Below are 72089 nucleotides of genomic sequence, written 5' to 3'. Positions count from 1 at the left end.
GTAATATATCAAAACAATCTGGAAAACAGGAAAACTTGGCTCTGTAGCAATGCCTACTTACAGCAGGTCAAAGTTAAGACAGCATTTGTCTACACAACCGGTAGAAGTTGGTCAGGATCTTCCGAAACAGCACTGGTTTTCAGCAGGGAATGTAGTCAAATCAGCTCTCAGACAGGAGATATTGTAAGGCGAGTGTCATGCAAAACAAGGGCAGACCATGGTACAGATCGTAATAAAATTTATAGTTGAAAAAACACAAAACATAAGAATCGTAATCACAATAAGTACATTAGACATGTACACGTAATGTTTTACTTGAGGCAGGGGAGTGCCGGACCCGTGTGGTAAAACTGTCAGCTACTCTTCTCCGTTACTCGCATCAGACCGGGTGGAAGATGGCGTCTGATGTCACATCCGGTATGGGAGTGACGGCGTCCGGTCGAGGAGCTCTGGAGACGGGCAGTGAGGGAACACGGCAACTCGGGAGCCTTCAGTTCAAAGGCAGCTGCAACTGTGACTGGCTCTACGCGTTTCGCTGTCAATGACAGCTTCCTCAGGAGCACGAATAATACCCCTAATGGGTTCTTAACAATATATATAGGGTGTATACTTAATTAGTTCAATCAATCAATTTTAATCAACACACTGGTTCTCCGTATTTGTCTTAACTTTGACCTGCTGTAAGTAGGCATTGCTACAGAGCCAAGTTTTCCTGTTTTCCAGATTGTTTTGAAATATTACACTATTATATGTCCTTAATTTTTTCGGTGTATCCCTGATATCGTTGCTCCCTTCCTACCCTGGACAAATTACTTCACAACAAACATTTTTATTATTAAATATATATACTCATACACATGTAACTCTGGGGACTTAAACATCAATGATGTATTTTGGGATTGAATACAAGATGTTTTTCTCTTCTCTTGTGAGTGCTAGTTTATAACTATTGAAATAGCTTTTGAAGATTTTTGTAAACTGGCACAATAATCTCTTTAGGAAAGATCGAATCTATGTCATTCCTTTATTTGCTTGCTTCACATATGTAAAAAAAAAAAAAAAAATACAGGGGGCATTATAAATGATCTACATCCAGAATCTCAATTCTCATTCTTTTGTATAATTACCGTAGTCAGTTATTGGGCAATGTAGAACTATGAAAATGTATATGTAAGTCAGAATAGCCAGTGAAATTATGTATTGCTAATTAATCCAGAGGGGTAATTAATAGGCTTTAAGTGTAGGAAATTCTCATTTATTTTCCCCTTCTCACTGCTTTATACCAACTTGTTTCTCTTGTCACTGTCCTTAATACATTGTATTCTGTCCTATACGTCACCAAATGCTGGTGAACATTTACTCTGTTCAGTTGCAGAGACTCAGCAGTATGCACTTATTTTTTTCCTTAAATCTGACGAAGTCACTCAGGGCTCATGCTCTCACTATCTCTTTCACATTTCAGTTGTTAGTGGAGACTACGAAACACAAAAAACAATGTGCGATATAAAACCTTGAACTAAGTGCAAAAATGGGCTATTCTCACTGCATAGATGTCAATGATGGTGAAAGGTGTGTGTATAGCTGTGTAATAGTTAAACGGTATATAACCAAAAATACGAAAACAAGTATAACACCCAAATCTCTAATGGTCTAGAAGTATGACATGAACCATATGATGATAAATATAATGAAAAATGCACCTTGAGCACTATCTGATATAAAACAGTGGACAAGTGGGACCCAGTGTGGGATATAATATTTTAGAAATGGTACACTTGAGTGAATATGTCCTGAAACATCCAATTCCACAGTATATTCCTATATGCTGTAATGTAGAATCCAAACGGTGTAATAGAATATGCTCTTAGATGCTGCCCCATATAAGGATTACCAATCCTATGTAATAATGTCAAGAACAGAAAAAGAGGGGCGCTTTGGGAGCATATAGTAAAAGTTTTATAGATGAGTAATCAAGAGATCACAGTACAATACACAATAAAAAAATAAATATAAAAATGGAAACTTTGTCTGTTATATTCTAATGTGGTGTAGTCCAGTAATGAGGATGATGTTAGTTGAGCACTCTGGTAGCTTATCTAACATCCTCCTATTGGTACAACAGACGACAGAGAAGCCCAATGCTACATCCAACATGACAGAAATACACTGTAAAATACTTATATATTCTCTTGAAAAGGTGTCATTTAGTTTAACCCTTTGGCCAAAGCATTGTAAGCTTGCGAGCCACGACAAGGCAGACACCCGTTCGCAAGTCCTAACTTGCGTAAACTTTTTGTACCCAGCATATTGCAAGTTTGGTCCCACGAATTTTTTCAAAGGCAGCTGCACTGCCATTCAAGAAACTTTTGCTTTACTCCCCGTGGTCTGCGATGGAGGTATCCAGTAATAAGGACTCCCAAGCACTTCCATCTCGAGGCTTGGATCTGCACATAGATCTCGTGATGTCTCCAGAAGACGTCGCTTCTGAAGCGACTGCTGGAGCGAACCAGGACTGTGCTGTGACCGCTATGGTAATTACTGTCTCCTCCAGGCGCAAATTGGAGCGTTCTATTCACCAGGTTGTGGACTGAGGAAAAAGCCAGGGCCCCCCTGTTTACCGCATCTGTGATGCGGATGGCCAGGTAAAGGTCTGGCACAGAAACCACTTGCTGTTCCTTCCACCAGGGAGAGGAAGTGGCCTAAAACCAGAGACTGTAGTACCCGACCATGAACACAAAGAGTCTGCAGAGACTCCAGTTTTAGTAACTGATACTACCGAGGCAGAGTCTCACAGGAATCAGAGTGAGGCGCCCTCCCAAGATTAAGGGCACCCCACTATGGGTCTCAGCAGACAGCTACAGCTAAGCTGCCTCGGTTATCATATGGGTACTAAACTGTGCAATATTGTTTAAAGTTAAGTGTGCTAAGTTGTATACATATTATGCACTGCATTTTTATTGTGTAAACTTATGCTGTGTGATGCCGTTCCCAAGCGAAGCCGTTGGGGTTTTACCAGGGGGAGTGTGTAGCCCTAGTCCCCTTTGGTGCTCCGGTCCTCCGGTTTGCCTCCCCCTTACCTTTGCTGCCATGAGGGATGTTGTGGGTGGCGGCAGGCTCACCGGCTGCCCCCTCTGCAGGGCGCCACCATGTTGGAGTGTGTGCGCACGCGCGGAGGTAGTGTGTGCGCACGCGCGGAGGTAGTGTGTGCGCACGCGCGGAGGTTGCGCATGCGCAGGACAAGCTCCAGCGGCCATTACTCAGTCGCCCATGCGCAGAAGGTTCCCCGCGATGGCCACTACAGTCGCGCATGCGCAGTATGCTAGGCGCACAGGGGGGCTGATAGGGATAGGCTCCACGTGGACTACAAGCCACAGGGTGCATAGGGGCAAGGCACCAGTTGACCCACACCAGCCAATAGGGCTTGAGGATTCCCCTGCAGGTATAGATATATTTGGCGTGCTCAGGCCAGATAGTCAGTCAGAGCTGGGACCCAGATAGGGGAGGGTGTATGTGTGCAGGGGTCAGTGACCCCCTGCACTAGGCCAGATTCCCCCTAGGCCCTGGCTTACTTGGGATGCTTGTGGCTGCTATAGGGACAGGCCCGTAGGTAAGGACCCTGCCCCATTAGCTGTTTGATAAGTTCAAGGATACAGCTGCAATGCTGCGCAGCCCTGATAATTGTGGTCTGGGACCAGACCACCCTACAAGATACAGAGACTATCTTCACGGTAGGACAGTCCGGCAGGATACCACCCCACGTGGAGGCGGACTCGTCATGGATGACATTGCTTGATCTGTCTTCTAATCAGCGCGCCCGGGTGCTGGAGCACCCGGCAGGTACCTATACACCAAGTGCACCAACAAGTACACCTCACCTAATGGGCAGCGCTGTCTCACACATTGGGGTTGGGTGTGGGACTCTCTGTGGACACGGTGTGGGGGAACATGGTGGTGGGTTACAGCCGTGCCAGGCTTGGTGGGTAGTTGTACCTATTAGTGACCATTAGTGGGTTAAGAGTTATTCCTGTGCCAGTACATGTTATTGTTATTGTACACAGTGTGTGCTTATATTATTGGGTCCTGTGAGGGGCTCCTTCCACTACACTGGGATCCCTCACAGGTGGATGCGCTGCACCGAGAGTATTGTATTATGTCACCCCAGGCTCCCTGTGTTGGAGGCTTAGGCCCCTGTGAGCCAACAGGTAAAGGCAGCACCAGTAGCATCTTACCAGTATACCCCCAATCTCACTTGGGGGGTGGGGCGGGGGGTACTTGGGTTACATTTGTAGAGCATATAGGGATATATTTACTATTACTATATATTATTTTGGTTATGCTGCAGGGCTCCTCTTTGATTTGTTAATGTTAATTTGTTAATGTTTCCTGTAGTTTTAGTTGCTTTTTCTCAACTGCTGTTAGTGGTATGTAAAAGGCTGAAAGTTCTTCTATTGATTGAAGCATAGAACTACTATGTAATCACTTAATTACAGCAGCTAGTGTGTTGGATTGAATTGATCAGTTAATCAAATACATACTCACAAATGCATTAGGCAACAGGATTTGGGATTCCCAGAACCTAAACCCTCCCAGCTTGGTATTCCCTGAATCCGAGTCCCGGGGCTTCTCGTGGTTCAAATTAATCTGTGTCACGAGCTCAGACCTCCGTGCCCGAGTTTAACAAAAACTGAAATAGATAATATACCATCATTTCACTCTGACCTTTCACTCAGCCTTAGTCTCTTCTCTACTATAGTAGTTCTATTTGTGGGATACCCCTTTATAGTTTAGTAAGCAGAGAGATAATAACAACTGGCTTGGTTGTCTCTTCTCCTATATACTAATTAATCAATTCTAGTTGGATTAATATTTGATTTACTGTTTTGTTTTTGGTGATCTGCCTTTTGTTAAATTATAAAGTAAGGGTTTTATTATTAAACGACAATTTTGTGTTTGTGGGAGTTGGAACAGGCAGCATGTCTAAGGCAATCAGACCCTTTCCCTGCATCATGTAAGTCTACTCCAATTCTTTTGGACATGCACAATATGCATAACAGTAGTAGAACGCATTAGTTGACTATTAGGCCACTGGGAATGTAGCCAAACCAAGTGTTAGTGGCAGCTTATGTGTACTCATGGTACTACATCTTCAGCAGTTATGTCCACATGAAAAGATAAGCCTAAACTTTATGTAAGTAATGTACTGAAGAAACGTTCATTTGCACACAGCCACTGCAGTGGGAAAGAAAGAATATCATCATGCACCCACCCGTATTGTGCAATGTATACAGCAATCTACCAAGCGCTCTTCTTTCCCTGACTCTGACAAAAGCAAGAATGACAGCGATGTAGAGTTTGTCATTCTTGGAATTAGATCATCCCAAGGACAATACAAACAACACAGGTCATCTCTTAAGGTTGGAGGAAAGGAGATTTCACCAGCAACAACAAAAAAGGGTTATTTACAGTAACAGCAGTGTAAGATACATGTGCCTATCCCTGTGTAAGCGCTAACTCACTTCCCAGTTCTTATCTGCAAGGCTGGGAGGAGAAGCTCCTTACCAGCCTATCATCCCAAAGTCTCAAGAGGTACCTAAAAGCAGGTGGCCCTTCAGGTCAGTCTCTGGGTCTGGATGGGTGTTCGTTGAGGGGCCATCCTCTGGTAAGTTCCGGGGTTTTCTGCACCCTACAAGAGAGATCTGTTACCTTGGTGTCTTGAAACCAGCACACAGTCATCCTCTGTGATCAAGAGTCTCTTGTTGTGAGGATTCTCCATCCTGGTGGCTGGAGACCGTCTCCTCACCTCAAACCTGCTGCTGTGACGGACACTCAAAAAGCGCAGTATCACGGCCTTGCTACACACGCGCAGATCTTTCGCGGTCTGTCTGCCCGCCCTCGGGTTCTGGTTCCGCCCCCTGCTTTGGCGCTCGGTGGTTGCACTCGTCCAGCCTCCCCTCTGAATTGCACCCCGGTCTCTGCCCCCATCCCGCTGATGTACAGGACCGACGTGGGAGTGTCTTGCGCACCGGACTATGCCCCCTGACCTCCGTGACGTGCGCTGGTCGGCGTGCTCAGTCCCGCCACCCTTCCTGATCAGGCTGCATCATAGGGCATACCTGTGTGCACTAGCAGCCTATGGGATTCGGTTTCCTGGTTCTGCCTCTTCATTGGAGGGCCTGCCTCTTCATTGGAGGATCTCCCTTTATATACCCTCTTGCTCCAGACTCTCATTGCTGAGCATAGTCTAGTGTGACGCCGTGCCTTGCTGCATTGAGTTCCTGTTACCTTGCCTTGTCTTGCCTTACCTGTTTATCCTGCCGTTGTCTGACCCTGCTACTCACCTGGGACTCCGCACCTCTCCTCTCCTGATCCGGCTACGAACGACCATTCTCCTGTCTCCAGTCCTGACCTTGGCTAGTACCCCGACGATCCGCTACTCTCCAATCCTGAACTTGGCTATGTACCCCGACGATCCGCAACTCTCCTCTCCTGATTCGGCAAGTACTCTCTACTATTTTCACATCTATAATCCTGGCCTGGCTTGCACGACCAATCTACATCCTAGGCGCGCCCGCGTGGCTGTGGGTTGGCGTTACTCATTTCCCTACCTCAGCACCGCTTTGTTTGTGGTGAGCTACATGTTACACTTGGTTAGTACACAACAGGAGGCTTTTACACTGGTCTGATTAACCAGGTGGAGACTGGCTAATTGTTTTCAGCTGCACTTAACAAGCTTCCTGCTGAATTCCTCAGACCACTAAGGCTTTCTAGTGAAGCCTCATTGAGACAGGGTTAATTCCCTGTTACAGGCAGTTAAAATGTGGAGTTCATTAACCATTGGGACTGTGATGGCAGATACAATAGATATCTTCAAAAAAAGGTTGGACATCTTTTTAGAAAGGGAAGGTATAAAGGGATCAACCAAATAAGTAAACATGGGAAGGATGTTGATCCAGGGAGCAATCTGATTGCCAATATTTGTAGTCAGGAAGGAAAATATTTTTCCCCTGATTAGATACAGGGGTCTATGCACTAAGCAGCGGTAAATTGCATTCACCAGGGTTTGAATTCGCCATGATTTTGGCGTGTTGCCCTCGCTGTATGCAGGAATGGCTGAGTACCTGGTGAATGAAAGCGCCACCACCATTTGAAAAAATGGCGAGAAACCGGTGGCGAGACGGCTGCCTGGCGAGATGCTGCCGAGAAGCCGTCCCCTGCCGAGATGTGTCTGCAGCAGAGAGAGATCCGCCGCTCTCTCGGCGCAAACATCAGCACATTAAAAATTCTTTTAAATACAATTTAATTCATAGTGTACATGTGCATGGGGTCTCAGGAGCTGAACCCCCTGCTTCCCGAGATACAGGCCCCTTTATGAGGTGCAGGTATCCCTCTGCATTTAAAGGTCCCGATCACGTGACCGCGAATGTAAACAAAGCAGAGGGATACCGGCACCCCATAAAGGGGCCTGTATCTCGGGAAGCAGGGGGTCCCCGGACCTAAAACCAAAGCGGTTCAGCTCCGGAGACCCTCTGCACATCTACACTATGAATAAAACACACATATCAATAAACAATCATTCCTTACCTTTGCGGCTATGTGCTATGGTAACGAAGCAGCATGAATGTATTTTTAATAATAGTGTACTGTGAGCAGGGGGTCCCCTGAGCTGAACCGCATTGCTTTGTGGATCAGGGACCCCCTGCTTCCCGAGTTACAGGCCCCGGTATGTGTCATCGGGTGGCAGTGTCGCCGCGATCTTTATAGCGTCCCATACGCGACGTGCCAGCTATAAAGATGGCGGCGACACTGAAACCGATGCCCCAAACCGGGGCCTGTAACTTGGGAAGCAGGGGTCCCTAAGCCACAAATCAATGCGGTTCAGCTCAGGGGACCCCCTGCTCCCGCACAATATTATTAAAATACATTAATGCTGCTTCATTACCATAGAGGATAGCCGCTAAGGCAATGAAGGGGTTAAGGCATAATAGCATGTTTATTGGGGACAATTGCCCCCAATAAACATTGCAATAAACAACATACACCCCGTGCCCCCAAAAACCTCTATACCCCCATTACATATATTACATTTTTGGGATGCACAGCAATGATACTATAGGCCGGCGGTGGCCCTCGGGTGTTCCCCGCAGGCCTGCAGTACCAATTCAGTGCACCCCAAAAAATTTACAACACATAAATACACCACCCTTAACACATACAGTATAGTAATGTGCAAAATTAATATTATCCACATATAGATAATAGTAAATTTGCCCATTTAAAATACATAAAGAACAATAAATACAATAAATACATATAGCACTCACCCATGTAAAATAATAAATCATGTATTTATGGGGGGGCACTGGGGTTGGGTTATGTATTTAATAAATATAATGATGTTTATTGTGGGGCTGTGTATTGTTTTTATTGTGGGTACTGGGGATGGGGGAAGGGGGTATTAGCCCCAAGAGTATGTGGGTAGGCCTCCCGGCTGGGTATTGGGTGAGGGTGGTTAGGCCTCATGGGGTGGGGGGGTAGTGGGGGAGGTTATGTAGGCCTCCCGAGTGGTGGGTGAGGGCGGGTTAACCCCTTAATGACTGTAGCGGTTACTAACCGCTATGGTGATTAAGGGGTTAGGGGACATTACATTGGCTGTTTTTATTCTCGTTTATGTTTTGCAGCATCGGAGGGGACATGGGCAGGATGAAGATGAGGATGGCCTTCATCGTGGCAGCCGGACAAGGGTGAGTGCAATATGTATTTAATGTATTTATTGTTCTTTATGTATTTTAAATGGGCAAATGCACTATTATCCATATGTGGATAATAGTAATTTTGCACATTACTATACTGTATGTGTTAAGGGTGGTGTATTTATGTGTTGTAATTTTTTTAGGTGTGCACTGAATTGGTACTGCAGGCCTGCGGGGAACACCCGAGGGCCCCCGCCGGCCTATAGTATCATTGATGTGCATATATGTGTATGTTAGGGGGGTATAGGTGTTGTTGCTGTAATATATATACATATATATATATACATATTTATTTATTTATTTATTTAGTGTGGGGCTGTTGTGTGTGTTTTTTTTTTATTGTGGGTAGCGGGGGTGGGTGAAGGGGGTATTAGCCCCAATGGTGGTTGTTTAGGGCTTGCGGGTGGGTAGCGGGAGGAATTTACCCCTTCGTGACCGTAGCGGTATTAACCGCCACGGTCATGAAGGGGTTAAGTGCACCCGCAACCCCCCCGCAAGCCCTAAACAACCACCAAGGGCCAAATACCCCCTTCACCCACCCCCGCTACCCACAATAAACCTGGCACAGCTGGTTAACCCCTTCATTGCCTTAGCGGTTAGCCGCTAAGGTAATGAAGTGGGCTTTAAATGCATTTTTCCTGCCTCTGATGCATGCCAGGGGGCTCCGGTGCTGGTATTAATGGGTATCAGCTCCGGAGACACCTGGCATCAATCCCAGGCAGGAAAAAGGCCTGATTTTTTCTAAGTGCCGTTCTGCCGCTCATCCGCAGCCTCTCACCAGCAACTTGCCTACTTTTTGTGGCGAGCCGGATTGCCGTGAAAAACGCCATTCTAGAGTGGCGCAAAGCTACTCGCCACTACTAGAATTGAGCGGGGTTGAAAAAAATGGCTAGTTGCGGCGCAAAGTGCCTTTTCACCGCGCCGATGACGAAAAAAACCGACATAAAACTTGGCCTTTTTTTTGCTTTTCGCCAAGTTTTCGCCCCTTTCTGAATCGGGGTATGCATTTTTGGCGTAAAACGGGCGAAAAGTGCCTTTACGCCGCTTACTGCATGACCCCCATAATTGGATAATGTTTCACTTGGTTTGTCTTCCTCTGTATCAAAAATAGAGTAAATACAAATAGAGGATAAAGTATCTGTCGTCTAAATTTAGCATAGGTTGAACTTGATGGACATATATATGTTTTCAGCTTCATGTACTATGTAACTATGTAACTATGTAAGCTTAGAGTCAAAAGAGGAAGAGCAGAAGAATGTGCTTGCTTTATCTACAATGCTAGATTCACAATTCAAAAACAATCTGCTCTCCTCTCCCACAAGGCACAGGCATACATGCTTATAAAGAATGACATAGCCTAGTGTCTGATGAAATGTAACAATTGTTGAAACCTGTTGAGACTACCACCAAGCCCTTCTGCTTCTACAGCTGTTTCTACTCCATCTTCTTGTGCCAGTCAGGACCAAGCTAAAAAAAAAACCTCTCCATTTTAAAAGTAGTAACATTGTGACATCTGGTTAGGCTGTGTGGATATGCCAGAAGATAGTTCTGGTCCTTCTGAGGCATACTCAACTTCTAACATCATGGAGGACTATTTTAAATACAACCGAAGCTTTACATTATGGGCAGTCCATACATATATACTGGGTTGAAAATAGGATTATGTGGAATCATCTTTACAGAATTGCTTTGTGCCATGTAAGCTGTCCACCTTCCATTGTCTACTCTACTCTGAAAGAATATATACTGTAGCACTCTCTCAGCTTCCTTAGTAGCCATCACAGGAGACTGTTGGCCAACAATAGGGAGACTTTGATATTCATTCAAACGAACCACATCCTCTTTGCTGAAAAAATTCAAAGAGTATTGGAGTTCCAGTGTCAGTGATCTTATCATTTGAAATAATGATGATAATGATGATGATCATGATGTTGACGATCAGAGAATAATGTAATGGATCGGGGGGCACGCGTTTCTCAGTGGGTCCCCGTCACCTCTGGTCCCACGGCGGCTCCCTGCCCCGGTTCCCCACTCCCTCTGCATCTTACCTGTCCCACGTTGAGCCGTTCCTCCGCGGCGCACGCCGCATCTACACGCACGTGACCAGGGCGCGCGCACAGCAGCCTTACAGAAGATTTGCGCACCCGATCCTCTTACCAGCCCTCCCACGCGGCTGGTGCTGCCCCCCATTGGCTGCAGGCCATTAGCAGGTATCACACCCCTGCCTCCCTCCCTGCTCACCTGGACCTATCCCTGCGATCACTCAGACAAGCCGCCGCTCCACCCCTTGCTACCATTGGTCCTCCTTCCTTTATAACTCCAGTCTGCCCTCTCCGTCGTCGCTCAGCATAGCGTCTCTGTGGCTCCTGTGCGCAGTGACTTTGCCAAGCTCTCTATTGCAGCTCTTGTTCCTGGCCCTGTCTGGATACCCTTGGATTGATCTCGGCTCGGTTTAACTACGTGTACCTCTCTACCCCTGGACTCTGCTTTGGACCTCACTACGCTGCTTTCTCCTGCCCTGACCCTTGGCTCTTGGACATTACCCTCCGACTTCTGGCACCCCGGACTCAGCAAGTATATCGCTAACCCTTTTCTCACCAGGCCCGGCAATTCATCTTACCACACTCCGGGCACGCCCTCACTGCTGTGGGTGCGTGTTATACCCTTACCCGCCTCAGTACTGGGGACTGGCCAGGTCTGCGGGCATACAGGCATTACACAAGCTTCTTCTTCATGAAGAAGGATGGATCTCTACGACCTTGTATTGATTACAGAGCTCTTAACAAGATCACCATCAAAAACCGCTACCCCTTGCCATTGATTTCGGAACTCTTCGATCGCCTCCAAGGGGCCACCATCTTCACCAAACTGGACCTACGTGGGGCCTACAATTTGGTAACAATTCGCCAGGGTGACGAATGGAAAAAGGCTTTCAATATTCAAGATGGTCATTATGATTTCCTTGTCATGCCCTTCTGCCTCTGTAATGCTCCTGCTGTCTTCCAAGACTTTGTTAATGAAATCTTCAGGGACCTGCTCAATCACTTTATTGTCTATTTGGATGACATTATGATTTTTTCACAGGAACATGTCGGTCATGTCAAACAGGTACTGTTACGCCTATGTGAAAACTGTTTGTTCGCCAAGCTGGAAAAGTGTCAGTTCCACCAAACCTCCATCGCATTTCTCGGATACATCATTTCTGACCCTGCCTGATGAAGCACAACACTGTGTGAAACGCGTTGCGAAAGCCCTACGGTGTAATTGGAAGTCAGCCCACTGGTGTACCAAGCCTCAGCAGTCCCACTAACAACTAGAGACTCTTTGGCACGCCGGAGTTAGTTTCTCTGGGGAACTGGCGTTTGAGGCGGGCTACTATCCACGGGTCCTGCGAGGACCGGAAGGAAGAACAACGTGGTGCCGAGCCAGGCAGCCCCAGCGCGCGGGTCTACCTCGTAAGCCTCTGCACCATCTCTCTATGCCCAGGACACCACCAGGACTGTTGCCTCTGCACTGTTCTACTGGACGTACTTACCCCTATATGTAAGTTTTTATTGTTATTATTACTTTGTTTTTATTAAATCTTGACCCTTGGTGCGCTTTTGTGTTTTATTTCCTGCTGTTGCCCGGCATTTGGAGTCATCCTGCGACGGGATCTGTGGAGGAGGGGTGCCTTCACATCGCATCAGCTGCAAGAGGGAAGAGTTGATCTACTCCAAGATCCTGTTAGGAAGCAAGAGCGCGGTTTGACTTTATCGTTCCACCAAACCTCCATGGCATTTCTCGGATACATCATTTCTGACACTGGTCTCACCATAGATCCTGCAAAGGTGAAGGCGGTCCTGGATTAGCCTCGTCCTACTACTCTCAAGGCTGTACAGCGCTTTCTGGGCTTCGTGAATTACTACCGCAGGTTCATTCAAAATTTTTCTTCTCGGTAGCTCCCATTACAGCCTTAACGAAGAAAGGTGTGTATCCTACTTCATGGTCGCCGGCGGCTAGCCAAGCCTTCGATCATCTGAAAACTGTCTTTGTTTCTGCACCCATCCTCATACAAAGTCCAGGGGGAGCAGGTCTTACCCAGAAAAAAATAAATGAAAACCACAATAGTGCACACTATATGCATATATAGGTAGGATATGATAGGAACTCTTGGCTCATATGTGATTAACACTTACAAGAAATAAATGTAAAGAAGATATTACAACTATAAGCTGTTGTTTGCCTCTTTACTCCGTGTCTTGTCTTCCCGGTCCCAGGGTTCATCAGTAGCCCCACTATCTCCGATGTATATGGATAGGTGTCACTCAAATAAAAACACAGGCAATAGTGTAGATCACCAATGCAACAAAGTGTTTAGTGTGTACAAAGACATATACTCACACTTTCACAAAATTTCACCGGCAATATGAAGTATAGTACTGTTATGTAGACTTCCCTCAGCCGTGTGCCCTGAAAAGCAGCTCCCCATGTTGCTGCGGTGTACGGATGATCACAATTCCCCTCAGCCGTACACACCGGTGTGTGACGTTACTCTTTGGGGGCGTGTTTCTCTCTCGCAACACAGCTGATTGCAACCGTCCCTCCGCTCTCTCGTTCTCCCTCAAGACAGCACGGCAAGGCTCTCCACAGCTACCAGGGATCTCTGCCACACAGATACGTCTCTCTACGCATTTCACGGTGCTCTGCCGCTTCGTCAGGAGATAAAAATTATAAAATTATGACGTCGGTAACCGGGAGTTTCTAGCTATTAAGTTAGCTCTAGAAGAATGGAGACATCTTTTAGAAGGCACGGAGAATCCTATCGCCATCTTGACCGACCACAAGAACTTACTCTACATCGAGAGCACTCGTCGCCTAGTTGCTCAACAAGCCTGGTGGTCGCTTTTCTTTCCCCGTTTCAATTACATTATTTCTTTCCTACCGGGTTCAAAGAATGTCAAAGCCGATGCCCTCTCCCATCAGTTTTTGGTGGATGACAAAACCGAGGATCGTCAGGAAATCATACTTTCCTCTAAATACATACTTTCCCCTAACACCTTCAATGCCTTGAGAGAGATCGTACAAGATCAGTCCCACATCCTAGAAGGTCTCGAAGTCCCTGAGGGGCAACTCTTTACCTCACCACCTCATTGGAGGAAGGTTCTTGAATGGGGTTATTCTTCCAAGTCATCTGGACATCCTGGCACTAGAAGAACCACCGATCTTGTGAAGCGGATCTTTTGGTGGCTCGGCATGTTGAAGGACATTAAGGAATTTGTTGCTGTGTGCTCGACATGTGCTCGGAATAAGACTCCTCGGAACAAACCACCAGGGCTCCTTCGACCTCTTCCCATCCCGGAATGTCCATGGACACACCTGTCCATGGACTTCATAGTAGAATTGCCCATCTCTAAAAGCAGTCCCACTTTATCCCATTGAAAGATCTTCTCAACTCTCCCAAACTGGCAGACATCTTTGTCAAAGAAATGTTCCCCCTCCATGGGGTGCCGCAGGTCATCATCTCCGACCATGGGTCACAGTTTATTTCGAAGTTCTGGCATTCCTTCTCACAACAATTAGGTATATCTTTAAATTTTTCTTCTTGGAGAAGGAGTGGCTCAGTGAGTAAAGACACTGACGGGCACTGAGGTTGAAGCAAGGGAACCTGGCTCCTTGTGACCTTGGGCAAGTCACTTTATCTCCCTGGCCTCAGGCACCAAAAACATAGATTGTAAGCTCCACAGGGCATGGACCTGTGCCTGCAAAATGTTTCTGGAACGCGTTACGTAAAAATAGCAGCGCTATACAAGAACATATTATTATTATTATTATTATCATCATCCCCAAACCAACAGTCAGAGCGAACCAACCAGTCACTGGAGCAATATATTCGCTGTTTCGTCTCAGACACCCAGGATGACTGGACTGGCCTTCTTCCTTGGGCCGAGTTCGCGCACAACAATCTGCGCAATGAATCCACCATGGAGTCGCCCTTCTACATTAATTATGGGTTTCACCCCTCTCTCCTGCCCATCGCCACACCCAGTTCTGGGGCATCAGACAACAGAATTCTTTGGCTACAGAATTCATGGAAAAGAATCCAGCAGAATCTTACTAGGGCATCTTCTAATATCCGCCTCAAGTCCCCACGGTAAAATTAGCAGCAAGGTTAATCGGAACCTATTCCGTTGTGGAGAAGATCAACCCGGTGGGGATACTGTCTGTGCCTTCCTCCTTCTATGAGGAGTTTCATGTCTCCCTGCTGAAGCTGGCCATCCGGGATCCTCGCTTCCCCGATTGATCCTCGTCTCCGGCTCCTCTCCTCGTACAGGGCCAATAGGAGTACGAGGTCCAGTCCATCTTGGAGTCCAGGATTTCCAGGGGGTTGATACAGTATCTCGTACACTGGAGGGGCTTTGGAACAGAGGAACGGTCCTGGGTTCCTCGCCACTGTCTTCATGCCCCCAAGCTTGTCCGGCTCTTCCACGCCAAATATCCACATAGGCCCTCCCTGAGACACCTAAAGGTCGCTCCTGAGGAGGGGTACTTTCAGGATCCGTGATCTGCGACGCACTCGGCGCACTCGTCACCCAAACCCGTGATTGGGTCCCCTGCTTCTTCTGTCATCCATGACGCCTCTTCTCCTTCTCTTGGGACCAGCTGCCATGCTAAGCGCACGTGCATCCCGCATGGAGGTTAATACTACAGTCTCAAGTCCCGCCTCCAGACCTCGGCTATTCATCTGGACTCCGCTCTTCTAAACTGGGGTTTATATGTATTTTTTTAATATGTATTGGGTAGGTGGGTTTTTTGTATGTATTTGGGGGGATGGGGGAGGTTGTATATATTTGCGGGGTGGAGATTTCTTTGTATGTATTTGGTGTGGGGGGCGAGGGGGGTGTCAGAACTGTAGTCCTGGGCCCTGAGAAATCTGTCTGCGGCCCTGATGGGAGCGGTACTTCATCCACTATGGGCTACCCAACCGAATGCATTCGGACCAGGGGCATGACTTCGAGAACAAACTCATCAAAGAGCTGCTGAAACATTGAGAAGTCCCGCACGACCCCTTATCCTGAAGGAGATGCCCTACCGGAACGGTTCAATCAGACCTTGCTTGACATGCTAGGTACCCTGTGGGACCCCGAGAAGACAGGATGGAGTAAATATATGGAGCACGCCTACAACTGCACAAGGTACGAGTCCACAGGGTTGTCTCCATAATTTATGATGTTCGACAGAGAAGCCAGGTTACCAGTGGATATTCGCCTCAGGGTGTCCACTGATGGGGTACCCCAAAAGACCCATTATCAGCATGTCCAGAGACTGAAAGACAATCTCCAGAGTGCGTATCAATTAGAGGAAGAAGTCACCGACAAACTGAACAAGAACAACAAAAGGCGATTTGATTGTAAAGTACGCTATCGGGAACTTCAGCCTGGGGATAAGGTTCTCCTGCAAAATCTGGGAGTACCCGGGAAACATAAGTTGGCTGACCGATGGAGGGACTCCCGTTTGATGTGGAGTCACAGATGCCTGGCCTCCCCATCTTCCGTATCAAAGATTCACAGGGTAGGGTAAAGGTATGGCATTGGATCCATTGGCTACCCATTCCGCAAGTGGGCGTTGATAATGAAATTGATCAGTCGGCCGTGATGCCCCAAGTGGTGCAGGAAGATCTCAGTGGAATCCAGGATCCCACAGAGGAAGAGAACCAAGGTTCAGTGAGGGAAGATTCTCCCATTACAGAGGAAGAGTCTGGAAATAGTTCTGAGGCGCTGCAACATATATACACACACAGTCACCCCAGGCTCCGTATGAGTGGAGGCTCAGGCCTTCTGTATCCCTAACAGGTAGCACCAGTACCGTAGTAGCCGCTGATTCCCTTAGGGTGGGGGAACACCTGTTACATAATATACATCTTTCTGTACCCCCATTGTATTGCGCTGCGGAATAAGTTGGTGCTTTTCAAATAAACAATAATATTAATACCCTCTTTAGTGTTCCTACACAGGAAAACCCCTGCAATTGGAGAAACAGATTCTTTTTAAGATGAGGATAGAGGACATTTGCATTTTTCCCAGTATGGCTGTCAGGCGATGTCATCTTTCATGCTAAATGATTGCTATATAGGTAACTTCCAGTAAGTTGGCAGGGTTTACGGTATGCACAAAGCTCAGGGTGAAACCGGTTTGCAAGTGTAGAGGGGACGCCAGGTTCCGCATCACGAGGTGAAGCATTTTAGTGAAGGTGAAAAAAAACTCACTGCAGATTGGTACTTTTAGAGCTTGTGCTTCTCCCAGCAGCTGCTAAGATTCCGCACCTTGTTTTCGCACTTACCCCTCCAAGAGAGGCAGGATAAGGCTGAGCTGACATTTTAAAAGAAACTTGATAGAACTGCGGCTTTAAAACCTTTTCCTCTCCCTGGGTCTTAATCGCCCCATTAGACGGCTATTCTTTTTATTTTTCCAGCCCTAATGTTTGTGGAGAGGGATGCCCGGACTCAGCGGGAAGCAGCATTAATAGAGAAATGTATAGCTTTAAACTTCACTTACGGGGCACAGGAAGGAGGGGGTCCTCACATTATTCTCCTGCCATCTTTGAATGTGCATTTCCCATATAATAAATGAATAATAATATGGACTGATTGGTAAGAGTGGCCTTTTCTCCCCTCTCGGCATTTAATAAAATCGCAAAATGGCAGTCCCAACAGGTGGTCCCTTTCAAAGTCTTAAAACCAGAAGAATCGGAACAAAAGAGGCATCCGTACCTAATGTTCAGAGGGATTTAGAAAGCTGTTCTTTCTTTTGTTAATTGTCTGAGTTGGCCATGTTCAGTGCTGTTGAACCACAAATTCAAGGCATTTTTAACAGACAGTTTTTTTGTCCATAAATAGACACTGACTGATGCGGACTAGCCAGCTCGCAGGTTTTGTTAGTACTGGCCGGAAATGAGAGGTTAACAACAAGTAGTGACATTCCCACTCCTTAAAAAGCTGAGACACACAAAAAAAAAAAAAAAGTAGAGCAAAATCGTGAAATTTGACATGAAGAAAATCTGTTTGAAAATAGATATAGACTATTAGAGCTTTGCTGTCTTAACACAAAATAAAAACTTTCCCCTGATTTTTTCAGTATAAATGTACATTGCAGCACCTGCCCCTTTGGCTCTCTATCAGGCTGCAGAGAATCCAGAGTTTGGGGCATTTGTGAGCTTTTTACAGAGACTCTTGAATTGCATTTCTGATTTTAAATTGGATAGTGGTATCTGGATCGGGGTTAAATGTTCTAAAATTATGAGTTACGATCAATTGTAAAGAATGTTCATGAGTTTCGGGTGGTGTAGTGCCCCGATTGGCACTACCACAGTTTAATGAATAACCATCTACTATTCTATTAGCTTCGATAAAATTACTAGTATAGCAAACGTTTTGGCATGACCTACATCACGGACTGATGTTTGTGTTATCACGGTATTCAGAAAGAGTTATCGCAAGTCAGAAACCGTTAGGTAGGAAAATGCCAAACCGCTCGGGATAGCAGTGTCCTTATCTCAGCCTTTTTGTAAGTTCTGCCCCTGCGATCTGCCTGCAGTCTGTAAGAACTGTACAGAGAGCACTGCACAGAGAGAACTGCATCTCCCTGCACAGCTCTTACAGGCGATCCCACTGCACAGAGAGAGCTGCATCTCCCTGCACAGCTCTTACAGGCAAAATCCCTGCACAGAGAGAGCTGCATCTCCCTGCACAGCTCTTACAGGTGAACTCCCTGCACAGAGAGAGCTGCATCTCCCTGCACAGCTCTTACAGGCAAAATCCCTGCACAGAGAGAGCTGCATCTCCCTGCACAGCTCTTACAGGTGAACTCCCTGCACAGAGAGAGCTGCATCTCCCTGCACAGCTCTTACAGGCGAACTCCCTGCACAGAGAGAGCTGCATCTCCCTGCACAGCTCTTACAGGCGAACTCCCTGCACAGAGAGAGCTGCATCTCCCTGCACAGCTCTTACAGGCGAACTCCCTGTTTTTATTTTATTTTAATAACAGTTTTGAAGCAGGGTGTCTCCGGAGCCGAATAGCAGTAATTTCAGCCTCGGGACCCCCTGCTTACCGAGTTACAGGTCCCATTATGGGGTGCTGGTATCTCCGCAAACTTTAAATGTCTTGGTCACGTGACTCAGCAATTTTAAACAATGCAGGGAGATACCAGCACCCCCAAATACAAAATTAAATAAAATACAATCAATGTGTTTCTTGCCTTTGCCGGGATGAATATTCATCCTCCTCATTCAACAGCGGCATCAACTCTAGCCCCACAACGCAATGATCCTCAGCAGCATGATGCAAAGACATCCATGATCCTCTGTTGCTTGAAGTGGAGACACAGTGAGTAGTTCTTCTTTCTTTTTTTCTTTCTTCTCCAACTGGTTCAGAAGATGTTGATCCGATGACTTCTTGTAGTCACCCGATGTCCCATATCTGGGCCTGTAACTCAGGAAGCAGGGGGTCCCTGAACCAGAAATCAAAGTGGTTCAGCTCAGGTGACCCCCTGCTCCTGCACTGTAACGCTTGCGCTCACCACGAACGAGGCGGGACCCCGGTAATGAGATGGGAAAGTATAGAACTGCGCACCCACAGCAGCGGAGGCACACCTGGAAAGTGGATTGTCAACGTAGCCGGGTCTGGGTTGGAGAGAGTGGGATAGTCCATATACTTGCCGAGGTCGTGGGGTGGAGCCAGCAGAATAGTCGTTATCCGTTGTGCCGTGGTCAGGGGTTGGAGTCATGGGATAGTTGAGTGTCCAATAGCCATGGTCAGGGATGGAGAGGTGCGGGTAGTCAGAGCCGTGGGTCGTTATCCAGAGAGGGTCCAAAAGTCAAGCCGGGTCGGTACACGTGAGATCAACAGGAGACAAGATAGGTTAGGTACAAGGCAAAGGCACAGCAAAGCAGGAATGCAGGAACACAAGGCTACATGGGTTTATGTTCAGCAATGAATGACTGAGCATGCAGGGTTTAAGTAGCAAGGCTGGAGCAATCAGTGCAAGAGGCGGAGAGGAGGTGCGGCCCCTGCGGGAGCAGGGATTGGACAGAGGATGCAGAAGACAGGTGAGCAGTGTTCGCAGTGATATGAATGTTGTCACGCAGCTGGGGAGCGGTGCACAAACGTCGCGTGAGCTGGAGGCGGGGCCAAGCTCTGTGATGTTAGCAGAAAGTCTCCGTGTGCGTGCGCGCTCTGTAAGCAGCGTGGAGGCGTGTGGAGCAATAGGTAAGCAGGGAACACGTTGCACTGCCAGCGCGCGACCGGGTCACCAACGTGATGCACGTTTTGCATGCGGCACGCGCGCACTTTGGAAGCTCCACTCTGTCTCAATCGGCTGTGTAATAGGACGCATCTGCGCGATCCAGCAGCCTATCAAAGAGGGCGGTTCTGCTTCCTGAATGCCTCCCATTGGTGGGAGGTGCTTTAGATATGCTGTCTGAACTCTCATTCCTTGCCGAGCATAACTTCTGTTTGTGACGCTGAACCTCACTGCTTCTAGCCTGTCTGCCTCTTACCTTGCTGCCTTACCCTGCCTAGTACCTTGGACTTTGTGATACTCTCTCCTGAACTGACCCTGGCTTTGGCTGTACGACGACCCTGCTCTCTCCAATCCTGACTCTGGCTACATACCCCAACGATCCACTACTCTCCACTCCTAGACCCGGCAAGTACCACATTTACACTGTCCTCTATAACCCTGACCCAGCCTGCAAGATTATACTACACTCTAGATACACCCTTGTGGTCGGCGTTCTATACAAATCCCTACCTCAGCCCTGCGATCGCGCCTCGTATGTGGTGAGCTACATGTTACACTTGCACACTATTAATAAAAAGTAATGTACAGATTATTTGCATCATGTACACACTGTACCATTCAATTGTTTGATTGGCATTTGTTATATATTTATTTGGCTAGGTGCTGTGTTTTCTTTTGAGATGTGCTTTATTATCTTTTGCAATGTGCTGTGTTTTTTATGTGGCTATGTGATGTTTTGATTTGGCTATGTGATGTTTTGAGGGAGGTGGGGGGGGGAGGAAGGTGAAGGGGGGGGTTAAGGGGGGGTGAAGGTGGGGGGTGGGTGGGGGGAGGGGGTTGGATGAGGTGGGGGGGGAGGGAGGTGGGGGTGGTGGGTGGAGGGAGGTGGTGGGGGGAGGTGAAGGGGGGGAGGTAAAGTGGAGGGTGAAGGGGGGGAGATGAAGGGGGGGTGAAGGGGGGTGGTAGATGATGGGGGGAGGGAGGTGAAGGGGGGGAGGGAGGTGAAGGGAGGGGAGGGAGGTGAAGGGGGAGGGAGGTGAAGGGGGAAGGGAGGGAGGGAGGTGAAGGGGGGGAGGGAGGGAGGTGAAGGGGGGAGGGAGGGAGGTGAAGGGGGGAGGGAGGTGAAGGGGGGAGGGAGGTGAAGGGGGGAGGGAGGGAGGTGAAGGGGGGAGGGAGGTGAAGGGGGGAGGGAGGTGAAGGGGGGAGGGAGGTGAAGGGGGGGAGGGAGGTGAAGGGGGGGAGGGAGGTGAAGGGGGGAGTGAGGTGAAGGGGGGGACGGAGGTGAGGGGGGGAGGTGAAGGGGGGAGGGAGGTGAAGGGGTGGGGGTTTAGTGACAATTAATGTATCCTGCGGCCGCTTGCTCCCCCGTCCGGCCGCTCCCCCGCTGTCTTGGCCGGTCGGTCGTTCACCCCCCCCCGTAACCTTCCGTCTGCTGGGGATGTTCATCAGATGGAGGCGCGTGCACTCCCCCGTGGATCTGAGGCGAGAGGCAGCGTGTTTGCAATTTATGTGGTATGGGTGAGGGGGGTGGTGTGGTATGGGTGAGGGGGTGGTGTGGTACGGGTGAGGGTGGTGTGGTACGGGTGAGGGGGTGGGCTGCCCGCTCCTGGCCGTCCGCTTCCCCGCTTGGTCCCGTCCGCTCGCTCCTACGTTCGCCCGCTCTCTCTACCGGCCGTCTGCTCCGCCGCTTGGTCCCGGCCGTCCGCTCCCCCGCTTGATCCCGGCCAGTTGAGGCGGGAGGCACCGGGGTGTGAGGCAGCGGCTCTGTGGCAGGGGTGTGAGCTGGGAGGCAAGGCGGGAAGAGAGGCTGGAGGCCCCGGCGGTAGGGGTGTGAGCTGGGAGGGGAGGCGCAAGGGGTTTGAGTCCCCGGCGGCAGGGGTGTGAGCTGGGAGGGGAGGTGCATGTGTGCGTGTGTGCGTGTTAGACCACAACGGCCAATGAGAGGTGTGCGGGGGCGGGTGGGCCAAGGGAGCCATCTCAATTGCCTGAGGCGGAGCAACGGGCCAAAGGTCCAATGTGATTGCCCCTAGACACAGGGACATACAATGGTTTCAAAAATATATATATAGATGGGCATGATGAAGCCACTGTACACATGAATTTATGAAGGGTGGGGGTAGTTGCCTGGGGAGGGTGGTTAGACCTCGTGGGTGGGTATCGGAGCAGGATGGGTTAATTACTGGCTTAATTACTTTTCACGGTTATTAACCAATAAGATAATTAAAGGGTTAGGGGACATTAGAATGTATTTTTTATGTATTTTTCTGGTAACGGAGGACAGGGACCTTGCTGTATCCTGACGAGGATATTCATATTGCTGTGGTAAATAGAACTGTATTTATGTACTTTATTTATGCTGGTTTATGTGTTTAATAATGGGCAAATAATCTATTATCCATATCTGGATAATAGTTATTTTCCCCATTACTGTATGTGTTTGGTGGTGTGGGGCGGGGAGGGGGGGGTGTATTGATTTAAATGTAGGACATGTTTTCTTTTATACATACAGGGTTGGTACCTTAGGTCTGCAGGGACCTATGGAGACCACCTGAGGACACCCTGACGCCCACGAGTACCACCAGTGGACCCACGGGGGACACCAGTGGGGAAAAACCGGGGGCCCCGCAGACCCACAGGGACCACCCGAGGGCCCAGACCCCCGTGGTAACCACCCGAGGGCCCCCAGACCCCCATGGGAACCACCCGAGGGCCCCCAGACACCTGTGGGGATGACCCGGTGACCTGCGGGACCACCTGGAGGCCCACGGCGCCTAGCGGGAACCACCCGGAGACCCCAAGAAACCTGTGGACACCCCCCGGGGTGCACTGTGGGGCCTGTGGACACCTGTCGGGACCACCGGGGACTACCATAGGCCTGGGGTATTTAGCCTGTATGTAAAATATTAAATCATGTTTATATGGGGGGGGGCACAGGGGGTGGGAGGGTTACAGTGTGTATTGTTTATTAAATATGGTAATGTTTATTGTGGGGCCTAGGAGGTGTGTAGTGGGGCTGTTCTGTATAGTGCTTTTATTGTGGGTAGTGGGGGGGGTGAAGGGGGTATTGTCCCAAAGGGTGGGTGGCTAGGCCACCTGGGTGGGTAGTGGGTGAGGGTGGTTAGGACTCACGGGTGGGTAGTGGGTGAAAATGGTTAGGCCCCCCGGGTGGGTAGTGGGTTACTAACCGCTAAGGTGATTAAGGGGTTAAGGGACATTAGATTGGCTCTTTTTATTCTTCTGTATTTTTTGCAGCACCGGAGGGCAGGGACATGATTAGGATGAGGACAGCCTTCATCGTGGGTGCCTGGCAGAGGTGAGTGCAATATGTATTTATTTTATTTTTGCTGCTTATTGTATTTTAAATGGGCAAATGCACTATTATCCATATGTGGATAATAGTAATTTTGCCCATTACTGTACTGTATGTGTTAGTCTTTGCCCTCACCCTCGCCCCTCATCTCTCTCCTGTAGCCCACCCCTCATCTCTGTCCCCTATCCCCAACCCCTCATCTCTCTCCACCACCCTCTCATCTCTCCACCACCCTCTCATCTCCCACCACCCTCTCATCTCTCCACCACCCTCTCATCTCTCTCCCCCACTCCCGCATCTCTCTCCCCTATCCCTCACCCCCTCATCTCTGTCCCCTCTCCCTCACCCCCTCATCTCTATCCCCTCTCCCTCACCCCCTCACCTCTGTCCCCTCTCCCTCACCCCCTCATGTATGTCACATCCCCCCACCCTTCATCTCTTTTCCCCATCCTCTCATTTCACTCCCCCGTCCCCTCATCTCTCTCCCCCACCCTCTCATCTCTCTCCCCTCTCCCTCACCCCCTCTCTTCTGTCCCCTTTCCCTCACCCTGTCACCCCCTCACCTCTGTCCCCTCACCCTCACCTCTTGAGAAGGAGTGGCTCAGTGAGTAAAAACACTGACGGGCACTGAGTTTGAAGCGAGGGGAACCTAGTTTAATTCCAGGTGTCAGCTCCTTGTGAACTTTGGCAAGTCACTTCATCTCCCTGTGCCTCAGGTACCAAAAACATAGATTGTAACCTCCATGGGGAAGGGACTGTGTCTGCAGAATGTCTCTGTAAAGTGTTAAGTAAAACTAGAAGCTCTATACAAGAAGAAACAATTATTATTATTATTATTATTATTATTAGTTATCTCTGTCCCCTCTCCCCCACCCCCTCATTTCTCTCATCTATCCCCTTTTCCTCACCCCCTCACTTCTGTCCCTTTCCTCACCTCCTCATCTCTCTCTCCCTCTCCCCCACACCCTCATCTCTCTCCCCTCTCTCCCAACCCATCATCTCTCTCCCCTCTCCCCCACCCTCTCATCTCTCTACCCTTATCCCCCACCCAAAATCTCTCTCCCCTCTCCCCCACCCCCGCATCTCTCTCCCCTCTCCCCAAAATCCTCATCTCTCTCTCCTCTTCCCCACCCCCTCATCTCTTTTCCACTCCTCATCTCTATCCCTCTCCCCATCATCTCTCCCCCCCTCTCCTCATCATCTCCCCCCTCTACCCTACCCCTTCATCTCACTCCCCCCTCCAACACCCCCTCATCTCTCTCCCCTTTCCCACTTATCTCTGCCGGCTCTCTGCCACCCCCTCATCTCTCCCCCACCCATCATCTCTCTCTCCCTCTCCTCCACCCCTAAACTCTCCCCTCTCCCCCACCACCTCATATCCTTCCCATCTCCCCCACCCCCTCATCTCTCCCCTGTCCCCCAAATCTGTCCCCTCTCCCCACCCCCTCATCTCTCCCCATAATCCCTCTCCCCCTCTCCTCCACCCCCTAAACTCTCCCCGCTCCCCCACCACCTCATCTTTCCCATCTGCCCCACCACCTCATCTCTCTACCCCTGTCCCCCAAATCTGTCCCCTCTCCCCCAGCCCATCATCTCTCCCCATCTCCCCATAATCTCTCTCCCCTCTCCCCCCGCGTCTCTCTCCCCTCTCCCCCACCCCCAACTCTCTTCCACCCCCTCATCTCTCCTCTCCCCACCCCCCACCCCTTCATATCTCTCCACCACCCCTCATCTCTCTTCCACCCCCTAAACTCTCTCCCCTCTCCCCTCTCCCCTTCATCTTTAACCAACCCCTCATTTCTCCCCCATCCCGTCATCTCTCTCCACACTCCCCCACCCCCACATCTCTCTCCACACTCCCCCACCCCCTCATCTCTCTCCCCTCTACCCCACTACCTCAACTTTCCCCAACCCCCTCATCTCTCACCTTCCCTGTCATCTCTCTCCCCCCTCCCCAACCCCTCATCTCACTGCCCCCTCCTCCACCGCCTCAAACTTTCTCCCCACCTACCCCACCACCTCATCTTTCCCCTACCCCCTCATCTCTCTCCCCTCACCCCCATCCTCATCTCTCTCCCCCCTCTCCCAGCCCCTCATCTCTCTCCCCTCTCCCCCACCCAATCATTTCTCTCCTATCTCCCTCAACCCCTCAAGTCTCCCCTCTGTCCCACCCCTCATCTGTCTCCCTTCTCCCACACCCTCATCTCTCTTCCACCCCCACATCTGTCTCCCCTCTCCCCATCCCCTTTTCAGTCCCTTCTCCCAACCTCTCAACTCTCTCCCCCCCACCCAATCATCTCTCTCCCCACTCCCTCACCCCCTCATATGTCTCCCTCTGCCCCACCCCCTCATCTGTCTCCAATATCCCCCACCCTTCATCTCTGTCCCCTCTCCCCCACACCTTCATCTCTCCCCTCTCCCCCACCCCTTCATCTCTCTCCCCCACCCCCTCTCTTCCCCACCCCCTCGCTTCCCTCTCCCCAACCCCCTCATCTCTCTTCCACCCCCTCATCTCTGTCCCCTCCCCCACCCCTTCATTGCTCTCCCCCATCACCTTATCTCTCTCCCCCTCCCTCACCCTCCCATATCTCTCTCCCCCTCTCCCACCCCCTCATCTCTCTCCCCCCTACCCCAACCCCTCATCTCTCTCCCCCTCATCTCTCTCCCCCCTCCCCCACTTATCTCCTCTCTCCCCTTAATCTCTCTCCCCCTCATCTATCCCCACTCATCTCTCTCCCTCTCCCACACCCTCTCGTCTCTCACCCCCTCCCCATCTCTCACCCACCCCCTAATCTCTCTTTCACCCTCTCATATTTCTCCCCTCTTCCCCTACCCCCTCATCTTTCCCCTACCACCTCATCTCTCCCCTACCCCCTCATCTCTCTCCCTCACCACCTTATCTATCTCCCCCACCCTCCAATATCTCTCCCCTCTCTCACCCCTTTATCTCTCTCCCCTCTCCCACCCCCTCATCTTTCTCGCCTCTCCCACACCCCCTCATCTCTCTCCCCTGTTGCCCCCCCTCATCTCTCTCTCCTACCCCCTCATCTCTCTCCCAACCCCCTCATCTCTCTCCCCACCCTCATCCCTCTCCCCCACCTCATCTCTGTCCCCTCCACCTTATCTCTCTCCCCGACCCCCACCCTCTCATATCTCTCTCCCCCACTCCCCCCTCTCATCTCTCTCCCCCTTCGCCAACCCCATTTATCTCCCCTCTCCTCATCTCTCTCCCCCTCATCTCTCCCCTTCCCCCACCCTCTCATATCTCTCCCTCCCCCTCCCCATCTCTCTTCCCCCCCTAATCTCTCTTTCACCCTCTCATCTCAATCCCCTCCCCCACCCCTCATCTTTCCCCTAACCCCTCATCTCTCCCCCACCCCATCTCCCTACCCCCTACCTCTCATCTCCCTACCCCCTCCCCCACCCCTCATCTCCCTCCCCCCCTCCCCCACCCCTCATCTCCCTCCCCCTCCCCCTCATCTTTCTTCCCTCTCCCTCACCCCTTCAGCTGTCTTCCACCCGCTCATGACTCCCTTCTCCCCCGCCCCCTCATCTCTCACCCCCTCATCTTTGCCCTAACCTCTCATCTCTTCCACACCCTGTAATCTCTCTCCCCCTCCCCCACCTTCTCATCTCTCCCCTATCCCCGCCCCTCATCTCTCTCCTATCTCACCAACCACCCTTTCCCCTACTCCCTCATCTCTCTCCCCTCTACCTCACCAACTAATTTCTCTCCCTCCCTCACCCCCTCATGTCTCCCCTCTGCCCCACCCCTTCATCTGTCCCCCTTCTCTCCCCCACCCCTAATCTCTCTTCCATCTACCCCCACCCCCTCATCTCTATTCCATCCCCTCATCTGTTTCCCTTCTCCCCCATCCCCTTTCTGTCCCCTCCCCCAAGCTCTCATCTCTCTCCCCCACCACCTTATCTCTCTCCCCTCTCCCCCACCCCCTCATCTCTCTCCCCCACCCCCGCATCACTCTCCCCTCCCCCACCCCCTCATCACTCTCCCCATTCCCAACCCCCTCGTCTCTCTGCCCCCTCCCCCACATCTCTCTCCCACCTCCCCCACCCAATTTATCTCCTCACCCACTCATATATCCCCCTCTCATCTCTCCCCCTCCCCCTCCTCTCGTCTCTCTCCCCCCTCCCCATCTCTCTTCCACCCCCTAAACTCTTTCACCCCCTAATCTCTTTCACCTTCTCATCTCTCTCCCCCACACCCTCATGTTTCCTACCCCCTCCTCTCTCCCCCACCCCATCATCTCTCTCCCCCATCCCACACACCCTCATCTCCCTCCCCCTCCCCTTATATCTCCCCTTTCCCTCACCCCTTCTCTCTTCCACACCCTCAAATGACTCCTCTCTCCCCCCACTCACCTGTCTCCCCCCTTCCCTCAAACCCTCAACTCTGTCCCCCCCACCCTCTCATCTCTCCCCCCCACCTTATTTCTCTTCCCCCTCCCCCACCACCTCAGCTTACCTCCCCTCTCCCCCACCCCCTCATCTCTCCCCCTATTCTCATCCTCCTCCCCCAACCCCCATCTCCCTCCTCCACCCCCTCATCTCCCTCCCCTCTCCATCACCCCCTCATCTCTCTTCCACCACCTCATATGACTCCCCCCTCCCTCACACCCTCAACTATGTCCCCCCCCCACCCCCTCATCTCTCTCCCCCATAACCTCAGCTCTCCCCCACAACCTTATTTCTCTTCCCTCTCCCCCACCACCTCCGCTCTCTCCACCCTCCCCATCTCTCTTCCACCCACTCATCTCTCTCCCCTTACCCCTCATATTTAATCTACCCCTCATCTCTCCCCACCCCCTCATCTCTCTCCCCCTACCCCACCCCCTCATCTCTCCCCCACCCCCACATCTCTCCCCCCCTTATCTCTCTCCCCACTCCCTCATCGCTCTCCCACCACTCCCCACTCCCCCTTGTCACTCCCCCATCCCCTCATCTCTCTCCACTCTCCCCTACCCCCTCATCACTCCCCTACCCAATCATCTATCTCCCCCAACCCCCTCATCTTTCCCCTACCCACTCAACTCTCCCCCACCCCCAACACCCTCATCTCTCTCCCCCTTTCCCCACCCCTCATCATTCTCCCGCCCTATCACACCCACTCATCTCTCACCCCCTCCCCATCTCCCTTCCACCCCTATTCTTTCACCCCCTCATCTCTCTCCCCTCAACCCACCTCCTCATCTCTCCCCCACCCTTATCTCTCTCCCCCACCACCTTATCTCTCTCCCCCTCCCCAACATCTCTATCCCCCCTCCTACCCCCATTTCTCTCCCCCCTCCCCATCCCATCTCTCCCCCCTTAATCTCTCATCCTCCTCCCTCCCCCACTCATCTCTATTCCCCCTCCCCCACCTCATCTCTCTTGCCTCTCACCCACCCCCTCATCTCTCTCCCATCCCCCACCCCTCATCTCTCTTCTCCCCCACCCCCTCATCTCTCTTCTCCCCCACCCCTCATCTCTCTCTTCACCCCCACCCCCTCATCTCTCTTCTCCCTCACCCCATCTCTCTCTTCTCCCCCACCCTCATCTCTCCCCTCCCCCCTTCATCTCTCTCCCCTCCCCCCTTCATCTCTCTCCCCTTCCCCCTCCCCTCATCTCTCTCCCCCACCCCTCATCTCTGTCCCCTTCCCATCCTCATCTGTCTCCTCTCATCTCTCCCCTCCCCCTTCATCTCTCTCCCCTCCCCCTTCATCTCTCCCCTCCCCCACTTCATCTCTCTCCCCTCTCCACCACATTTCTCGCCTCTCATTATAAAGTGTTAATAGATCAGTTCAATTAGTCTGAGCTGCTAATAAATAAATATTGTGCTCAATAACAAAGGAGTCACTTAGTATGTGCAGACTTTCACACAACTACACCTTTCCAATCACCTACAACTAAATAAGCAGACACATACAAGGCGTTACTATGGGCAGGGAAGCACTAAAGGAAGGATGAATACGTTAACATTTATTTTATTTTTTTAAACAAAACGTGTGCGTTTTGGTTTTGCCAAATTATGGAGAAAAACTAAAAATTAGAAGGAAAGTGGTGTTGTCATTATGCCTAAGCCACTGGTTGAGCCACCTGTGCTGAAGCAGGGATATCCTGAAAACCTGACCTGTTGGTGGCCCTTGAGGACTGAAGTTGGCCACCTCTGAAATAATGTATTGGCCCGTATACAAAATAAATAATTCCCAGCTACTCAACAAATTGAATTTCAGCAACAATCAATTGCAGCTATAGCTGCTGAATAGATTTTTAATGCTATTGTTCAGTTGCAGTTTTAATATCACACATTATCCATTCCCTCTGTGCGTTTGGCCTTAAATTAAGAAAAAAAAAAAAAAAAACATATTAGTATAAATAGCATGTGAACACAGATGGTACATGCAGCTTCTGTGCAATGAATCTCTTCAAGCAATTAGGTTGCCATAAAAAGCTAAACAGATGTGGGGTGAAGTAAAAGCAGATATAAAATGGAATTAACTTTCCGGTTTTGTTTCTCGACTCCCCCTCAACATTTTACTAAAAAGAAAACACATTTTCTATAACGAGAAGCTGGATAAATTATCCTTATTAACCTTGAACAGGCAGATGATTTGTAGATAATGAGGCTTTAAACACGATTTACTCAGCACTGCTGCATTCAAAGCACTGTGGCTATTTTCTGTGGTAATGTGCACTACATTGATGGAGAATAGGGCCCTGGCCCTTTCCAGAAATAATTTATTAGCTTTTGTTTTTATTTCCCGTGAAATTACTAATGTGCTTTAAAAAAAAAAAAAAAGTTGTAATTTATGCAATAGTGCAATTCTTCCTCCAGAAGCTGCTCGGAGGGCAGATCAATAAAACGCAATGGGACGTCAGCACCACCTGCAAGTTCGGAAGAAATAGACGGAGACCCAGTAGCAGCTTCCGTGACCTTGGCAAATCACCTTACTTGGTTATGTAATTGTCATTAAGCGCTTACAGTCACAGGTTCACTGTGTCTTCAGTCTTTGCAGAGTACATTAAAACAGCAAACCCCCTTTAAAAAAAAAAAAAGAATTTTTTATATATATATATATATATATATATATATATATATATATATATATATATATATGTTATTCAGTTTCTTTGAACCGGGATAAGGGCTTCTCATAATAATCTTTCTTGCTGGTAAGGGGAGCATTGATAATACATAATACATACATTTCTCATAATACAACTGCATCTGTCTTTACATCCAGGATCCCTCTGGTTTGTGAAGCACAATATTTATTTATTTTTTATTTATAAAATGTTTTACCAGGAAGTAATACATTGAGAGTTACCTCTCGTTTTCAAGTATGTCCTGGGCATAGAGTTAAGCCAAATAATGCATGGTTACAAATACAGTTGCATAAATGAACAGGTTATACAGTATATACAAGACATTGCATGCACAGTTAAAGAAAAAATATATTATAGGCTTATGAAACAGTTACAGACCAGATTAAAATGTGAGACAAGCCTTAGTTTATAAAGAACTTAAACTGGTGGTAGATGTGAGAGTCTCCGGTAGGTTGTTCCAGTTTTGGGGTGCACGGTAAGAGGAGAAACGGCCGGATACTTTGTTGAGCCTTGGGACCATGAACAGTCTTTTGGATCAGATCTCAGATAAGTGCTGCATGTGGAAGGGGTGAGGAGCTTGTTCAGATAGACAGGTAGCTTGCCCAGAAAGTATTTGAAGGCAAGACAGGAAAGGTGAACTTTGCGCCTAGACTCGAGTGATGACCAATCTAGTTCTTTGAGCATTTCGCAGTGATGTGTGTTGTAGTTGCATTGGCGAACAATGCAATATTGCATATTGAATTGTAGAGGGTGTCAAGTTTGCTAAGGTGGATTTGGGGTGCTGAGGCATATACTATGTCTCCATAGTCAATAATTGCCATTAGCATCTGCTGTGCAATACGCTTTCTGACCAGCAGACTTAGGGAGGATTTGTTCCTGTAAAGTATACCTAGTTTGGCATACAGTAGGTTTTGGATGTCAGGGTATCAATGTGCATCCCGAATGTTAAGTGGGAGTCAAACCATATGACGAGGTATTTAAAACTAGTAACAGGAGTTAGGGTGGTGTTAGCGTTGGTTCTGATCTGGAGCTCAGTCACTGGAAGCTTTACAAATTTAGTCTTGGTCCCAAATACCATTGTTACAGTCTTGCCAGTGTTTAAAAATAGTTTGTTTTGGGAAATCCAGTTTTCGAGTCTCAAAAAGTCAGACTGGAGTATGTGTTGAAGGTCAGAGAGGCCATGGCTGTGTGCATATAGGATTTTGTTATCTGCATACATGTGTATTGAGGCTTCCTTTCAAGCTGAAGGAAGATCATTGATGAACACTGAGAAGAGTAGGGGCCCCAGAACAGAGCCTTGCGGGATGCCACAGGTGATATCCAGGGGGTTGGAGTTAGAGCCTGAGGTGGACACATGTTGGGATCTACCTGATAGGTAGGACTGAAACCAGTTTAAAGCATGTTTCCCTATTCCAGAGCTCTGGAGTTTGTTAAGCAGGACAGCATGATCAACAGTATCAAAAGCCTTTGCAAAATCTAGAAAAATTTCAACGAGTTGTCCCCGTTCCATTCCACACTGGATTTCATTGCAAACTTTTAGCAGGGTAGTTACGGTGGAGTGTTTGGGGCGAAAGCCACATTGGAATTGGCTAGGGAAAATTGTCTTGATATAGTAATCGCTTAATTGGGAGTGGACACATTTTTCCATGACCTTGGATAGAATTGGGAGAAGGGAGATTGGCCTGTAGTTTGAGACAGTGTTTTTGTCCCCACTTTTGAAGATTGGGACAACTCTGGGAGTTTTCCAGGTCTTAGGGATATGGCCTGCAGACAGGATAGAGTTAACTATGGAAGCAATTGGTTTGGCAATGACTGGGGCACCAAGTCGTAGGAACCTAGATTGTAGTAAGTCAGGTCCACATTGGCTGCTTAGTTTTAATTTGAGGAGCGCTTGTGTAATCTCCTCTTCGGATACTGGGCCAAATTGAAAATTGTGGGCAGTGTTGGGAGGGGGTGGGGCTATATGGGTACTCCCAGGATGAGATTCAGATTTGTGGTTTGGGTTGCGTTTCGCTAATAAGTTAGTGGCACACCCCATAAAGTAGTCATTGAATGCATTTGCAATGTCAGTGGGGTTTGTCAAAATAATATCCCTCTTTGTAATATTACTTGGTTGTTGATGGCTAGAACGCTGGAATATATTGTTGATAACCTTCCAGAAGTTAGCTAGGTTTGATATATTCTGGTGGAGATTGTCAGAGTAATATTATGCTTTTGCATGTCTTGTTTGCCTTGTGCACATTCCGCAGGTTTCTGTAGTGATTGAGATCCTTGGTAGTGCCAGTTACTTTGTAGCTTTTCCACAAGGCATCCCTGAACTGGTAGAGTGCTATAAGGTCAGTTGTAACCTATGGAAAGTGGGCCCCCCGTACCCTTATTCTGCGTAGTGGAGCATGGGTATCACCGAGTTTTAAGAACTCGGATTGGAAATAGTTGAGCGCAGAATCAGGGTCGGGGATTAAGTCGCTTCTGTGCCAAGGGCAGTTGGTAAGGTCAGCCAGAAACTGTTGTGGGTTAATGTTTCTAAATGTTCTAGTGAGGAGAACTTTAGGGCTTGCTTGGGGTGGTTTAATTTTCCTTACACAGTACACTATTGGATGGTCACTGAAAATGTCAGGAAGGCTGCCAGAGGATTGGATTCTGCTGGGATTTGAGGAGAGAATCCAGTCTAGCAAGGAATGGTTGTGCGATTTCAGGTTTGTCCATGTGGGTTGGGAAATGAATTGCGTTAGGTTAAGTGACTTGAGTTGTATCTGGATTTTGTGGTTTTTACGGTCAAGCCAATTGAAGTTGAAATCCCCAAGAACTAGCAGCTCACTCTACTCAGAGAGGAAATGGAGCCAAGAAACTGGGTGATATCAGTCAGGGATTGTAGAGGGCGGGAAGATGCCAGCAAGCAAGATGGGCTTAGAAAAGGGGAGGCAGATTCTGCCAACTAAGATTTCAAAAGAGGGTGGGCTTGAGGGGCAATTTAACATTTTATATTGCAGACATCTTACAATTTACACTAACACCCCTCCTCCTCTCTTTGACCTATCTCTCCTAGAAATGGAGTATCCTTGAATGACAATATTTGCATCGGTAGTTTTAGGGGTTAGCCATGTTTCTGTAAGAATGATGGCTTTGGGTTTATGCATAAGGCACCATGCCCTTAGTTCATCCAGTTTGGGCAGCAGGCTCTGTATATTTATATGGGCGACAAAAAGCCCTTTTTGGAATATAAAAGGTGGAATTCTCAGGGGTATGGGACAGAGCTGAAATGGGAAGACCTGGATCAATATTGAATGTTTTGGCTCTAAGCATTTTTAGGACCAGACATACCCATTCGCAACACCAGTAAATAAGAACTGTTATGTTTGCTGGTCATTGTTTTCTGGCAAAGATGACGACCGCACAAATTTTACACTCCAGAAAATAAAAATACCAGGACAAGATGGGGTAAATAGTTCCTAGAGGCAAGACCAAGGCAGTCACTTTTTTTTTTTTTAATGGAATTGGGTTTGAAGAAATTTAGTCTTGGCAATCTATAAATCACTTAAAACAGAGCAGAGGCCCCGTAGAGAAGCCCAGAACCTTGCATGCTATTGTATTTTCAGGGCTTTTCCTCATTGAAACAAAAACTTGCTGATGCTCCCTTTCTGCATCTAAACACTGATTGATTTGTGTGGTCGATACATGTGCTCTCAAGCTTCTTTACTACTGATGAAGAGCCTGTGTGTTAGGGAGTAGCACACCTGGGAAAGCTTTTTAGATGAGACGCTTGGAGCGTCTGCCTCTCTCTAGAACCACAACTAAAAATAAAAACAAATCGACTATAAGGTTACATGGAAAGTGTTTAGAATGAGCATTTATTAATATGAATAACTGTCTATTTGTGGCCTTCTTTATTGTTGGAAGCAATCGTTTTATGCAGTCCATATAATCGTTGTAAGGTTTCTTTTTACTACTGATACAGATTTTCATATAAGAGAGAGAGAGACCCGGAGCAGCTTTAAAATTATACAAGTGTGTCCGTGTGGGGACACGACATTGTAGCTTGCCAATTTAATACAGTCAAAAATAAAACACAATGCTGTTACATGGAATATTCTTAGAATGTTTGTCATTTATTTATTTTTATAAAAGAAGGCCCGATTATATGTGAAATAGACACACAAACACACACTTTGTAGAGTCTTCTCAAAAATGCCCATCACTGCAATTTTGGAATTGCTTCAGTTTTTTTCCACTCACCGTTATATGAACCTGTATATGTAGATTTTTCTCTTGCTATTCAGTGGTAGGTTTTCAGGCCAAAATTTGAATGGCCTTTCAAAACATCTTATATTATAAAAGAAGCCATAAAAATAGCAGGAACACTGTTCTTTGGATATGCATTTTCACACAATTTCAAATACAACATTCTGCTAAGTGGAACTGCACCCTAAAAACCTACAGTAGCAGCTCTACAACAATACACATGATTTGTTATTTAAATATAGTATGTGGGGTCAGCCTAATGCTGAACAGAATTATACAAAATATATTACATTCTTGTAAAAAAGAGCCTGGATCCAGATAATTATTGGTTTGAATCTATGTATTTTTGTTGTTCTTGCTGTTTTAAACCCAAACCGCTCTGTTTAATTCAGGGCTGGTCAACTCCAGTCCTCAGGGGCCAACAGGTCATGTTGTCCGGATATTCTGCTTCAGCACAGGTGGCTCAATCAGTGGATCAGTCAAAGACTGAGCCACCTGTGCTGAAGCAGGGATATCCAAACCTGACCTGTTGGTGGCCCTTGAGGACTGGAGTTGACCACGCCTGGTTTAATCTCCACCACTTTTATAGCCTCTCAGATACTTGTCTCCAGAATATTGTTCTATAATCTTATGGGGGACATTTTTACATTTAAAACATGTTAATAATTCAACATAGCGAATGCTATAGATACAACCATTATAAAATGAACTAGAATGGTGATGCAAGCTGATACATACATGTTTTTAGGGTTTTCTGGTTGGCCAAAGCACTGTTTCAACAAAGCCTTTGACTAGCTGTAGGTTTCCCCATAGTTAATAAGGAAAAATGATCCATAGGAAGTTGCAATGTGGCAGCCTTTGCATTACACTTTGTGTAAAAGTCTTTAGAAAAGGGGTGGGCAACGCCAGTTCTCAGGGGCCACCAACAGGTCAGGTTTTTAGGTTATTCCTGCTTCAGCACAGGTGGCTCAATCAGTGGCTGTCTTCGACTGAGCAACCTGTGCTGAAGCAGTGATATCCAAACCTGACATGTATAGAACTTGCCTTTCAACTATAACATACAATTAAGTCTTATAACACTCACAAAGCAAAATGGAAGTCTTTTCAGAATGTATCCATGGCACCAAATCTGATATGTGCACCGTTTCTTTACATTCTATGGAACCAGAATGGGCGATTTAACATATTGTGTCCTTTTCAAAAATGCTAGCAACAACTTCATTCACTAAAATCTAAGGCAGCAGCGATATGTACACTTGACTGAAAAAAACTGTTCACAGACCTCCGCATACTTCTAAAATGATATTACCATTAGGACTGGGAAAACCAGTATGAATTCTTGGAGTGCCAAAAATGTTGCTTTATATGGGCATTTCTCCAGTAGGTGAGGCATTAATCAAACTCTGAAAACAGCTTTGATGTAACACCAGGAACTCGCTGCTTTTCATGTTTATGTACCTGCCCATTTGACCAGACATGTAGTGTTCTACTTGTGTCTCAAAACAGTGGAAGGTCGACTCCAATTCATAGCAAAAAATAAAAATTGAAGACATGTATGCAAAAAGTTTTTCCAGCTCTTACGTGAAATGGAGTTAAAAGAGCACAGAGGGACAGTCTATTCGGAGGACCTGAATGTCGGATCAGTCACACTTTATACGCCATCTTTGCACAACCACTCATCCTTCTATACACGCACACACTGAAAAGTTCATGACGGCATTTCATTTGCTTCTGACGTCATCCCACTACTGGTTTTCCGCAGGAGGGACTGTCTGAGTGCATGAATCTTCTGGTCAAGCTCTGCCAAGGAATAGTTCTGAAAAATGAAATTGCAACCATCATAAAAGTATAACCCATAAAAAGGTAGGTTATAAGGATAACAATGTATTGAATATTTGTTCAATTTTTTCCATTGGAACTAGCATCCAACGGGGGAGAGAAACAAACAAAAAAAAACGGTTTATTGGCTTTCATACAATGGAAACACCTAAGGGCTTTATCCTATATCCATTTTCTGGACGCACACTAATGAACTGCACTTGGCATACAGATGTAAATGAAATATGTATTTCTGTGCGCCACAGGATCAATTAAAGTGCGTCAACATCATCCAAGTTCAAAATGTATTTGGGTTTGGATGTTTCATTATATAGGTTAACAAAATGTATTATTTTCCCAGTATGGCCATTATAAATACACGTAAAGAAGGAGGAGAATCAGGTAAAGCAAGTTGGGATGCAACTCTGACTCTTTAGTCATTAAATTACCTTTTTTGCTACATTGTGAAATATCCAATCGTTTGGTGTGCTTGGCTCCCTTTTGCATATTATAAATACAAAAAATTTGAATCTACTGATATTGATTACAAAAAAAAAATACAATTTAAATTAAAAATGGTTTATTAATCATGTATTCAACATGACCAACGCATCAAAAATAAATCCAAAACAAAATGATGTGTCCTGTGTATGAAGTCTTTATACATGCACATTTTATGAAGGTTTGTATTACCTTTTAGCAGTGACATTTTTGGCGCAACACAATTTTAAATGTTAGTACATGGGCCCCAATGAGTTTGAGTGTGATAAATAGAAATCTTGGTATGGTGCAGGTATGAAAGTGCACTATTTACATGTGATGGCTAATTAAAAGGTCACAAAAACTCAAGATACAAACTATGTATATAAATAACCTTCATCTTGGTCTATTCTAATAGTTATCTTTACCTACAGAAAAATTTGTGTGAAATTAAAAAATAAATAAAATCAGCCAATGTAGCCCTTACCTGTGACTTCTGCGGTTTTTTTCTCTTTCTGGAAACATTCTGAATAGTAATAAAAATACGTTGAGTAAGCATAAGAATATCTCCCAGGACAAAACAAACAATACAAGAAAAGCATTACTGATATGAGATCACAAGTAGAAGCTCAAAAAGAATGGTAAGAAATGTTAAACGGTTTTTAAGTAGCCATTTCTTTGCATCAATTCTTGCACTAATATCAATATTTATCAGAACCAATTGGCCCCAAAAGAATTTAGGGCGACAGGACGTTAGGAACTATATACGTTTTTTAAGTATTACCGTATTGGCCTGAATATAGTGCTATGTATTTTTCCTAAAAATGTCCTTCTGAAAACTGTACTCGTATTATATGTGCAGTCTAACACCTTTTATTTTTCATGTAGAACAGCTTCAAAACTTTAGGGTCGTATTATGTGCGAGGCCGTACTATATTCGGGCCAATACGGTTTATTTATGTCAAGATATTTTGTGCCTTATGCAAATATTTGAATTATTTTATGCGTGTATTTTAAAGCAATACACATTTTTATATTCTGCAGTATGTGATTATACCTAGTATCTACAGTATATACACATCCACCACTCAAAACTCCTCTTTGGAGAACACATCACAGTAACACCAACACATACCCAATTGGTTTGTTGTGTTGATATTGAGTAATGTAGCACTTCTGCTCTCTAACCAATTCAAATAAACTTTTCCATATTATGAGTTTTTCTATTAGGGTTTGCTACAGATTAGAGTGCATTACAATATAAATATAGTCAGAAACTGATTTATTTTGGTTAACCAGTACAAGCAACTTTCTGTCGTTTTGGGTGTGTAGTTATGTCAAGTATTGCTCCCCAACAAAACATTGACTTGACTGTAATTACAGCGGTTATGACCCAATGCCTGCTAACACCATCCAGGCACCCAGAGAATTTACTGCTCATAGCACAGTAATTGCAGTATGGTAAAGGTATACTTCAGAGGACATCGCAATGAATCAACATAACATACATGATAGTCTGTTCAGGTCTTCCAAGCTGGAAGTGTCTAGAGAATCCTAGTATTGTTATGCAGTGCAGCGCATTCAATTTCAGAAGTAGAAAATATTTCCTTCTGAACAGCTTTACATGAAGTAATCTTAAAAATGATATGCAGGGTATAATGTGTTTTTTAAAAAAAAATACACCATTAGAACAAGCTCATTGCTCACGGTTTGTATACATGCCTGGCATGCAACTGCTATAACAATGTATTTGTTTACAAGTCAAATTAATCACAGGCTAGATCAACTCACAGAACAATTTCTCGTCTAACCGTGTTTCCCTTGCCTAACAGCAGCTGGGGTTAGTACATCACGTCCCAGCAACACACACTGTAATGCTGCAGCAATTTGGCACTGGGAATGATTGCAGTTTAATGATGAAAATGAGGCAACAGTGAATACAGAAAGTTACTCACCGCAGACTGAAAATACTCGGGGGAAATGCCTTCTAACTCCAAGATCTTGTCTTCTAGCTTTTTAATTCTCTGGTAAATGTCTTTTGGCACCGGACCTTTTCCGTTACATTCCAAAAGAAAGTCAGGAGTAATTAAAAGGTGTATTAGAGACACACCAATGTTATCCAATAAATGTGTATATCAGGTTAAAAAGTTAATTCTTTCAGGTTGTCATTTACTTCTGATTTCATTATTGACACTAAAAACCATGACAAGGTCATCCCTATTTTATTATTGGCTATAGTGCACCTACAAAGAACTCTTGGTAAAATTAACCAAATCTAGGCTCTGGAGAGCTTATATCATTTAACCCACTAGAACTATAGTGTTTGGTTTGCAACCTGCTCCCAGGCTAACAATTAAGAGCAATATTGAAGCCTATGTATCCAAACCGACAAGTGGGTAGCCGAGTGTGCATCTTTATACACAGTTCTGTACACTCTGATTAAATGTACAGTTTCTTAAGAAAATGAGATATAAGATATAAATATATAGAACACACAAACACACACAATCAGTTGGCAACATGCACAACAAACTAGATCCAAAAAACACCGGCGTCAACGATATTACATTTTAAAGCAAAAGACGACATGGTTGCTAAAAAATAAAAACAACAACATATGTCAATAGAAAAGGAGACCAGAGACTGCCCCTTAAATTTATGCAGCTGGCTAAAAGCTTCAAACATCAATGACAAACAAACATTGAATCAATCACATATGTAAGTTCCATAATTATTACACAGTGTTCAGAATCCATTAGCAAACACACCAATAGAGTATCTAAGTAAATTACCATCAGATAGACTGATACAGCAAAATAGTATCCAAGTTATGACACTGGCAAATTCCTCCGTAAAGTATACCAAGCACTATAGTAATTAAGCATAATTACATTGATGTTACATACAAATTAAACAGAACTGTAGAGCCTCTCATGCCTCTTCTGTTGGATAATGATTTAAGTAATAACCCGATGTTACAATGCTGAAAATCCACATAATACGATTTTTAAAGTTAATTCAATTGTTTTTAAAAGAGTATTTAGCATACACTGATTGTTCTGATATTGCTGCATAATACTTAAAGCAGGCATGTCATTGAATAGATCTGGTCTTTATTGTTTACAGATACTCACAGGACAAGATTTTTATTACGGATAATTCCAAAAATTCTCTCAGGTGTCTGGGTAACAACTCTTTATACAGCAGAATGATAAGAATAAAGCAAGTGATAAATATAATACCTGTCTGTAACCGCAAGTGAGATTCCATGTTCTTAAGTCTTTCTTCCACAGCCTGATTCCCACTGTCATGGGGGAGAGGATTTACTCTGGAGCTGGAGCCTTCATTTCTAGTTTGAGGTCCATATGTATTCACAACTCTGGAGACTAAGTGAAAGAGATGGGTATTGTGGTATATTGTGTTCCCCTTCATTGAAACAACCCATAACATTTTGCTTCTCATCAGTGAACCCATGATCACTTTCACGTGGCACTTCTTGGTGTAACACAATGTAATTAGGGGTGTATACATTACAATGTCCACTGCTACAGTGGTAGGAGAGGAAACACAAAAAGGTGTTCCTTAGAAATAAGATGAAGAAAGATGCACTCACGCGACCTCATGGATACTGCCTCGGTGCACGCCTTGCACCTATGACGGTTCATCCAGGAAAGGTACAACATAACAGCACTTCATTTATTAAAAGAGTGATCGACGTTTCGATCCACAACCTGAACCTTTATCAAGATAAAGGTCCAGGTTATGGATCGAAATGTTGATCACTCTTTTAATACATTTTTCACTTTATTATATCAAGTCCCGTGGAGTGCCGTTATGTTCTACCTTTCCTGGATGAACCACTAATAACCCTTAGAAATAAGAGACATTAAAAGAGATCCAAATACTAGATGTTAACACACAACTCCACAGGAGTCTACAACATCTGGCTCTACTACTCCAAGAAATGAAAGCACCTTTTATATGACTCTTGAATCCAGGGTATGGAGTAAAAACGGCGTCTGATCTGGCACAGCTGTTTTCTGTAAAAAGATAAGGGAATGAGAATGTGTTTAATGTCATTTTCTAAGATAAAGGAAAGTGCTACACATTGAGGCAACAGTACAAAACAAACAATGTACATGTGTGAAGGTTTAAAACACAGGCATGTGCATCCAGAAACCTTTTGTTTAATAGTATAATAGGGAAGATATACCACATATTGTAAGAGAGCGCACACACACATACAATATATAAAAATTGCTAAATAAAACATTTAGTCATAAAAAGGTTTCAAAAATTGTATATAACAACCCCGACACGGTTTAAGAAACAATGTATGTGCACTGGCAAAACAAATGTGTGAGAGAACGCCTTTCTCTGACACATTTTCTGGGAGTAGAAACAGAAAAAAAAAACTCAGCATTTAGGTCAGAAACATTCATCTTTATTTTAGGTTTTTTTGTGGCAGGCATTCATGCTATAGCGATTAGAGCTTTTATTTATACACGAGTGGCAGCATAGCAAAAAAGTAGTGTAACATTCATGCTACTGCCTAGACAAACCCTCATTTTAAATACAACCAAAAATGAAAGTACGGCTTGTATACTAGTTTCATTCACCCAACTATTCTTTGCAATATGAATCAAAGTGAAACACTAGCTCTACAATGCAATGATTCAAGCTGAGAGAGAACCCATTTCTAGCATGTCTCTAACAGACAGAAATGGAGCGGCTGCAGCAGCATTTACCTTGATTACAATCAATAACGTTGCAGAACTCCCGGACATTGTTTTCATTGATCTCGGCTTGCTTTCTCTCGATGAATGCCAATATTCTTCTGTCGATCTACAGGCAACAGGCACGATAAGAGAAATGGAATGAAGGAGAAAGGCAGGAATCGGCTGTGTTAACTCCACACAGCATGTATGATTCCATCTACTTTAGAAACTTGGCTTTCATTTTGGACACTCAAAAATGAAACTCTGAAAGCCTGGCTGCAGAAGAGCTGTGAAGAGCATAGCTGGCTTGCCCAAGGAAAGATACATTTTTTTTAAAAAGTCTGCCTTGAACAGCTTCATATTGTTGAGTGTTGTTGAAGGGGAAATTCAAGTGAATATATACATAACCATTATTTAAATCCTACAGCCAATCGTGTATTTTTTGTATCCATTATTTTTGAGCGTCTTACATTTCAGATACAGGCTGTGGCATTAGTAGGGTGTCGTAATCACAAAGCAGGCAATAACAATTAAAAATAAACTGTACTCATGTCGATGCAGTGATTTTTGTGATACAGTTCTAAACAGAAAAACTGAATCGACAGCTTAAAAATACAGTATATTTTCAGATTTGGAAGACAGACTTACTCATTCAAAAGTTCTGAGCCCCTCAAACTCTGGACCTACGTTAACATTCAGATGACAACTAGAGAATGTAATTGATAAGTTGGGAAGACACCATTACAGATATACATCCCCATCACTGATTATAACCACAGTGTACAGTTGTTTGTGTTAAAAAGGATTGCCCAAGAAGCTCTGTACCCCAAAACAAAAGCACAGATGCATACTGCAGCCCTATACACGAAAACATTATTTGAAGTTTGTGTGAATATGCTAAATGTGTTTGTTGACAATGTTTCACCCTATTTTGGCATGATTCAAACAAAATTCACATCCTTGTAAAAAATTGAAAAATATATATTGTTACTTCTAAAATACAGTGTTAGTGTATTCCAGTTTACCCAATTACCTGCCAACAGTTCCAGTGTCTCAACCAATATTTTCTATTCAATCATCAAAGCCCACTACTCAACAGTAATATGCGCAGTACCACACAGTCATGGATGCATTCATTTGTATTCCTTTACATGAAATTGAATGCATTATTAATTGTGTGTTCCTGTCTCTCGCCACATTCAATAGAGGCAAAGTCGTTGGCCCTCTGAAGTTCTTAACTCTGCATTTGTAAATCTGAATTCTGTTTAAGGCATTGGTTGTATTTTTTGTGCCCATTAATTTCACTGTGTGCCACATATCACACACAATGCCATGTAACAATAGTATATACAATGTACATTTTTGTTCCCTTCTGTATATTTTATGAAGTATACTCTTCTAACCTGTATGGCATTATCATTGCATTTGAAATTTTGCATGTTTATATTGTTAAGAGCCAGATAAGGTAATGTAACTTACTTCTGATTTTTTTGCTTTTATCTGGACCACTGCAAGTTCGTCAAAGCCACTGTCCACCGAGTCATTTGGACTAGTTATTGACATAACATTTCCAATGTCTGCTAGGCCTTCTGGGACTATAGCGCCTTCAATGAGGTGGCCGCCTCCTGTTGCCTCCAGCTCAGCGTTTCTCTCACTTTTTCCATTTGCCAAGAACTGAAGATTATCTAAAAGAGGCTAGCACAGAGGAAAAATAAGTGATAAAAGCTTATACATGTATGTGCATCATAGACTTTCCCTTTATATGAAGTGCTATCTGTAATAATAGAACTCATCAAGACCCCCTTTGCTGATATTTTGCAGTAAATCAAAGTGCCAGCTTCTGGCACCGAAGTCACTTAATTAGCATGTCATTCACATGCCCACTCAGCACATCAGTGGTAAGTGATACTCTGTTTGCCCTCTGCAGATCTTCAGGCCCTCAGCTGTAGATTCTTACTCGAGGGGACAGTCAGGAAGAGTATAAAAGAATACATGAGATGAATAATACACTCAGTGCTCATCTACTGCTTTGTGATTATCACAACCCCTATACGCCAAGATCATACAGTAATGATACTATTCAGTTACATAGAGGAAATGTGTAAGAAAGAAGTATCAATGTGCATTTAATTTATTCATACATACATACTTATAAAAAAATATTGGACAAATTGGTATAGATTGCAGAAGAAAATCAAACGCTACCAAATGTTAATGAGAAAAATACTAGCACTTTGTGTCAATAAGTTAATAATCTGAACTAAGCTATTAATATAAATGTTTTGTGTCAAATGAGAAAGGACAATCTTAAGTTTGTCACTTTCACCAGTTTGACATGGAGGGTTATTCAATAAACTGCATTAGTGCCAGTCGGGGCTCAAACTTCAGTTCGCACCCCCCCCACCACCCTCCTTACCTGCTTTTGGGCTTCGCAGTGTCATATGACGTGTTGCAATGTGACGCCGCGCAAAAGAGCCGGCTGAGAGCAGGTAAGAGAAGTTGCTGTGGCCTCGCTCCTCCCACAGCATTTAATTTACATACCTTGGGGGAGAACGAAGGGCCTCTACAACCGCCGTGCCCCCCCATGAAAATCCTGTGCCCCCCAGTTTGCACACCCCTGCTCTAATGCACGGAGATTCCCATTAACTTGATTGGGAGTCTGTGTGTGACAATGTCCCAATTGGTACGATCACAGTTTATTGAATAAGAACTTATGTATCAAATGATACATTGTGTCATGTTAAACATTTTGATTTGTTTTAACAAAAATAGTCAGCTGAAAAGGCAGAATATGGATTACATGTATGTATTCCTAAACACGTTGCCTGAAAATATATACACTCTTAAAAACTTTGTTTGCAATTATTGTTGCATATACTTACGCAAAGGCCATATAGCCTTCGCCCGCGCAGAGGCGGGCGAAGGCTGTGACGTAACCCGCGTGAAGTGGGTGCCTTTTACGTCCATGGTGGACGCGCCGTGGGGGGCATGCCTAGGGGCATCACGGAGCTGGTTCGCCCTCATTGGGCGAACCGCTGACGTGACAGTGTCGTGCCACAAAATCAGTTTGAACTGAATTCTTGCGCAACACGCGCCCCCTCCTGCTTGCGCCCACGATCAATGCCTTTAGGCAATGAGATCGCGCCTACACCTCAGCGTGGTCTGCAGTACTATGGACCTGGCCTAACAAAGCGCACAAGAGTTGGGCTTTGTAACAGGGACTTATCCCTATTAAAGAAATGTGCCTCTAATCCAGCAGTGTGCTGGTTAATTGCACACCAGCAATTAGTCAGACACCACCTGGCTGATTAAGACTGTTAGAAAAAGCCTGTTCCCAGAACCAGGAGGAAGATTTTCCTCAGTACACAAGGGTGCTGACAAGAGGAAAGAGGTCTTGAGCAGAAAGACTCTGCTTAGATCAAGACACCCAGAGACCTATATTCCTGGACACAGGGGACCCAGGAACCTACCAGAGACCGACATGAAGGGCCACCTGCTTTAAGGTATCTCTTGAGACTTTGGGGAATAGGGTGGTAATGGGATTATCCCTCCAGCCCTGGAGAAAAGGACTGGGGAAGTAAGTTAGCCCTTATACAGGGATAGGCGTTTGTTGTTTTTGTATATTTCTGTTTGCTGTGCTATTTAAAGGAACAGGCAATAAAGCCTTATTTTAATTTCACCTTAAAAACGGTCTCCATTGCATACCTCTGCACACATCTCTTACAGGCTTGCATCAGGAAACCTACAAATTAAGTTTCCTATTAGTAACCAAGCTGCTGACTGAGTGTGATTATATAACTACTATACTTAGATTGTAAGCTCGTTGGGGCAGGGGCTCCTTCCTGTTACTTATGTGTCAAGCGCTTATTTACATTGTGCTATATTATTATGTCAAGTATACAACTGTTGTGAAGCGCTCTGTACATAGATGGCGCTATTTAAAGCTATACATACATAGTAAACAAAATGGCAGCACACACTAGGTAGAATATCACAGCAGAGGGGTAGGTGGTGCAAGGTAAATAATTCATGATCACTAAGGTGATCAAAATACCAGCACAATACAGGGAGTAGAATAAAAAGTTGTTTATTCAGTCTATTATGCAGACATATTCTGACGTTTTGGTCCCCAGAGGGACCTTCTTCAGGGGTAATTAATGACTTGTACATACATACATACTTTAAGAATTCAGTCTATGAAAATCTCATGTTTCTTAAAGCCGCCGTTCTCCTCCCCCCCCCTCGTCTTTAATATGTGCATCCATACAATAAGTAATTAGCGAAGTTGCGGATCGATCGGCGAAGAATCGGCACAGGGGAACCCTAAATGGCTGTCAGTGCAGCAGAAGAGGACCAAAGATGCAAAGTTCAGTGGGGAAGATCATGTGACCATGCAGTAAATAGATACAATTGATGCACTGCTAGAGGGGGAAGGCCTCAAAAAGGGGTGTGCCAGTCTTTCAGAAGAGGAAGGGGATGTGAATTTGTAAATGGTTGCTATAGAAACAAAAATGCTTGTTACTTTATAATACATTAAAAATGTTAGAGTTGTTTAAAAAAAATGCTACAAGTTTTTTTTACATAGTACAGAACGGATTTATTTAAAAACACATGTAGGATATTGCTTGTCTGAAGCTTTAAAGCAGCAATTTCTGTTCAGGGAGAAAACGTCCTCCACTCCTGAAAAAGCTGCACTATAATAATTGATGATAAACAGTACTGTATCTATTTTTGAGGTCGCTGGCTGATTATTACCAGTGTGTTAGATGACAGCAGGGATATTAATAAAATAAACACTTCAAAGCCAGTGATTTTCTGCATTGGGCTGCCATGCTAGTAAACAGAATTCTGTAAATAATAGAATATCACTTTAGAAAACGTTTAGTAATTAGATGTTGTAGCCATAATGTTCCTGGAGAAATGTAGATCAATTGAAGATCGTGATCAAAACCTCAAAGCCAGGGGTGGCCAACTCCAGTTCTCAAGGGCTACCAACAGGTCAGGTTTATAGGATATCCCTGCGAGGTGAGCGAGCCATCATGGCACTGGGTCTGCTCCCCCCCCTACCTAGTACAGAAGAGGAAGAGACATGGCAGTGAACAATTTGAAATTTGTGGAGAACATGCTTTATTGGTTTGGAGAGGTGGTGATGTTACAGCTGTAAGACAGATCCCGGTGTCTCCATATGAAGAGTGGTATCCAGAGGCAGAATATAAGTGATTTTGAAAGGTTGAAGTATCACAGCCAGTAAACAGTCCATTGATATGAAAGAGGAAACGGAGATGAAGGGTCCCTATAACCCTATCAGTGCTGAGAGGTTTGTAACACATCGGAGTGCATGTATCAAGGGGGGGAAAAAATTGTGCCATTTGTGGCCAAAATGTTTTAACCATATGTATTAAGGGGGGAAAAACAGGTTGTTTTTCTTTGATACTTTTGGAGTCATTATTAACCCCAGAATTCCATCACTTTTGCCTTCATACATATATATACCTCATAGTATTAATTGAGAATGTAAATGGTTAAAATGAGTAGTAGTAGTAGACGATATAGGCTGGGCCCAGACTTGTTAGTGCCACACTGATGTCTAAGTAATGTTCATTAAATCTGACCCTGTAAATCAAGTCCAAAGCAGTGTTCTAAAATGTGATGTAGTATAAAAGTACCACTAATTTGGTTTGGGAACATAAATGACAGGTTTGTTGCTAGAGAAGGGGTGGAAAAATCCCGGTAACCTGGGTGCATAAATGTAGCCCCTGGCATCTGTGCTATACGCTGCGCCAACTGACCTATCAGTCGCTGTCACGACCCACAACAAAGCTCCCCAGGATACTTTCATAACGCGACAAAGACAGAACGGGCGCACTGTGACTCGGTGCGGCCATGATTGACAGTATATTCACCTCTGCGCCGCTTAGTGTGAAAGGGGTGGGAGGAAGGGAAATCGGAGCGAGTCGAGCGCTACAGGACTCTGCCCGCCCCTGCCCTCAATTTACATTGTGACAGGGGGAGGGGGTACGAGTGTGCATCAGTGTGCCTGCATGCATCATAGATATACATTGGCACTGAGACAGAGACGCCAATGGCTCCTAAAGTATTTTATATTTTTGCCCACACCTGTGCTATAGGTTGCTGCTCCCACAGCACATTTATCTGGTGTTTTTTTTTACCATGCTGTACAACAGGGCTCTTCACCAGTTCTCCAAAGGGGACACAGATAAAACATTTAGGAATATAAGAGCCATAAGCCCTTTTAATGTAACTGTCTATCAGGGGAGCAGAAAAAAAAACAAAAAAACTTTAGAATTTGTAGGAGCCGGTGTTTTGTGGCGGGTGGGGTGGTGTGTTCCATTGCTCCACCACCAGCTCTGTGACACATGCATCTCCCTGCAATAGCGACTGTAAACCTATACCTGAAACATTGATTAATAAATGCACATTTTTATACCACGGAGTCGTCCACTGAATTGCAGAGAGATGTATGTTTGGTGACACAGGCAAGTTACTAATGTTGGAAACAACCGGGAGAGGTATTACAATTTATAGCAAACTAAAGGAGTGCGTTCCTCAGCCACGCTGAGACAGACAGACACGTATACTGAGCTAGAGCGCTCTGCCTCTTTCCCACCCCCAGCACTGAACCGCAAAACAGATGCCAGGGGAAACATTTTAGGCGTTTGGGCGACCAGGTATTTTTCCATCCATTTTATATTTTAAAAACGTGAAAATGATAAAATTAACATTTTGCAAGCACGTTAAAAAAAATAATAATAATCTATACCATATATAAATTTACATTATCTTAATTTACAAGTGAGTTTTACTTTGAGAAATTGAGCTTTGCTCCTACTCATTTCATACTAGTTCCTTGGGCAGCCGAGAGCCCAGGAGCCACCTCAAGGTCCTTCATGGGTCACTAGTTGAAGAGCCCTGCTGTACAACGTGGCTCGCCAACTTGTTTCCCAAAGGAATTTAGAAACCATTCAGGGCCTTATTCTCTACTAGCTGAGAGACCCGGCGTTGCCCGGGATGTAAATGCGTAATAGGTAGTCCTTATTCTCTATAGTCAGATGAGGATGAAAATTCCAATTGAGATCAATGGAGAGTCTTGGGTGAAAACGTCCCAAATGTCCACAATCAGTCACTATCATTTTAGATACATTTAAAGACAATTATTATATTTCAACATTTTGCAAGCATTTATATGTATCATATATTTACATTACCTTAACTTGCAAGTCAATTTCAGTGTGAAAAACTGCACTTAGCTGCCTTGGTATGTCCCTGATCTGCAAGTCCTGTTTTAAAAGAATTACACTCCTGGTTTGTACTATTGATCTCTCTTGGTATGTTTGTATATCAAAATGTTTTTTTTCCCCCCTTCTTAACTATGTGATGCTAATTGACCAACTGGAACAAGCTGATTTATTGGGGAGGGTCATGTGACGGTTTTAGCTGTATAAAACCAATACCCCCTCTGCATTAGCAGGAACTGCATTGGCCTGATATAGTGAGGCATTTAAAAGTGAGCTTTTAAGTGAGAAAATATAGTTAGACTATAGTTTGACTACAGGTTACTGGGGACTGCATCCTTCTGCAAACTCTTCTGCACATGGCACCAAACGGTGAGCTATTCTGATCACACTATGATCCCTGCTGTTTAGTCTGCGCACATACTTGGCTCACAACAGCTCGATGCAGCATTACCTACCTCTGGCATAATGAACCTAATGCTTTTTACCTCCACTTTGTTCTTTCTCGTGGCCTCATTGAAATGTTGTTCTCTCTATCCACTACAAACGCCTCCCTCCTGGCCCACACCCAACATCACCATACACCCTGGATTACTCAAAAGCCTTGCACTATCTACTGAATTTGGTGGAGAACCCTGAAAACCAGCACTCCAACCACCGCACACTCAAATGGCAAACATCATAAAGTAACAACTTACAAACAACTACTCAAATTTCTACTCATACTATTACTCTCTTTAGCAGGTGATATTGAATCTAACCCAGGCCCTCCCACTTCAACTCTGTCCCATACCCCTGAGAATAACCCCTTCAAATTCCAAAAAGGGCTATCTGTCGTCCATATAAATATCCGGAGTCTGCTGCCCAAACTGGATGAACTAAGGGCATGGTGCCTTATGCATAAACCAAAAGCCATCGTTCTTACAGAAACATGGCTAACCCCTAAAACCCTGATGCACATATCGCCATTCAGGGATACTCCATTTCTAGGAGAGATAGGTCAAAGAGAGGAGGAGGGGTGTTATTTTACATTGCCGACACCTTACAATTTACACTGTTACACTGCCCCCCAAGGCCAACCTCTTTTGAAATCCTAGTTGGCAGAATCTGCCTCCCCTTTTCTAAGCCCATCTTGCTTGCTGGCATCTTCCCGCCCTCTACAATCCCTGACTGATATCACCCAGTTTCTTGGCTCCATTTCCTCTCTGAATGAGAAGAGTGAGCTGCTAGTTCTTGGGGATTTCAACTTCAATTGGCTTGACCCTAAAAACTACAAAATCCACACACAAATTAAATCGCTTAACCTATCGCAACTCCTTTCCCAACCCACACGGACAAACCTGAAGTCGCACAACCATTCCTTGCTTCACTGGATTCTCTCCTCAAATCCCAGCAGAATCCAATCCTCTGGCAGCCTTCCTGACATTTTCAGTGACCATGCAATAGTGTACCGTGTAAGGAAAATTAAAATGCCCCATTCAAGCCCTAAAGTTCTCCTCACTAGAACATTTAAAAACTTTAACCCACAACAGTTTCTGGATGACCTTACCAACTGCCCATGGCACAGAATCGATTTAATTCCCGACCCTGATTCTGCGCTCGACTATTTCCAATCCGAGTTCTTAAAACTCTGCGATACCCATGCTCCACTACGCAGAATAAGGGTACGGGGTGCCCACCTTCCATGGGTTACACCTGACCTTATAGCACTCTACCAGTTCAGGGATGCCTTGTGGAAAAGCTACAAAGTAACTGGCACTACCAAGGATCTCAATCACTACAGATGCCTGCGGAACATGTGCACAAGGCAAACAAGGCATGCAAAAGCACAATATTACTCTGACAATCTCCTCCAGAACACATCAAACCCAGCTAACCTCTGGAAGGTTATCAACAAAATATTCCAGCCTTCTAACCACCAACAGCCAAGTAATATCACTAAGGGCGATATTACTCTGACAAACCCCACCGACATTGCAAATGCATTCAATGATTACTTTGTGGGGTGTGCTACTAACTTATTAGCGAAGCGCAACCCAAACCACAAACCTGAATCTTATCCTGGGAGTACCCCTATAGCCCCACCCCCTCCCAACACTGCCCACAATTTTCAATTTGGCCCAGTATCCGAAGAGGAGATTACACAAGCGCTCCTCAAATTAAAACTAAGCAGCCAATGTGGACCTGACTTACTACAATCTAGGTTCCTACGACTTGGTGCCCCAGCCATTGCCAAACCAATTGCTTCCATAGTCAACTCTATCCTGTCCGCAGGCCATATCCCCAAGTCCTGGAAAGCTGCCAGAGTTGTCCCAATCTTCAAAAGTGGGGACAAAAACACTGTCTCAAACTACAGGCCAATCTCCCTTCTCCCAATCCTATCCAAAGTCATGGAAAATGTGTCCACTCCCAATGAAGCGATTACTATACCAAGACAAATTTCCCTAGCCAATTTCAATCTGGCTTTCGCCCCAAACACTCTACCGTAACTACCCTGCTAAAAGTTTGCAATGAAATCCAGTGTGGAATGGAACGGGGTCAACTCACTGGTGCATTATTCCTAGATTTTGCAAAGGCTTTTGATACTGTTGATCATGCTATCCTGCTTAACAAACTCCAGAGCTCTGGAATAGGGAAGCATGCTTTAAACTGGTTTCAGTCCTACCTATCAGGTAGATCCCAACATGTGTCCATCTCAGGCTCTAACTCCAACCCCTTGGATATCACCAAGGCTCTGTTCTGGGGCCCCTACTCTTCTCAGTGTTCATCAATGATCTTCCCACAGCTTGTCAAGAAGCCTCAATACACATGTATGCAGATGACACAATCCTATATGCACACAACCATAGCCTCTCTGACATTCAACACATACTTCAGTCTGACTTTTTCAGACTCGAAAACTGGATTTCCCAAAACAAACTGTTTTTAAACACTGACAAGACTGTAACAATGGTATTTGGGACCAAGACTACATTTTTAGAGCTTCCAGTGACTGAGCTCCAGATTAGAACCAACACTAACACCACCCTAACTCCTGTTACTAGTTTTAAATACCTGAGCATATGGTTTGACTCCCATTTAACATTCGGGATGCACATTGATACCCTGACAACCAAGACCTATGCCAAACTAGGGGTACTTTACAGGAACAAATCCTCCCTAAGTCTCCTGGTCAGAAAACGTATCGCACAGCAGATGCTAATGCCAATTATTGACTATGGAGACATAGTATATGGCTCAGCACCTCAAACCCACCTTAGCAAACTTGACACCCTCTACAATTCAATTTGTCGTTTTGTTCTCCAATGCAACTATAACACACATCACTGCGAAATGCTCAAAGAACTAGATTGGTCATCACTCGAGTCTAGGCGCATAATTCACCTTTCCTGTCTTGCCTTCAAATTCTTTATGGGCAAGCTACCCAGCTACCTGAACAAGCTCCTCACCCCTACCACATGCAGCACCTATCACTGAGATCAGACTCCAAAAGACTGTTCATGGTCCCAAGGCTCAACAAAGTATCTGGACGCTCCTCCTTCTCTTACCGTGCACCCCAAAACTGGAACAACCTACCAGAGACTCTTACATCCACCACCAGTTTAAGTTCTTTCAAATCTAAGGCTGTCACATTTTAATCTGGTCTGTAACTGTTTCATACGCCCATAATATATATATTATCTTTAACTGTGCATGCAATGTCTTGTATATAATATATACCCTGCTCATTTTTGTAACTGTATTTGTAAACATGTATTATTTGTCTTAACTCTGTGCCCAGGACATACTTGAAAACGAGAGGTAACTCTCAACGTATTTATTCTTCCTGGTAAAATATTTTATAAATAAATAAATAAGCATCTCTGAAATTAACATGAGCAGAGTCCAGTGGCCACATAAAGGCCCTTAGCAGTACCTGATGAAGTGCCCTGATGTAAAACATTGTGTCTCATTTCACCTCTAGTTATTTTTCCTGCTCACTGATTTGATCAAATTTGCCATTCATTCCCCCCAAAATATCCCAAAACTAAATGGGGGAACACCCCTGTGTCACTGCCCCCTCTGACAGTAAAACAAAAACAGCAAACCCGCCAAATGAACCAGTTTCTATTTTACATCATGGGAGCGAAACCACTGTATTTCTTAGCTTTGATTACCTCCCAGATTCCCAAGATACTTATTGGTTTAGTTACTAATATTTCCTCAGGGCATTTAAACGGCTGTCCAATAGGAAGCCATAAACGATGATGTTGCTTGCGAAGTCCAAAGGTTTTGCCGATCATCATATTGAAGGCTCGGCTCCAAAGAAGAGAACGCCAGTAACTAAACAACCAAGTATCTAGGGTCCCCTGAGTTAAAAAAAACAATGCAGTTCAAACCCCAGAGGAACCAGGACCGTATTTAGGACTGGGCAGCAACTTTCAGGAAGCGGTGCTGCGGTTACAGAGGCCTTGCTCTCTTCCCCACAACAATTAAACCGATTGCCGGAGGGGGGAAAGAGTGTGGGTCCTCTGTAACGGTCTCTAACGACTTCCTGCGTCGCCCTCCTCCTTATGTCACATGGCGTCCCGTTGTTATGGAAACGCGTTACAAGAGGAGGTGTTCAGGGTGGCAAAAAGGGAAATGCTTATGGGTGGATAAATTCTAAAACCGGCCCTAAAGACAACCCGGGGGGGGGGGGGGGGTTTAGGGGTGTTTGCTGGATTGAAAGAGAATTCTTGAGTGTTAATGCATAACTTAATCTAAAAGGTATACTGAAATATATCACAGGCAACTAATCTTATCAGGTGAAAATGGATATACAATGTAGCCTTAGCTGGCTTTTATTTAACTATTTCACTGCCAGAGAAGCAAGCAAAGAGATCAAAAGGTTTAATAAAAATATGTTTTTTAGCACTGCACTTTCAGCAGCACATAACAAAAATATGATTTTGCAGGCAGCATGCCAAGTCAAATGGGAAATTAGATTCTGGTGTCTGAGACATTGCGATTTAAAAAGGAGTTAATCTCGGTCACAGACACACAGAGGGTTGTTTACCAATGTCTCAGCTGCAAAACTGTGGCAGAATCAGTGCAAAAGGACTGCACCAGAATTATTAAAGATTAAAACTAAATTCCTATTAAAGAAAATAAATTTCATTGACAGCCTGTTTTTGCAACTAGGAGACGTTAATGAATAGATCCCATAAAGTGACTTAATGCACTGCCTCTTTAAACTTCATCGCATTGCTGAAAGAAATATAGAACATATCAGATATTCAAATTCTTAAAGCGCATTAAGAATACATTGCGAAGGTATTCTTTAACCAAATGTATTCAAGCTAGCTTTAAGTGCACATTAAATAGGTTAATTTGAAATATTGTAATCAAAATAAAAAAACACAATTATTTCTCTCATTTGGATATTAAACATAGAGAACTGTGTGCACCTGAATTTCTTTTTGTAATGCCGTTACATGCGGACTACTCAGAAACATACGGAAGGCCCCTTCAGCACTGAAAGGGTTAAAGATGTTAGAGGGGGGGGTGTTGGTAAAGCTGCTTCATTAGCCCACTGACTTTGCCCCCTCACCTGGCCGGCGCAGCGCTGCAAAGCTCTGAGGATCCCTCGCACTGCCTCCTTACAGCCCTCTGCCGGGAATAAAGCGCCGTTAACCGCCATCGTTTCCCGCTCCGCCGAGGCGGCCATGACACTTCCACAGGCTGCGACTCGCTAGTAACAACAATAGGCCCACATTCTGCCAGGAACCATGGCAACCGAGTAACGCCACGGCGACCGGCGCAGCGGAGATGACGTCACGCAGCATGGGACAACAGCCAGCGTGGAATCTGTGTGGAGTTGTCCTTGTCACTGTTGTGATCAAGAGCGAATTCAAACGTGTTTTAAAACCTAACATACTGTACATTTTTTTTTTATTTTTTTTTACCGAGGACAATGATTGGTTTTATTTTATATATACTTCAGAGGTTAAAAAGAAAGGAAAAAAAACAATACAATTGTTACTAAGGAAAAATATTGTGGATTAGTTGTAATGCAATATTATATATTTGTATTGCATTGGTTGAAAAAAAAACTAATATGGTTTAGGGTTTATAATAAATTATTAGTTTTTTGCATATTACATAGATTGAAAAGAAAGAAAAAACAAATGTTTGCTATTAAGGGAAACTAGTGTTTATTCGTTAGTTATACATATTGCATTAGTGGCAAAAAAATAATAAATACGTTTGTTACTAAAGAAAACAAATATGTTTAGTTTGTCTTATGATAAATTAATATTATTCATTTTATTGTAAGCATATATGGATTATGAAATGTGTTAGGCTGCGCTTATAGTGCCTGGCGACACGACGTCACTCCAAAACAAATCCATTGACTCCGTCGCCAGCGCTTATAGTAAGCGCGACGGAGCAACCAAAAATTTGGAAGCCGGGTAAATTAGATTTTTTAGAGACAGTCGCCACATGACTCTCTAAACCAATCAGAGAGCGCTGCCCTCCCCCTTCGTGACGTCACTGGCCTTTTCGCCAGCGCCATCGCTTAAAACTGAAATATAACTTTCGCTAGTGGCGACTAGTGACGTCATCCTTCGCGTCACCGTCGCCGGCACTAGGGTATAGTGACCGCGACACGTGACGTTACCCATCGCTAGCGAAAGTTGTATTTCGCTTTGCGGCGGCGTCGTGGGCGACCAGGCCATTGATTGGTTCAGGGGCTGTCACATGAGGCGACAGCACCTGAAAAATCAAATATTCCCAGCTGCAAAAAATCGCGTTGCCCCGTCGCTTACTATAAGCGCACGCGGCGGCAACAATGCATTTGCTTTCGGGCGACGTCGCATCGCCGGCACTATAAGCGCAGCCTTAGTCTGACACCGAACTACGAGGTGATTGTAGCTGTAAAATACACAGTTTAACTCACAACATTAGTAATAAAATGTCTAGTCCCGTAGTTTGATAAACAAGTCTCAGTGTGTGTTACATTATAAGATCACCTGCTACTAGTGCTGCAAAACTCTTTGTAAAAGGCAGTTACCATAGTTAGTGACCTAGCTTGGAGCTGGACAGCTCTCTGTTGCTACTATACTATAGAGCAGGGGTGCGCAAAGTGGGTGGGGCAGCATAGCTGTTACAGAGGCCCCGCGCTTCCCCAAAGGCATTTAAAATAAATGCTGGGGATCGCGCAAGACCTCTGTAACTTTTCACTTACTGAGAATTCCAGCGACGCGTCTCCATGGCAACCGCGGGGTAACGTCACGTTGCCATGATAATGTGACATCACATGACTAGCAACGTTATTTGACACCGGAGACGTCCGGGGGGGAGGGCTGGGGTTCTGTGGGCACATTGATAACCCCTCTCTCCCTTGGGCTTCCCGCTTTCTTTCTCTAACCTCCTCTTTTGGCCTTCAACAGTGGACTGCAGCCAGCACCCACAAGGATGGCCACTACTTAGACCTGGTTTTCACTAAAAACTTCTCTCTCTCCGATTTCTCCATTTCCCCTTTTCCTCTCTCTGACCATCACCTCATCTCATTCTCTCTATCTCGCTTCTCCCATTCTCCACCTCCATCTACCCCCTGGTTCTGCAGAAACCTGCGCTCTATTCACTTACCTGACTTTGAGTCCACTTTACGCTCCTCCCTCTCCTCTCTCAGCTCTGCTACAGACCCCGACAACCTGGTCAGGAACTACAACTTTGTCTTGTCCTCTCTTGATCTACATGCCCCGCTTTCTCTCTGCCGCCCTCGCCCTTCTAACCCTAAACCCTGGCTAAATTCCCAGACGTGCATGCTGCGTTCCTCCACTCGTTCCTCTGAACGCCTCTGGAGGAAATCCCATACTCTCACAGACTTCCTTCACTACAAATTTATGCTATCCTGTTTCAACTCTGCCCTCTCGCAAGCTAAACAAGCCTACTTTTCTTCACTAATCAACATGCACAAGTCTAACCCACGCCGACTGTTCTCTGTCTTTGATACTCTACTCAAACCACCCTCAGCTGCCTCTCCTTCCTCCATCTCCGCTCAGGACTTTGCTGACTATTTTAAGGAAAAGATGGAATCCATACTTCAGAACATCCCCTCTGTCTCTTCCTCCTATCCTACACCTCTTCCTAACTATCCTCCTGCCTTACTTGACTCTTTTTCCACTTTGTCAGAGGTGGATGTGTCGCTGTTGATCGCCTCTTCTCCCTCTACCACTTGCCCTCTTGACCCCATTCCCTCCCATCTCCTAAAACCTCTTGCTCCTACTATAATCCCTACGCTCACACACATTTTTAACTCCTCCCTCTGCTCTGGAACCTTTCCATCCTCCTTCAAACATGCAACAGTCATACAATTACTCAAAAACAGCAAGCTTGACCCTACCTGTCTTTCTAACTATCGACCTGTCTCCCTCCTGCCTTTTGCCTCTAAACTCCTTGAACGTCTTGTATTCTCTCGCTTGCTCCATTTTCTCAACACCTATTCTCTCCTAGACCCTCTACAATCTGGCTTCTGCACTGCTCACTCCACGGAAACAGCCCTCACTAAAATAACTGGCGACCTCCATGCTGCCAAAGACAGAGGTCATTACACTCTGCTCATATTACTCGACCTCTCTGAAGCATTTGACACCGTGGACCACCCTCTTCTCCTTCACATTCTCCATACTCTTGGTATTCGGAACAAAGCTCTATCCTGGATCTCATCCGACCTCTCCCATCGTACTTTCAGTGTCTCTTCTGCTAACACCTCCTCCTCCTCTATTGATCTCTCTGTGGGAGTACCACAGGGCTCTGTCTGGGACCTCTTCTCTTTTCTCTGTATACACTCTCTCTAGGTGACCTAATAACATCTTTTGGGTTTAATTATCACCTCTATGCTGACGACACACAAATATACTTTTCAAAACCTGACCTTACACCTGCTGTACAAACCAAAGTTTCTGAATGACTCTGTTATATCATCCTGGATGGCCCTCCGCCTCCTTAAACTCAAAATGGCTAAAACAGAGCTCCTCATACTTTCTCCCAAACCTGGCCCTACTACCTCCTTCCACATTACTGTTGGAAGTACGATCATTCACCCAGTAGCCCAAGCACGCTGCCTAGGGGTCATACTCGACTCCTCTCTCACATTCGCCCCTCACATTCAAAACATTGCTAAACCTGTCACTTTTTCCTCCGCAATATAACAAAGATACGCCCTTTCCTCTGTTGCTCGACTGCTAAAACTCTGACTCAGGCCCTCATTCTCTCCCGTCTTGATTACTGTAACCTCCTGCTGTCCGGCCTTCCTGCCTCTCAAATGTCTCCCCTACAATCTATCCTAAATGCTGCTGCCAGAATCACTCTACTCTTTCCTAGATCTGTCTCAGCATCTCCCCTCCTGAAATCCCTCTCCTGGCTTCCGATCAAATCCCGCATCTCACACTCCATTCTTCTCCTCACTTTTAAAGCTTTACATTCTTCTGCCCCTCCTTACATCTCAGCCCTAATTTCTCGCTATGCACCATCCAGACTCTTGCATTCTTCTCAAGGATGTCTTCTTTCTACCCCCTTTGTATCTAAAGCCCTCTCCCACCTTAAACCTTTTTCACATAAAGCTTGGCCCCCTGCAGACGCACTTACCAGAACTCCCTCCTACTGTCTCTGTACGTTCTCCCTACCTACCAATTAGATTGAAAGCTCCTCGGGACAGGGACTCCTTTTCCTAAATGTTACTTTTATGTCTAAAGCACTTATTCCCATGATCTGTTATTTATATTATCTGTTATTTATTTGATTACCACATGTATTACTACTGTGAAGCGCTATGTACATTAATGGCGCTATATAAATAAAGACATACAATACAATACCCCTCTTAGGTTCCACGGCTGACAGAGGCACACCACGCAGCAGCGACAGGCCGGCTCTCCAACTCAGCAGCAGCTGCCTGGTCACTGCGATCCTCTCCCTGCTCCTGTCTGCGCCAGACGTCGCGTTCAACTTCCGGCCAACTGGAGGAGGGAGCTGAGGACGTGTGTGTGTAAGAGAGGGGGCGAGTGTAAGGGGGGCAGTGTGAGAGGAGAAGAGATGAAGTGCAAGGGGAGAGTATAAGGGAGAGCAATAGAGAAAGGGACGGGGAAAGGAAGAGAGGAAATGGGGGGGGGGGGAGAGAAGGGAGGGAAGAGAGAAATGGGGGAGGGGGGAGAGAGAAGTGGGTGGAAAGAGCGGAGAGGTAAGAAAAAAATAGGGTGCTCAACCCCAGACAACTTCCTCCAGATAAAAACTGTTATTGCAGTATAATCAATTCCATGAAGACACCAATGGGAGTGGGTATAATATATAGACCTGTGAGTCACTTGAAATGAACACATAAAAGTACTCAACTATTGCAGTCTTAAAGTCTCTTACCCACTCACGTCATCTCCAGGAATAGTCAGTGGCGTGCCAGCCATGCAGGGAAATCCAGAAGCAGCAAGAAAAGAACAAATAGCGCACAGCCAGGGAGCCAGGTGGAGATAAAAATACCTTTTATTTCAGTGCATAGCTGATGACATCTTCACCCCTTTGGGGACAGAAAAAAACACACCTCCTACGCGTTTCTGACCGGTAGGTCCTTTATCAAGGAGTGGAGGGAAGAGCTGAGAGAGAAGGGATGAACAGAAAAGGGGGGGCGGGAAGGAGGAACAAATGGATAGGGGGGAAGAAAGGGACGTGGGGAGAGAAAGGGACGAGGGGGGAGAGAAAGGGACGAGGGGGGAGAGAAAGGGATGAAGGGGGAGAAAGACGGGAGAAAGGAACGAGAGGAGGAGAAAGGGACAGTGGGTGGAGAAAGGGACGGGTAGAAATGGACGGGGGAGGAAGGGGCAGTTGGGGAAAAAGGAATGGGGACGGGTGAAAAGGGGGCGGGGGAAGTGACAGGGAGGGGGGAGGAAGGGATGGGGAAAGAAAGGTACAGGGGAGGAGAAACGAGGCTGGAGAAAGTGAGGGAGGAGGAGAGGAACAGAGGGGGAAAGGGATTGGGGAGGATTGTGAGGGGAGAAAGGGGCTAGGGAAGAAAGGGGGAAGGAATGGGGGGTAGAAGAAGGGGGAGAAAGGTACGTGGGGGGCACACATTCTTTTTAGGTAAAGAAATTTAAATAGAGACTTTTATTGCAAACAGCTGTTGGCAAGAGTAACTTTAATACACATCAAACATTGCTGTCTGACTTAACACAAAGGCACTGAACAATAAACTCTAAGTAAGTTAACTTATGCCAGAAAAACAGGCAGGCATATTTAATATCACAATGTCATAACGCGGTGCTAGGGTCCACATAATGAGTCTGTGTAATAACCGGTTTCATGGGCTGGGGGGGGAGGGGGGGAATGGCCGCAATTAGGGGTTCCGCGTCCGCCGGAGGGGGAGAGCTGGGATAACTCTCCAAGACCAAGTAGCAGTGTGCACACACAATTTAACTTAACCCATAACCCAATGAAACACAAAGCATGACACTTCTTATAGCTATAGAAAACAAAAGCCTGGCAATAGCTATACATAGAAATAATGTGAAAATACTATTCTTCCATAATTCCAACATTTGAGGCTCATAAGCCTCACTGAACTTTAGACTTCTATTTCCATTAACTTTTCAAACTTTCATTATGTGAAATCAACTTTAATTTCTCACTCACTTTCTGAAAATATTTCAACACTCACCAGGCATCCTCCTTGCGTTTTCCCAAGGGCCAATCATTCACTTCCTTTTTAACTTTTTTTTTTTAAACTTGTATTTTATTGTTCTTTTTTACAAGTTATATTTAGGAATGGGGGAGGGTCCAAAAGAAAAATAGGGGGAAGGGGTGGTACATTTTCATCTTATCTTTGTTTTCAGTACAAACATTTATACTTTATTAAACATACGTTGGCATTTTGACTTGCTTCACGTTACAGTCGCATATTTTTGTGTTAAAAAAGAAATGAATACAAATCTTTAAACATTAGCTTCACAATACATCATCCATGGTACCCATATCTTCAAATACCCTTCAAATCTGTCCTGAATTAAACTGGTATTTTTTGACCTCTGCTATTGTTGGTGGTTTGTTCTGTCTCCAGTTTCTAGCTATAACTGCTTTAGCTGAGGAAAGAATATGCACCATTAGTTTGTCTATGTTCCTCTCTATATCCACTATTGGTTTTAGGATTACTACTGTCTCCATATTCCATGGACAGTCCACTCCCGTAATCCTCTTTACTAGTTTTTTTTATTTTTCTCCAGAATAAAACTATCTTTGGGCAGGTCCACCAGATGTGTTTGAATGAGCCTATTTGGCCGCAATTGCGCCAGCATAGTGGGGAGGAGGCTGGGAAGAATGAGTGGAGTCTAGCCAGGGTGAAGTACGGTTAATTTCTCGGACTGCCAAGCACCTAGATGATCTGGCTGATCTCTCGTAGATTTCTATCCATTCATCCCTTTCCAGTGGTCGCCCAATATCGCTGCCCCAGTTTAGGCTATTTTTATTTGATTGCTTGGCTTTCTGTGTAATCAGGATTTGGTATAGTTGTGCTATAGTTCCTTTGTGGTATTCACTTGCTGCATATAGATTCTCAAAAATAGTTAATGGTCTGAAAACATCCTGTGTGGGTTATATTGAAGTGACATAGTGTCTTATCTTAAGATATTGGTATAAATGCATGTTTGCTATGTCAAACTCCTCCTTTATTTCCTGGAATGTCTTAATTCAATCTGATTTCACTAAATCCTCCTTAAGCCTTTTTCTCTCTCCATATTTTATGTACCGTAAATTCCGGACTATAAGCCGCAGCTTTTTCCCCACGCTTTGAACCTCGCGGCTTACACAATGACGCGGCTAATATATGGATTTTTCCCGCTTTCAAATTTATTTTTTCAAAAAAACACATTCTGTGACGTGCTCAGTTTTTTGGCGGCATGAAGCTTTCATTAGACCAGGCCTGCACAACACGCGGCCCCCTGTACTCACTGTGCGGCCCGCGGTGGCTTTCTGCTCTCCCTCTCCCTCCCTCCCGAGTCCACTCTCCCGCGCCCCACCGTGAGCTCGCTGTCACCATCCCCCGCGAGCCCGTTGTCACCATCCCCCGCGAGCCCGTTGTCACCATCCCCCGCGAGCCCGCTCTCCCCCTCGCAGAGTAGCAGCGCGCTCTAGCATTGAGGCACTTCCTGCCTGCTGCTTGCTAGATCGTGCTTGCACTCCTGCTTGGACGGCAGAGGTATTTACTGCTTGGACGGCAGAGGTATTTACTGGTTAATGTGAGGTGCTGGGGGGTTAATGTGAGGTGCTGGGGGCTTGATGTGAGGTGCTCAGGGGTTAATGTGAGGTGCTGGGGGGCTTGGATGTGTGGTGCAGGGGGGGTTGATGTGTGGTGCAGGGGGGTTGATGTGATGTGCTGGGGTTAATGTGAGGTGCTGGGAGGTTAATGTGAGGTGCATGGGGAGAGTGAGGGAGAGTGATGGGAGGTGCAGGGGGGGTTGATGGGAGGTGCAGGGGGGGTTGATGTGAGGTGCTGGGGGCTTGATGTGAGGTGCTGGGGGGTTAATGTACCGGTAGGCACCTGCGGCTTATAGACGTGTGCGGCTTATCTATGTTCAAAATAATAATTTTTTTTAAATTCAGTGGGTGCGGCTTATATTCAGGTGCGCTCAATAGTCCGGAAATTACGGTACCTTTGACTGGAGGGCCGGGACAAACCCGGGGTTGGACAGAATTGGGGTCAGGGGTGAGGGGATAGATGAAATAGATTTGGCTCTGGAGAACATATCCCATCATTTTAGAGAGTGTGAGATCACTGGTTGTGTCTTGGTGAATTCGGGCCTCATCTCCTTCTTTAACCATAGTAGTGTTGCATGTCTCTTGTCTGGGCTTCGTCCTTTTCTATATCTACCCATGGCTTCTTCCCCTCCTCAATTGACCAATATTTCAAAGGGCTTAACGTAGCCGCTTCATAATATTTCAATAGGTCTGGTTGAGACATGCCCTCTACTATTGTTGGTAGCCCCATAACTTTTATCTTTATTCTTGGTTTTCTGCCATGCCATATAAACTTTGTTATTTCTTGTTCTAGCTCTTTAATATCTTTTTGTGGAACTGTGACGTGTAGTACCTGAAATAAATACAGCATCCTGGGTATTGTGTTCATTTTTACTGAGGTTATTCTACCTGTCCATGATATTTGCTGTCTATCCCAGTGTCACGGTAAGACCCACTTATTACCACTTTTAATTACCGGGATCATTGATTGAGCAAGCAGAGAGATAAAAATAAATTGCGTTTATTCACCTAATGAACGCACACAACAATGTTACACAAAAATACAGTAAAAAGACACACATACTTTGGAAAACTGGGATAACAAAACTAATCTTTCCTAATTGCAAACACACAGCAAAATATTCCAGGCCACTTCTCCAATGGGACTGAACCTCAGGTGAATCACACAAGGTGGAACTGATGGAACTCTTAGAACAGTTAGAACTGAAGAATCTGACCCGTGTCAGGGCTTTTCAAACCTCTGGTGTCCAGGTCCCAGAAAACCTGCAGCCCAATCAAAAAACCTTAGCAACCGCATAACGACCAATCTAAAACACTCATACAGGGTTTCCCACCCCTGAGCCTTTTCCCCGGGCAGGTGAAATAGCCCCCTCTGCCCCTTTGCCCCCCCACGATGCGAGGCTCCACGGCGGCTGGCTGTTTAGCAAAGGGTGTGAGGTTGCCTTGTTTCATGCCAGGATATGGGGGCTCTTTAATAATGGCAGGGCCCATATGGCCTCACACCTAGGCATCTCTAAGCCCTTTCAAGTATGGCCCCTGGACAGACACACCGGAGCCGAGCTTGGTAACCATCTGTGCCTTCCAGAGTCTATAACTTGGAAAGCCCTACAAATCACCAGCCTCATTCCTGGCACACATTAGAAACATACTTTTAAACACTGTAAATCTGCTCAGCTTCATAACCTTAGCGTGAGCACCTTCCTGAACCCCTACTCTAGGCTCAGGATACCTGGGCATGTACAGTATGGGGGTACCTCTGCTATACTGGGGAGTCCCATGCTATACTAAGGACTCTGTGTATACCTGCAGATATCTTTTAACCCCTTCATACCCATTTACCTTGTCTGGAAGATGCTGCAGCAGGGACTCTGGCAGTGAGTCGTAAGAGCGTTTTCAGGGTACAAGGTTGGCGGAGTAATGCGCTTAGCAGTATCAGAGGATATCACTCAATCTCCGTATACAACTTTTGGGGTATCCCATAACCCGGAACCCCGCTACATAGACGCGTTCTGCAAAGACTTTCTCCGCCAAACCCACCCTGAAACTTACAACCTAGAAATCTCCCGATCCCAGCATCCCCGGAGAGGAAATAAAATCACATCATTCTTTAATGTCACAAAATCAGTATACAGTTGCAGTAATACTTTTTTGACATCTGGGTCCCAGAGCTGACACTCTAAGACCCTAACACACGGGTCAGGGTTAACCAAGCGGGCCTGAACTTTATTACAAGCCCAGTTAACCTCTTCCCCGCCACACCCAGGTCTTTAGGTATTTTTTCACCTCTTTAATAAGTTCTGGGTAGTTTGCCCCCCATTTGTTGTATGTCCCTGTTATATAAACTCCCAAATATTTGATCTTATCTGGTTTCCATTCAATAGGAAATACATTTTTCATACTTAGCTTGTCCTCTGCTGGGATATGTAGGATTAGAGCCTCAGACTTGGTGTGATGTATTTGGAAATTTGAGAATTTACAAAATTCTTCTACTGTATCAAATAGTTTCTGTACTGACGATTTTGGGTTTGAGAATGATAGCAAGACATCGTCTGCGAACAGAGACATCTTGTATTCCCTATCACCTATTGTTACTCACTCTATTACGTAGTTCAACCTAATTGTGGAAGCTGAAGCCTCTATACACAGGGCAAACAGCAATGGAGACAGGGGGCATCCCTGTCGGGTTCCATTTGTAATTTGAAATGGAGCTGAGGTATAGCCTGAAGTTCGCACCGTGGCTGTTGGGTTTGAGTATAGTGCCCGCACTCCTTTGATTGAAGCTTTCGTGTACTCCCATTTTATTCATTACTGGAACAAGAAAGGCCACGCTAATCTATTAAAAGCCTTCTCTGCATTCAGCCCCAGATCAGGGTCGGATTTTGGCTCCTGTTGCTGTTGTGGATTATATTTATAATTCTTTGAATATTGTCCGAGGCCTGGCGCTCCGGGGTAATACCTACCTGATCTAGGTAGACCAGTATATGCAGTCCCTTATTTTGGCGTGTTGCCAGTATTTTAGAAAAAAGTTTTATATCAGTATTAATCAACCAAATGGGCCTATAGCATGGGCATAGCATGAGGTCTTTACCCTCTTTGGGAATTAGAATTATTGCAGTTCAAGCATTTCCTTCCGTAGCTTTTCTCCTGTTAGAATGGCGTTGAATAATCTGGTTAAATATGGTTTCAAAGTGGCTTCAAATTTTTTATAGTATAGGTTTGAAAACCCATCCGGCCTGGGGCTTTAGAGTTTTTGAGGGACTTTATAGCTTTCGATATCTCTTCGGCTGTTATCTTGGTGCCCAACTGATTTGTTGTCTGACGGTCTAATTTGGGGAGTTCACATGTATCTCGGTATTGGTCAATACTTCCCTTTAGTCTCGGGTCTGTTTGCTTCGCAGTGTTTAAATTATATAGACTACTGTACTATAATATTTTACGAATTCACTATTAATTTCAAACTGAGTATATTTAAGCTGGACATTTTGTTTCTTAGTTTAGCTGCTAGATATTTATCAGCTTTATTCCCTTTCTCATAATAAAGTTGGTTCGTCCATCTCATTGCTTTTTCTGTGTCCTCTAACATTATATTTTAAATTTCCCTCCTGTCGTTATATATTTTCTCCCTAATATCGGTTGTCGGTTTCTGTTGGTACTCTTTTTTTGTGATATTGTCATACAATTTCACTAATCTCTTGTTCTTCTCTTTTTTTCTGTACTGTAGTCGGTGATGTCACGGCTCATGAGTTGTGTACATGCCGTGACGTCACCGACTACTGCACTACACCGACTGTGTTTGCTTGAGGCTTCAACTATATATACCACGGACCTTAGTGATTCGTGTACACATTCACATTACTTTTTCTGTGCCACCGTCAACACACGTTTTTTTGTAATACCGACATGGACTGAGATTCACTGCAAGACTGAGCAGTGAAGGAAAGAGAGGTTTCCCTCTGATCCTGGACTTTTTCAACGTGGTGTGATACACATCTGACACCTGTCCCGAGAGGGATTTTCTGATGAAGCGTCTGCTCCGGGAAGGACTGATAGGGCCATTGCGTGAGGGGCCACCTACTGTGAGGAGAAAAAACGCTATCCGAAGACCATCTGAAGGTGTCCAGTGGATGACTCTGTTCCTGACCAGCTCGCTTGTCCGGTGTTCGGTAACTCATGTGTTGATATATGACATGCTTATGACCATTTGATTTTATGTACGCAGAATATTTACCCTTTTTTTAATATAAATGTACTTTTATTTACTTCACTATGAGCATTTTGTGCGGTGAATGATGTATCTGGGGAAACGTTTTATCTCTACGTTGTGTTATTTCCGCTCTATTTAGATGGGTTTCTTGTATAATATAGCTATCCCCCTGATTTTTCTTAAAATTGCTAAACATTAGTCTTCTTTTTCCTGGTGAATTCAGTCCTTTGGCATTTTGGGAGACTATTTTTAGTTTGCTAGTCATTTAGCCATTTATATCTTACTCTGTACGTGTCTCGCATCTTGGCAGCCACATTCAAGTTTATAAAGCCTCGGTCTATATACATACTCAAGTCGTTAGCCTCATGCAGTTTGATGCAGTGATAGTGGAAATGATTGGGTGTGGTTGAAAAAAATGGAAGAAAAATTAGGTGAAAAATGGGTGGGGAAAGCATGTTTTTTTTTTTTTTTTTTTTTTTACCCTTTTTTAACTTTTTTATTAGGCAGATATAAAATGTACATACAAGGAACGATATACATAGCCTAATACAGAACATTTTTGTATTTTTTTTGGGGGGGGAAGGGATGGCAAAACCTGTTGCCCGAGTCGGGTGGCCTACCAATAACGGAGAGGCCAAGACAGAGGGGGGGGGGGCTGAGGAAGAGAGAGAAAAGAGTGGGGGGGGGGGGGGGGGAGTGTGTACCCTGGTCGCTGGTGTCCCTTTTGGACGAACTTCATAGAGGTATTGATTATCAAACGCTTCCTTATCCGTATTGTCTTATCTCCTTGTTTCTTCCTTGGTGAGCTTGACTCGTTCTATATGATTATCCATGGTTCCCAGATGTTATAAAAAGCTATCGTTATTTGCTTAAGGTGCGCGGTTAGCTTCTCCATAAGCATTACTTCATTTATCCTGTTTTTTAGTTTAGTCATAGAGGGTGGGGACACTTTCTTCCAGGAGGTCGCAACCTCACATCTCGCCGCTGTGAGGATGAAGGAGACCAATTTCCTCACTGGACGGTCATTTTTTCCATTGGCCTGGCCAGTAGGTAGGTCAGTGGATCAATAGGTAGGTCGAGGCTAGTAACTTCTTTTAATAGAATTTGGACCATTTCCCAGTACTTCTTAATTTCCAGACATGTCCACCAGATGTGGGCCATGTCACCCTTTTGTCCACAGCCTCTCCAACATAAGTCAGAAGCCAGAGGGTAGATTTATTTTAGTCTCACTGGAGTGAGGTACCAGTAGAACATTATTTTGTAAATGTTTTCTTTGGTTGTGGTGCATATGGAAGTTCCTGAGGCTGCTTCCCAAATGTCTTCCCAGTCCTCTCTGTTGATATCTATATTCAGATCCGCGGCCCATTTTTGCATGTAGTCATGAGTCGGAGGGTCCGCTGATGTTTCCAATTCTGTATAAATCTTTGATATTAGCCCTTTTTGTTGAGAGCTATCTCTACATAGTCTCTCGAATTTAGTGAGAGGGGGAAATTCTGGATTCGGGGATATCTTCTGGGCAAAGTGTCTAATTTGGAGGTATTTGAATGTGTCCAATTGTGGTACTGTATATCGTATTTAGTACATAAATCTTGGTAGCTCAAGAGTTTCCCCAGGCTCAGAATGTCTCCGATCACCCTGATCCCCTTCGATTTAAATTGGTCGTATAATTTGGAAGCGCATCCGGGGGGGAATTTGGGGTTATTAAAAATTGGTGTAAGTTGTGAGCTAGGGGACGCAAGTCTGTACTTAGTCTTGACTTTCAGCCAGACCTCCCAGGTATGGCTCATCGCTCCCAGTTTGAATTTGTTGAGGTGCATATCTCCTCTATCCAGGCTCCATAGGCACGCTTGCAGAGAAGTTATTTTGGCATAGTGTGACTCTATTTTGAGCCAGCATCGTTGTTCAGGGTCAGCGTTCCATACGGCCGCTTGTTTAAGTTGGGCTGCCTGGTAATATTTGGAGATGTCTGGGACACCCATACCTCCCCTCGCTCTAGATGCCAACAGTACCGACCTGGCTACCCTGGGTCTTTTGCCCTGCCAAATGAAATTGAAGAATCTGTTTTGGATGTTCTTTAGTTGAGAACCAGGAACGTGGACCGGGAGAGTTTGAAAAAAATATAATCGTCTAGGGAGTATGTTCATCTTAATCGAAATCATTCTTCCGATCCAAGAAATCTGGTAACCTTCCCATTTATCCAGGTCTCTCTTGATTTTGCCAAACAGAGCCGGGTAGTTATACTGATATAAGGATTGGTAGTTCTTTGATACATTCACTCCCAAATATTTAATGTATGAAGAACTCCATCTATAACTAAAGTTCAATTTGAGCAATATCACTTCTGATTCTGAAAGACTCAGGTTAAGGGCTTCAGATTTGTCACTATTTATCTTGTATCCAGATATTTTGCCGAAATCTCCTAGTTCCCTTTGAAGGTTAGGAAGGGAAGTTTGGGGTCTGGATAATGACAAGATAATATCGTCCGCAAAAAGCGAGATCTTGTAATTTGTTTTTCCTATTTCTATGCCTTGGATATTTATATTGTTTCGTATTTTTGATGCCAGAGGCTCGATAGTGAGTGCAAAGAGGAGGGGGGATAGTGGGCATCCCTGTCTCGTACCATTTTTTTATTTGGAATCTTTCGGTGTTCCCACCTGGCAATCTTACGAGGGCCGATGGATTTTGGTATTGGGCGTGGACCCCTGTTAAATAGGATTCGTTAAAGCCAAATTTTTCCATTGTGGTATTGAGAAATAGCCAATCAATTCTATCAAATGCCTTCTCTGCATCTAAGCTCAGTAGCATTGCCTTGGTGCCTGTGAGGTGTACATGATCAATTATATTGATTATTTTGCGGGTATTGTCCGATGCTTGACGCCCCGAGACAAACCCCACTTGATCCAGATTTATTAACCTAGGTAATATTGGATTTAGCCTGTTAGCCAGGATCTTGCTATAAAGTTTAAGATCGTTATTCAAGAGGGAAATTGGTCTATAACTCCCACATTGCATAGGGTCTTTCCCTTCCTTATGTATAATAGCAATGTTTGCCAGTAACATTGACAAGGGAATTGGGTTTCCCTCCATGAATGAGTTAAACATATTCAGTAGGTGTGTGGACAGTATGGGTAAAAACTTCTTATAATAGGCATTAGTGAACCCGTCTGGGCCGGGGGCTTTGGAGGTTTTCAGTGTTTTCATCACTGCTGTCAACTCTGCTTTTGAGATTTTGGAGTTAAGGGCTGAGTTTTCTTCGTCTGTTAGTGTGGGAAGGTTGCAGTCATCAAGATAGTTTGTGATTACCTCTAATCTATTAGGCTCTGAATCGCTACTCTGTGTCCTTAGATTATATAATTTGGTGTAGAATTTGGTGAATTCTTCAGCTATTTTTCTTTCGTTATATATTACCTCACCAGACGTATTCTTGATCGCCGTTATTTGGGATCTTTTTTGTACTCCTCTTAGCTTGCTAGCCAGAAGTTTTTCGGCCTTGTTACCCCAGAATAATTCATATAGACCAAGTGGGTTTTGTGTCAGGAAGACAGGCCTCTGACAGCACCCGCAAAATTATTGATATTATAGACCACGTCCACCTCAACAAGATCCAAGCCATGATTCAAAGCCTTGATGCCGAAAAGGCATTTGACCGAATCAAATGGCCCTTCCTCGACCAAACTATGCTTAGATTTGGTTTCTCAGGCCCATTCCTAGAGGGGTTGCAAGCCCTTTATAATAACCCCACCGCTTACCTAAAACTTCCCGGTGGACACTCAAACCCAATCAAAATCAAAAACGGAATCAGACAGGGATGCCCTCTATCCCCACTACTATTTGCCATCTCTATTGAGCCACTGGCTGCCTGGATCAGAGCCGAACCCTCCATAAAAGGCATCCCAATTGCAGATACTGAATATAAAATTTCCCTCTTCGCCGATGACGTAATTTTGACCCTGGCTGACCCACATATCTCCCTCCCCAATCTACAGAAACTATTAGACCAATTCAGTCTGGTTTCCAACTATAAAATAAACATGGATAAATCGGAAGCGCTTAATCTCTCCCTCCCAGACCCCATATGGAAACTATTACAGTCCAACTATAAATATAAATGGACTACTTCCCATATAAAATATTTAGGAATAAAAATAGCTAACTCATACAGCTCCCTATATCAAGCTAAATATCCCCCCATGTTCCGCCAGATCAAAAGAGACCTTGATGCATGGCACGCCCACCAGATCTCCTGGTTTGGCAGAATAGTGTCCACTAAAATGAACATCCTCCCCCATTTACTTTACTATTTCAAAACTCTCCCAGTCCCAGTTCCATTATCAGAACTACGGAACATACAGTCACATATCCTCCGTTTCATATGGAAACAGCGCAGACCGAGGGTCCCGAGATCAGTGTTATTATCCTCAAAGACGAGAGGGGGTTTGGGAGCCCCAGATGTGGTCAGATATTACCAGGCAGCCCAGCTGAGCCAGACGGTGGTCTGGAATAACTCCCCGACCTCTAACTGCTGGTTGGCAGTAGAGTCCCACTATGCAACCCCCACCCCCCTCCCGGTCTTACTATGGTCCCAGACGCACAAAGAAAGGAGACCCCAGAGATTCGAGCCTGGGGCGATGAGATGCACGTGGTCTACCTGGATTAGAACCAAAGGGAAACATGGCCTAGCTTCATCCCCTTCACAACTCACCCCCATTTTCGGGAATCCAGATTTCCCACCTGGATGCGCCCGTAACCAATTTGGTCAATTTCAGGACCTAAACATCAGAATGGTTGCGGATCTGCTGAAGAGTGATGAGGTACTGTCCTTCCAAGAGCTCAAAAGTAAATTCTCCTCCCCCGACCTCCCCATTTTCAAATACCTGCAGATAAGGCACTTCCTGCGAGCTCTATCCCCAAACTCTAAATTCCCTGCACAGACCAGATTTGAATCCCTTTGCCTAAAAGGGGAATATCAGAGAGGATTAATCTCTGAAATCTACAGAACGATTAAGGCCTCCCACCCCCCCCCCCCCCCTCTCATACGTATATGCAAAAATGGAGCGCCGACTTAAACCTACAAATCGACCAGGAGGATTGGGAGGATGTCTGGGAAGCCGCTTCCAAAACATCAATTTTCTCCATCACAAAAGAAAATATATATAAAATCCTATTCCAGTGGTAGCAAACCCCGAGTAGACTGAGCCAGATCTTCCCCGGCACAACAGATTTGTGCTGGAAAGGATGTGGTCAAAGGGGGGACATAGCCCATATCTGGTGGTCATGCCCAGAAATCCAGAGGTTCTGGACCAAAATCCAGAGACTCTTGATTGAAACCCTAGGATTGGAGATCCCCCTGGACCTTCTGACATACGTGTTGGGAAATCCAATTGAGGACCTCCCTGCCCCATTGTCCAGACTGACCTCTGCGATCCTAACGACCGCTAGATGCTCTGTCGCGGCGGCCTGGAAACAAGTGAAGGCTCCCTCCAGGAGAACAGTAATAAATAGAATAGACACGGTCATGAACATGGAGAGATTCACAGCCATGCTGAAACAGAAAATGCACCATTTCTACAAAACCTGGGAACCATGGCCGGGCTCGGGTGCTCCGTCACTACTACAAGTCCTGGTCCAAGTATGACACTCTGAGGCTCAGAAGGGACCAAAGACCCACACAAC

General features: G+C 45.4%; 1 protein-coding gene across 1 annotated transcript; it reads right to left on the bottom strand.

The window, feature by feature from the left end:
* Positions 1–34268: 34268 nt before the first annotated feature.
* On the bottom strand, positions 34269–54711 carry MBIP (MAP3K12 binding inhibitory protein 1). The gene is made up of 8 exons (XM_075613323.1): positions 54522–54711; positions 43176–43391; positions 41727–41823; positions 40953–41018; positions 40221–40364; positions 38934–39028; positions 37466–37504; positions 34269–36496 (listed from the first exon to the last, which is right to left on the bottom strand). Exons 1-8 carry the CDS (start codon positions 54636–54638, stop codon positions 36389–36391), a joined length of 882 nt encoding a protein of 293 aa, XP_075469438.1. The 5' UTR covers positions 54639–54711; the 3' UTR covers positions 34269–36388.
* Between the last annotated feature and the right edge of the window lie 17378 nt (positions 54712–72089).

The sequence above is a fragment of the Ascaphus truei genome, chromosome 9 (assembly GCF_040206685.1).
Source record: "Ascaphus truei isolate aAscTru1 chromosome 9, aAscTru1.hap1, whole genome shotgun sequence".
NCBI lineage: Eukaryota > Metazoa > Chordata > Amphibia > Anura > Ascaphidae > Ascaphus > Ascaphus truei.
Note: the sequence above shows the minus strand (reverse complement) of the source record. Positions and strands in the feature narration are given on the sequence as shown.

Bases quoted from the DNA above. Each gene is read 5' to 3' on its own strand.
- MBIP (XM_075613323.1), bottom strand. From the start codon at position 54,638: ATGGCCGCCTCGGCGGAGCGGGAAACGATGGCGGTTAACGGCGCTTTA. The intron at 40,365-40,952 runs GTGCTTTCATTT...TCTTTCACTTAG, and splicing joins ATTCAAGAGTCATATAAAAG to TCTCCAGAGTTGTGAATACA. The intron at 37,505-38,933 runs GTGAGTAACTTT...ATTACTATTCAG, and splicing joins CCGAGTATTTTCAGTCTGCG to AATGTTTCCAGAAAGAGAAA.